Source organism: Triticum dicoccoides, chromosome 4A, assembly GCF_002162155.2.
Source record: "Triticum dicoccoides isolate Atlit2015 ecotype Zavitan chromosome 4A, WEW_v2.0, whole genome shotgun sequence".
Lineage (NCBI taxonomy): Eukaryota > Viridiplantae > Streptophyta > Magnoliopsida > Poales > Poaceae > Triticum > Triticum dicoccoides.
The window spans coordinates 147,222,501-147,294,589 of record NC_041386.1 but is presented as its reverse complement, the minus strand read 5'-3'; the positions used below and the strand labels follow the sequence as shown (position 1 = coordinate 147,294,589).

At 46.8% G+C, this 72,089-nt stretch overlaps 1 protein-coding gene across 1 annotated transcript; it reads left to right on the top strand.

Moving 5' to 3' along the window:
* Positions 1-31,118: 31,118 nt before the first annotated feature.
* Positions 31,119-33,950, top strand: LOC119285475. The gene is made up of 2 exons (XM_037564757.1): positions 31,119-31,438; positions 31,954-33,950. The coding sequence occupies exons 1-2, from the start codon at positions 31,373-31,375 to the stop codon at positions 33,676-33,678; spliced, it is 1,791 nt and encodes a 596-aa protein (XP_037420654.1). The 5' UTR covers positions 31,119-31,372; the 3' UTR covers positions 33,679-33,950.
* The last annotated feature ends 38,139 nt before the right edge of the window (positions 33,951-72,089 follow it).

Sequence of the window (72,089 nt, the reverse complement as noted above, 5' to 3'; positions counted from 1 at the left end):
ATGATGTAACACAACAAACATCAGAACAATGCGGTACACCCAGATACAGGGGTGCCGCACACCCCCTATGTTTCACCGATGAGGTGCTGGACCATGAATTTCCAGAGGGATTCAAACCTGTAAACATAGAGGCATACGACGGAACAACAGACCCTGGGGTCTGGATTGAGGACTACATCCTCCATATCCATATGGCTCGAGGAGATGATCTCCACGCCATCAAGTACTTACCCCTCAAGCTCAAAGGGCCAGCTCGGCACTGGCTTAAAAGCCTACCCGAAAACTCCATTGGAAGCTGGGAAGAGCTCGAAGACGCTTTTCGGGCAAATTTTCAAGGGACTTATGTCCGACCCCCGAATGCGGACAATTTGAGTCATATAACTCAACAGCCCAGAGAGTCAGCCCGAAAGCTTCGGAACAGGTTTCTTACTAAGAAGAACCAAATAGTTGACTGCCCGGACACCGAAGCCTTGGCAGCTTTTAAGCATAGCGTCCGCGACGAATGGCTTGCCAGACACCTCGGCCAAGAAAAGTCGAGAACAATGGCAGCATTAACAAGCCTCATGACCCGCTTTTGCGTGGGTGAGAACAGCTGGCTAGCCAGATGCAGCACCAACGACCCAAGCACATCTGAAGTTAGAGATGAAAACGGGAAATCACGACGCAGCAAAAATAAAAAGCGTCGAAATAAAGAAGACAGCCCGAAGAGCACGGCGGTAAACGCCGGATTCCGAAGCTCTCGGCCAGGTCAACAAAAGCCGCCCTGTAAAGGCGCCAGAGATGAACTGTCCAGCCTGAACAAAATTCTAGACCAAGTATGTCAGATCCATAGCACCCCTGGTAAACCCGCTAATCATACCCACAGAGAATATTGGGTCTTCAAGCAGTCCCGCAAGCTCAACGTCGTACACAAGGGGGAGGATACACCAAGCGAAGATGAGGATGAGCCTCTCAAGCAAGACACTGGGGAACAAAAGAAGTTTCCATCAAAAGTCAAAACAGTCAACGTATTACACGTGATCAAGGGAAGCAAAGCGGCGCTCCCAGATAAATATGCCCAAGGGCCTATCACCGTGAAACCCTGCCACTGGTCGTCTCAACCGGTCACTTTCGACCATCGTGATTACTCAGCAAGTATTCGGTGGGCAGGATGGGCTCCCCTGGTATTAGACCCAATAATTGACGGATACCACTTTGCACGAGTCCTGATGGACGGTGGCAGCAGTTTAAACCTGATATACGAGGACACAATCCGCGAAATGGGGATAGACCCAACGAAAATTTGCCATAGCAACACTACCTTTAAAGGAGTAACGCCAGGCCCAGGGGCTCACTGCGCGGGCTCCCTGCTACTAAAGGTTATATTCGGCTTCCCCGATAACTCCCGTAGTGAACATTTAACCTTCCACATTGCTCCGTTCCAATGCGGTTATCAAGCACTACTTGGACGTGAAGCTTTTGCTCGCTTTAATGCAATACCACATTACGCTTCCCTCGCGCTCAAGATGCCCGGTCCATGTGGCATCATTACAGTGAACGGAAGTATTAAGCGATCTTTGTGCGCCGAAGAGAATGCGACTGCCTTGGCAGCCGCACACTAAAAACGGCCTCACCAACTAAAGCATTTGATAGGTCGTCAAGACCACGGACGCGGTTAGACGAGTCCGGCGCTGCTATATGTAATTTGTACCGGATTGATGGCCACACCCCTATTACAAATACAAGGGGCTCAACGCGCGCAGACAAGTGGCAATTTCTACTCATTTCTAGTTAAACATGGTTTCTTTAAAAAACGAACTTTTTGCACAACAACTTTTTCACATAAGTTCCTCTCTTTTACAGATGACCATCGTGCCACACCCGTCTAGGATACGGCACAACGGAGACACAGGCGCGGACGTGCAGCAGGGACCTGGTCCAAGGATTCTTTTTAGATTAAGACCCTGCGTAAACCTTTTTTACTGTGTCTTGTTGATACACATCCACTGAATTCTCAGCACAATTGGGAAGGATGCTCACGTCTTGGCATGTGGCCACGTCAGAATAATGCACGTACCTGGACACAAGGGGCTTCTTACAAAGGGCACTATTTAGGCCCGGTTTACACCATAAAGACCGAATACCTCGGGGAGTGCTCGGCGTCGCGAGTTTGGCCTTATATGCATCAGCTCTAAATCATTGTCTTTGGTTAAATGTTGGGTTTGCCCGGCTCCTATGTTTTGGTGCCTTACGTTCCGATTTATCGGCTAAGGCAGCACCAGGAGAACTACTGCGATTGTGCCCTGGTTCATCCGGACGAGCACCTCAGTAGAGAAAGCCGAAAACTGACTGTCATGATATAGCGTGAGACTGGTCAACCACTCCATGACCTATCGGAATGTTAGAATTCCTCTGCCTTAACGAAGGGTCATTTTTCGGCCAGGCATGTACGCACCCTGCGATCGGGAGAGTGCGGAGCCACCAGGGGCTATCTAGTAGCCCCACTGTCAAACTCATATGGCTAAGTGAAAGTGTTAAAGCATTATAGTGCAGTTGCCTCGCTCGCTGCACTATGACCTCCTTAATAGGACCAAGACGTTGGGTTAAGTGTGAGCACGCGTTTTTTGCGAGCACCTTTGCATTATATGCGTGGGGGCTGAAGCCGACGACTGCAATCTTTCAGGTTATACACATGTATACATAAATGGCCGCACAGGAGGCATCATATTACTTTCAGGCAAAAGTATAAACACAGCCATATAAAATTTCATAAAAACATTGTGTTTACAATGGGAGTACATATCGCTCAAACATAATATTCTTCGAGCACTGGGCCTCTATCAAACGAGCACCCTCGAGAAACTCCTCGAAATAGTGCTCGGCAGCCACTCGGCCTATGGCCGAACCCTGCACCGCAATAGTGGTAGCGTCCATCTCCGCCAAGTATGCTTTAACACGGGCAAGGGCCATCCGCGAGCCTTCTATGCACGCCGACCTCTTCATCGCATTAATGCGCGGCACCGCACCAAGGAATTGCTGCACTAAGCTGAAATAGTTGTTCGGCTTTGGCTTTTGCGGCCATAGCTGATCCACGACAGACCTCATGGCGAGTCCGCACAACCTATTTAGTTCGGCCCATTCGGCTAGCTGATTAGTCAATGGAAGCGGACGCTCTGGAACGTTGAATTGCGACCAGAACAGCTTGTCCACCTCACGATCTGTTTGACCTTGGGAGTATTTGGCCACATCGGCAGCGCTCGCCGCTAAGTCCATATATGCATCCGCCGAACTCCACAGCCGATCCAGAGGGGCATACCGTGGATCTCCGAACTTCCTCCGTAGCATGAAGGGCTTCCCAGCCGCAATATCCCCGGCTTCTCGTAGCTCCTCCTTCTTCACTCTCATAGAAGAGCGGGTGTCTTTGTCCGCCATCGTGGCCTTCTCAAGGTCCGTTGCCTTCGCTCGGTTTTCTTTTTCAAGGAGTCGGCAACGGTCGGCAGTGTCTTTTAATTCTACGGCCATCTTGGCCATCTTCTCTTTGCTCTCTCAATGTGCGGCCTTCTCGGCTTTCAACTCTTCGGCCGCCTTCAAAGCAGCCGCATTACTAATCCTCGCTTGTTCCTTGGCTCGGGCAAGTTCTGCCCGCAAGGTTTCCATGGTGGCACCTCCATCTGCAGTCACAACATAATTAAACATACTGGCATCATGCTGCTCTTACTACGTGGCATTCACCAGAAAATAACACTTACCCTGTGCCTCGTCAAGCCTCTTGTTAACAAGCTCGATGTCGGCGTCTACCGCATCCAGTTGCCGTTTTAATTCGGCAAACTCACTAGTACGGCTAGCCACCGGAGCTTCCACCGCCTGCACATAAAAGCAGTCTGGTTATCGCCTGGGACTATGATCCTCTATTCGCCGCCGTTCTCGATGACAACTAGAGTCTCAGGGGCTACTATCTACACAGGGCACACCTAACATGTGCGATACTATCACATATTATCTCACGTTCCTCAAAGCCTGTCAGTAGACTCATAAAGGCTTCATGTAATCCGCTTTCGGCGGACGAAATTCTCTCCATCACCATACCCATCAGCGTACGATGTTCTTCTGAGATGGCCGCTTGCCCCACCAGCTCCCTCAAAATGTCCGACTGCATACCAGACGGTGCCAGACTCTTTAGTTTTCTCTCTTTGGGAGCCGGACGCTGGGGACCTCGGGGGTCTATGGGATTATCTTCTGGCCTCACCGGATCCGGAGAGGCCCTCCGTGATGACACTTCGGGTCGCCCGCTTCTTGAGCGGAGGAGTCCGGGGGAGGCGTTTCTCTCTCCATCATCTCCAGAAGAAGATCCCCTGAAGACGAGCTCGGCTGAGAGGGGCTAAGGCCCGAACTGCAAGATATATGCGGCGGTTATTTTCTCAGAAGAAATATGGTATACCTTCACTATTAAAGTATTTTTTGGATCACTTACGACTCGTTGGAGGGCTGATCCCCCCGTGGACTTTGTGTGGTAAGAACACCCCCCGAGGCAGGACCCTCTATTGGAGACTTCTTCTCCCGTTTGGAGGCTTCGGCTTCCGGATCCTCGGAAGTAGTCCTCTTCCTTCCCCGGTTATCCTCCTTCATGGAGGCGCTCATTCCCTTGGTTGGAACTGGCAGCGATGGGGGCCCGCTTCCGCCCATATTATTCCCCCTGTATCTTCCTTCGAGGGCTCCGGGCAAGGTGCGAGCTCGAGCATCTTTTCCAAAACCGGATTTTCCAAACCCTCAGGGAGGGGGCCGGACACCGAATCATCTTCGCCTTTGTTAGCCAGTCCTGGTCAAAGAGCGATCTCTTAGAAATAACTTCATGAATAAAAGTCGGTGTGTTCGGCTAGAGGATTTCTTACTTGTTCGGCGGCGCAGTTACTGCTCAGGCCCCCGTCCTCGGTAGTATCTGGACACTCTATTTGAGGTCTGAAGAATGACTTGTACATCTCCTCGTGCGTCAGGCCGAGGAAACTTTGAATGGCATGCGGCCCTTCTGGGATGAACTCCCATAAGCGAAGGGGCTGGCATTTGCAAGGCTGGACTCGACGAACCAGCATAACTTGCATTACCACAACCTAATTAAAATCTCCCTCGAAGAGATCTTGAATGCGGCTTTGCAGTATGGGAACGTCCTTGGCTGGACCCCAGCTCAGACCTCTGCTAATCCATGACATCAGTTGTGGTGGGGGGCCCGAGCGGAAAGCGGGGGCAGCTGCCCACTTGGAACTTCTAGGAGCCGTGATGTAAAACCACTCCCGTTGCCATAACTTGGACACCTCTGGAAAGGAACCTTTCGGCCACGGAGCTCCTGCCATCTTGCCTATTGACGTGCCTCCACACGCTGCATGGTGCCCCTCGATCATCTTCGGCTTCACTTCAAAGGTCTTGAGCCACAGGCCGAAGTGAGGGGTAATGCGGAGGAAGGCCTCACACACGATAATAAATGTCGAGATGTGGAGAAAGGAGTCCGGAGCTAGATCGTGGAAATCTAGCCCATAATAGAACATCAAACCCCTGATGAAGGGATCCAGAGTGAGGCCTAGGCCTCGGAGGAAGTGGGAGACGAACACGACGTTCTCGTTGGGTTCAAGAGTAGGGATGACCTGCCCTCGAGCAGGCAGCCGATGCGAAACCTCGGCGGTCAGGTATCTGGCCTCCCTCAACTTCTTGATATCCTCTTCCGTGACGGAGGAGGGCATCCACCGGCCTTGAAGGCTGGATCCAGACATGATTGAAGATCCGGAGCACCTGACCTGGGCTTTGGGTGTTAGAACTCGAGGCGGGGAGGGGTTCGATTGACCACGGGAGGGAGAAAGCGAAAACCTTGTCCCTTTATAAAGAGGGTGAATATCAAGCGTCCTCTCCGTAGCCGTTTGGGACTTGCCTATAATTTAGGAAGTCCTAGACACGGTTGGGTTACCCACGACCGTATTAATGAGAATCCCGTAATTGGGGGAACACGATCTCTGCTTTGACAAGACGTGTCAAGAAATCGCCTCAAGTTATGTGTGGAGTTGGTTGAAGAAAAATGGTTCGAATAATCACCGGGCCATGACATAACGTCATGCAGCCAAAACAAGTCAGCAAATTGGATTTGCGAAAATATTATTCTCTCTACGGTGGTGTGTGGAACTTATTTTGCAGGGTCAGACACTATCCTCGTATTCAAATTCTTCTGTGATGTATTCAGAAAGGGAACCCGCCTTGCAATGCGGAAGACAATACTGTGCGCCGGACTCATCGTCATTGAAGCCTGGTTCAGGGGCTACTGAGGGAGTCCTGGATTAGGGGGTCTCCGGACAGCCGGACTATCTCCATTAGCCGGACTGTTAGACTATGAAGATACAAGATTGAAGACTTCGTCTCATGTCCGGATGGGACTCTACTTGGTGTGGAAGGCAAGCTAGGCAATACGGATATGGATATCTCCTCATTTGTAACCGACCTTGTGTAACCCTAACCCTCTTCGGTGTCTATATAAACCGAAGGGTTTTAGTCCGTAGGACAACAACCACAACATACAATCATACCATAGGCTAGCTTCTAGGGTTTAGCCTCTCTGATCTCGTGGTAGATCTACTCTTGTACTAGCCATATCATCAATATTAATCAAGCAGGACGTAGGGTTTTACCTCCATCAAGAGGGCCCGAACCTGGGTAAAACATTGTGTCCCCTGCCTCCTGTTACCATCCGGCCTAGACGCACAGTTCGGGACCCCCTACCCGAGATCCGCCGGTTTTGACACCGACACTAACAAAGATCATAAATTGATATGAAAGCGGATTCATATATTTGAATAGGAGATCATAGTGTTTTAAACATTGCATGCATGAATATAGCGGTGATACATGTGCTGTGCACATGTTATACCATAATGTGGTAATGCATGGCGTTTGCAACTCACAGCTAAATGCCGAACAATCTAAACCATACTATACATCAAACAATCTCACATTTTATTTGTGATAATGTGTGGCGTTTGTAGCTTACAACTAAATATCGAACAATCTAAACAATACTATATATCGAACATTCTCACATTTTATTTGAATTTGTGGTAATGTGTGGTGTTTGCAACTCACATCTAAATACTTGTAGGCGTAGGGGGCGGGGCACCATACATAATGTGATAAACACATTATAAATATGAGACATGGTTTAGATTATGAAGATCTAGCTAGAGCTAGAAATGTAATGTGATTTGAAATCAAAATAAAGTGGATTCAAAAAATCTAGTTCGAGTTCATATAGTACACATAGTTCATATGTAACTCGAGACTAATCATGTGGTGTGCTGTGAAGATAATACACAAACAATGGTTTAACTTGACAATAATGATGATTGTAGATCTTATTAAAACACAGAAACGAATTCAAATGCTTTGACTTCACAGCAATCATTACTGTAGATCTTATTCAAATAGAGAAACGAATTCAAATTTAGTTCATATTGAAGCGGTAGTATATACGTTTGGAATGCACTAAAATGTTCATTTGAGTAGTAGGTTGCATGCATTATACACGTAGTGAAATATTTTAATTGAACATAACATGAATTCAAAGTTTTGAATGACATTTGTAGTGCGCATTGATTTGGTACAGTACACGTTAGGCTTGTCCGGAAATTCCAACCCGCACCTTGTTAGCCTGAAATATTTAAGATATATCTTTGTGTCGTTGTGCTCTGACAACTCCCTCCATCTCAACCCGCGCCTAGCTATTCCGAAATTTCAACGCGTGTGCAAACTCCCACCTCCTGTGAAATCCCGACACGCGAAATGCCCGTGGTACCCCTGAACCGAAAGAACCGCCTCAAATCGGTGGGGGTACTTTCGTAACTTACCCCACATTTTGGACAAGCGCGTCTCTAAGCCATGGTTCCCCACTGCCATCCCATCCGCCCACCCATTCGTACACCGAGGCCGCGAAAACCCGCGACAAAACCCCACACCCTGCTCCGTCCGCCACCCAGCCGGAGCCTCTTCCCCGACGACGTCGTCCACAACAACACCTCGATGTCCCTCATCCACCGTACCGGATGAGGATCCGTCATCCATCTCATTGTCCCACCGGTTCAGCCACCCCGTCCTCCACCTCCAAGGAGTTGCCCCGACGTTCCCCTCGTATTTTGCGCCACCTCCATTCCCACACTGCCGTCTTCACCTGCACCACCGGAAGAGCATCATCATCACCGTTTCCTCGGATAAAGCTGCGGCCTAATCGGCGCCACCAAAGAGGTTGTACACTAATCGCCGCATTTCCTTCTTGATTTGATCTCACGGTGCTGCCAGCGCTTGGTCCCGAGCCGACACAGCGCGGCTCCATCCACGACGGTGTCGTCGGCCACTTCCTCCACGGCGTTGCTCCCTCGGCGGCGACATCCACATCAGTGGGAGTTGTTGCTGCTTTAGCTCTCGCTCGCATTGCTGCTCTGCTCTTGCTCTCGGTCCCCTGCCAGGTATGCTCTTGCTATTGCTCTTGCTCGCGCTACTGCTCTCGCTCTTGCTCTTGCTTGCGATGCTGCCTCCGATTTAGCTACACTTCAGTCGACTGGATCGACTTTTGGGTCAGTCGATTTTCAGGGGGTGGGGGGCTCGCCGGGGTGAAGGAAGAACCAGCCGCAGCGGGGAGGGGGGCTCGCCGGAGAGGTACCCCACTATCTATCTTATGGTTCAGGATGGGGGCGGTGGTCGCCGGCGGTGGCGGGGCGTTGGCGGGGCGGTGGCAGACCGGCAGTGGGGAGTGTTTTCAGGGCGAGCGGGGCAGTGCACCACCGGTCGCGGGCAGCGGGGGGCTGCTGTTTGGCCGGTGGTGGCTGGCGGCTCAGGGGGGTGGAGGTTGAAGATGAACCGCAGGCCCTTGATTTCGTATCCAACGGCTACAAAATTGACTGACCAGAGATGAAAAAGTCAGTCGACCAACGTGTAGCCTCACCTTGCTAGTAGGTTCAGTTTCGACAGCAAAATTTAGTTTCGACAGCAAAATTCAGTTTCGACAGTTAAGTTCAGTTTTGACAGTTAAGTTTAGTTTCGACAGTTAAGTTCAGAGATGAGCGGCTAATGTATTTTACATCTAGCACTTTGTAGTTATGTATTTTACGTCATGTATTGGAGATGCTATTAGAATTCCACTCAGGTTAACGTTGTTCGTTGTCTCTCTTGTCCTGCTTCAGCCTCGGCGTCGTACAACTCACCGGAGCTGCTCCAACGACGAAACCCTCCATCACAGCGGAGCAGTACCTCGGGCTCCATCTCTAGACGCCTAAGATCTTCTTCCCCTCCTCCGACAGCAAAGTCAGCCGGAGCATCCTCACCGGCTGCTACCTCTTGAGCACTACGTTGGATTTCCCCAAAGAGGAAGGGATGATGCAGCAAACTAGCGTAAGTATTTCCCTCAGTTTTTGAGAACCAAGGTATCAATCCAGTAGGAGGCTACACTCGAGTCCCTCGTACCTACACAAAAACAATAGCTCAACGCAACCAATGCGCTCAGGGGTTGTCAATCCCTTCACGGTCACTTACGGAAGTGAGATCTGATAGAGATGATATATAATGTTTTTGGTATTTTTGATATAGAGATGCAAAGTAAAAAGTAAAAGCAAAGCAATAATAAAGTGATGGATATTGATATGATGAGAAAGAGACCCGGGGGCCATAGGTTTCACTAGTGGCTTCTCTCAAGAGCATAAGTATTCTACGGTGGGTGAACAAATTATTGTTGAGCAATTGACAGAATTGAGCATAGTTATGAGAATATCTAGGTATGATCATGTGTATAGGCATCACATCTGAGACAAGTAGACCGAAACGATTCTGCATCTACTACTATTACTCCACTCATCGACTGCTATCCAGCATGCATCTAGAGTATTAAGTTAAAAACAGAGTAACGCCTTAAGCAAGATGACATGATGTAGAGGGATAGTTTCATGCAATATGATAAGAACCCCATCTTGTTATCCTCGATGGCAACAATACAATACGTGCCTTGCTGCCCCTTCTGTCACTGGGAAAGGACACCGCAAGATTGAACCCAAAGCTAAGCACTTCTCCCATGGCAAGAACAACCAATCTAGTAGGCCAAACCAAACTGATAATTCGAAGAGACTTGCAAAGATAACCAATCATACATAAAAGAATTCAGAGAAGATTCAAATATTATTCATAGATTGACTTGATCATAAACCCACAATTCATCGATCTCAACAAACCCACCGCAAAAAGAAGATTACATCGAATAGATCTCCAAAGAGAGGGGGAGAACATTGTATTGAGATCCAAAAGGAGAGAAGAAGCCATCTAGCTACTAGCTATGGACCCGTAGGTCTGAAGTAAACTACTCACACTTCATCGGAGGGGCTTGGATGATGATGTAGAAGCCCTCCGTGATCGATGCCCCCTCTGGTGGAGCTTTGGAACATGCCCCAAGATGGGATCTCATGGATACAGAAAGTTGCGGTGGTGGAATTAGGTTTTTGGCTCCGTCCCCGGTCGTTTGGGTGTACGTGGATATATATAGGAGGAAGAAGTACATCGGTGGAGCTTCGAGGGGCCCATGAGGCAGGGGTGCGCCCTAGGGGGGGCGCCCCCTACCCTCGTGACCACCTCGTGGCTTTCTTGATGGAGGGTCCAAGTCTCCTGGATCTTATCTGATGAGAAAATCACGTTTCCGAAGGTTTCATTCCGTTTGGACTCCGTTTGATTTCATTTTCTTCAAAACCCTAAAAAAGGCAAAAAAAACAGCAATTCTCGGTTGGGCCTCCGGTTAATAGGTTAGTCCCAAAAATAATATAAAAGTGGATAATAAAGCCCAATAATGTATAAAACAGTAGATAATATAGCATGGAGCAATAAAAAATTATAGATACGTTGGAGACGTATCACCGGCCAACCCAATCACGCTGAGATCGACATGGCTTCGCCAAAGAGGTTGTAGACTTGTTGCATCTCTTTTTACTCTACATGTTATATATATTGTCCACTGAGCACACAGATTTGTTCCTTTAGTGTCTCCTTGAAAGAAAAACGTAGGAATTTTAATTTTCACTTGCCCCCCTTTTCAAATTCCTATTCATGAAGCACAAGACTAAGAGATAGTAGCATAATAGCATTATAACCGTACATTTTCTTGTGGTTTGACTTAATCTCACCATGCTTCTTTGCATCATGTGATCTTCCAATTGTTGTGAATCAAACACCCAGATTGGCAGAAATCCTGTGTTTTTAAATTATCTGTTTTGCACGTGCATTCCTATCCTATTCCTGTCTATTTCCTATCCCTGTGTTGTTGGAATCCTCCAATTCAAATGAGCCCTTACAGAATTACTTCTCTTATAGATAGTTGTCAAAGAAAACCTTGCGTGGTTTATCCCGCTCTTGCTGCGCTGTCGTCCACCCCAGCTCAGCTGCTCCAACGACCGAAGGGTCCGGCACAGCAGGGATCCGGCCTCCAGACTGTCTTTCGCTGCCTCAGATCTTCTTCCCCGCCGCTGGCAGCCATGAAAATTGCATTACCATCATCAACCAAGCAGATGACCTCGAGGACTACACGGGTCCGCAAGAGAGGTCGCACTCTTTCGTGTGTGCTTACGTTATGCATCACTTAACATTACATGCTACTTTATCGTCCTGTTCACCAATTAGACTCTGAGTCAGCTCCAAACTAATGGTCAAACTTGAGTTTTTAAATGGTTGTGGGGTACATATAGGGGCCGCTATCAATAGTATCTATCTACTATCTGGTTAATCTCCGGTGTCTACTATGAGTTTCATGTTGGGTGGGAAACAAACAGTAAAGAAGCCATTATCTGTATTTTTAACTGAAGCCATTATCTCCTGCTATTATTGGTTTTGGGTCTATCCACAGGTTTCTACCATCACTCTGGATTTCTGCATGCACTCCTTACATAATCTCACTATGTTTTATTCCTATGCATGACAGTTATTGTAAACAATGGAACTAAACATGTAGAGCAAAAGAGACGAGCCTTGCGTGGCAATAAAATTTAATGCAGACGTCGCTCCATGGTAGGCGCAAAGGCAGCCCCCCCCCTCCACGCATTTTGGATTGTAATCGAGAGGAAGATATCTGTTCTGAGGGGGATTCAGAAGGAGAAGACAACTCCTATTTACCCCCTGAGGTCTTCTCTCTAACTTGGCATGCTGATGTTGGTTATATCATGCATATGGTGTCTTGCATTGCTTACTTTATACATCAAATATGTCTTCTGCTTAGTTTAGACATCCTTTGTGCAAATGCCATCTGTTTAGTTTATTCATCGTTTATGTGAATTATGCAACGCCATCTTGTTTAGCCAGGCATCATATATGTGAGTTTTGCAATGCCATCCTGCTTAGCCAGTCATCTTATATGTAAATTATATCAGGCCATCCTTTTTTTGTTACATATTACATTTGTCAACAATGTTAGTACATTCAACTGCTCTTCGTGTGCATCAGCCATTTGACACGGTGATGGCAAATTCTGGAGTGGAAACAAGGTCTTCAGAGCAGACTATGCTATCTGACGAAGCGCATATCTCGCTGGTTACGGATAGCTCCTCAGAGGAGGATTCAGAGACAGATGACTAGTCCTGTTCCCCACCCCCTGAGGTGTATGCTCTAACTTGGCAGGGTTATGTTGCTCATATCATGCGTATGGTGTCTCGCATTGCTATGTCATTTGATTAGTTTAGACATGCTTTGTGTGAATGCCACTTCTTCAGTGTATAATTACCATATATGTGAATTATGCATTGCCGTCTTGTTGCAAGGCATTATATATGTGAATTATACAATGCTATCTTGTTGCAAAAGCATTATATATGTGAATTATGCAATGCCATGCTGTTTAGCCAATCATCATGTATGTGAATTATATCATGCTTTCATTTTTTTTGTATTACGTGTTCCATTTGTCGACAACGTTTGTATATTCAACTACTCTTCCTGTGCATCATCCATTTGAAGCGGTGATGGAAGTATCTGGAGTGAAAAGAAGGTATTCAGAGCAGACAATGCTACATGCTGAAGCAGACATCTTGCTGGTTACAGAGAGCTCCTCAGAGAAGGATTCAGAGACTGATGACCAGTCATATTTCCCCCCTGAGGTCTATGCTCAAACTTGGTAGGGTTATATTACCCATGTCATGCATGTTGTCTTGCATCGCTTAGTTTTTACATCATATATGGATTGCCATCTGCTTACTTGCTTACTATATAAATCATATATTTGAATTATATCATGCCATCATGTTTACATAGTACATACACATCATCTATCTGAATTATGGCATGACAACCCATTTAATAAAGACATCATATAGTTATATCATCTCATCCTGTTTAGTGTTTACAGTCATCATATTTTGAATTATGGCATTCTATCCGTGAATGTATGTGAATTATGGCATGCCAACCTATTTAATAAACACATTATATAGTTATGTCATGTCATCCTGTTTACATAGTCTCATATTTTGAACTATGTCTTTCCATCTTTTTTAGTTAGCCATCATAATGTGAAATTGTGTCATGCTATCCTGTTTAGTTAGCCATCATATATGTGAAATTGTGTCATGCTATCCTGTTTGGTTAGACAACATAAATATGAATTATTTCATGCCCTCTTTTATTCCCCACTATCCATTGCACCTGTCTATCATACAATGTCTATATTTTCAATTACTTTTCTTGTTTATCAGCCATTTGAATTGGAGAGTTGGCAGTATCTAAGGGAGTAACAACACGGTCTTCAGAAAAGATAGTGCTACCAGTTGATGCAGATAGAACCATGGTTGTATTTGCCCAAGGACCAGATCCACCACACATAACCCAGACTCTCGCAGATTGTACCCCTACCCAGTTGGACAGAGAACCAGCTACACCCCTTCTAACCCCAACCCCGACAGATAGTAACCCAGTTCCAGTTGACACAACACCGTCTCCACCACAGAGCACCCAAACACGAGCGGTTAGTAAGGGAACTGCAGTGCCCAAAGCACGAGGACCGCCACTCCGAATCCCAACTCAACGCTTAAAGGAGAAGAAGATTTGTTCTCAGGTCAGGTTCTGTAGCTATGGTTCATACTCCTTTGCTCTTGCATTACTGTATTTACTCATACCAACTATTTTCAAATTTGAAGGATGGAATTGAAACTCCAATGGCGCAACAGGTATGTTTTAAACCTGTTTCTTTAACTGGTTTGCTGTTGTAACCTGCTCTATGTTGATTTCAGTTTCAATTGAATAAACAGTTATGTTCTCATGTCATGCACATTACAAGTGTTGTTATTGCTCTATAGTTACCCACACTTATATTCTGTCTATTCTGCTTTGTCTTGAACACATATTATTTGAACTGTGTCTCTATCTTGATTTGGCAACAAAAACTAGAATGATATAGACCATAAAGTGGCCATGGTACATAGATATATGTTTGTTTCATGTTGTTGTCCTGTCCACTTTACTACTGAACTCATTTACCAAAATGAGTTTCATATACAACATTGTAAACATGTGATGTGTCTGCTTGTTTCTCTTTTAGAATACGGACAAAATATTGGAGAACAGTACCGCGGTATCCAATGGTAAAGGAAGTAATGCAGATAAGGTTCAAGATAGTGAGACATCCCTGTTGGTCTCCAAGAAAGCTGATAAAAACTATCTTGACGATAGTGAGGGAACCTAAAAGTGTCTTAATGTAGTGTTCGAGTTACTGGCCACTACTGCTGGCACAAGCTCTTCGAACTCGCTGCCTGAATCAGTTCGTCTTCTTGAATCTCAATTTCAAGTTGAAAGACATCGATCAAATGTGCTGCGACAGGACGCTGAAGGACTGAGGAAGTCCCTGCAGAATTCAGATGTATATTTTATGGTGCAACAGCAAACGCTCGAGGATTTAAGCTCCAAACAAGAGAAAGTTAATAAGCTTGCTAAGCATCTTGCCAGCATTATGGGTACCCAGGATATTGTTTGTTGAGATCTTCTGAAGTGGTTTTAGTTCTGGATTTGTTTTGTTGCGGCGTTTATTTGCGCTGGTCGCCAACTTTGACAACCAGTGTATATGATATGTTGCTTTGTTCCCTATATTCGCACTGGTGGTGAACTTTGATGCCCAGTGGATGTAATATGTGTAATAGTCGTGATAGCCTAGCGTTAGTTGCTTGCTTATTTATTTCCTTGTTGTCTTGTTTATTTGTTTGCTTGTAGTCATTGCAGTTCTTTTTCCGCGGTTAGCTAGTGGCTGCAATAACCTATTTCTTAAAACTAGGCCACAATAACCATGGGCTAATATTTACTGTAGTGACACTGGGCCTCTTACTGGTCATAGAAATAGTGGGCCTTCTATGGGCCGTAGAAACAATGGGCCTTCTACGGGCCGTAGGAACAATGGGCCTTCTGCGGGTCGTATCATCAATGGGCCTTATACGGGCCGTATGATCGATTGGCCAAACATGGTCCAAACAAACCGCATTATGGCCGTAAACGGGCTAGAGTTGGAATCGTCCGTTCATGGGCCTACCATAACGGGCCATCGTTAATAGGCCGTATTTGATGACGCTATGAAAACGGCCCAATGTATTAACGGACCACAAACGGGCCGGCTGTAACCATGGGCTGAATTTGGCCCACAAGCAGAAAATGACAGTAACGGGCCATAAGTAAATGAATGCTGGAAATGAGCCCAAGAATAAATGGGTTCTGAGAAGGCCGAAAGATAACATGGGCTGGAAACGTCCCAACGGAATAACGGACCGTTAATGGGTATAAAGTGATACACTGTTCATTACGGGCCAGTTTCACCACGGGCCGTTAATGGGTGTAAAGTGATACACTGTTCATTACGGGCCAGTTTCACCACGGGCCGTTAATAGGCCAAGAGTTACATAGGGCCTCATATGGGCCGAAAGTCATCATGGGCCATACATGGGCCAGAAGTGAAAACACGCTGGAATCATATTGGGTGGCCCAGATGACGCTACAGGTCCGGATAGGGCGTAATGGGCCTTGGGTTAGCGGGCTGTAAACGGGCTATATGCAAACAGGCCGTTAACATGCTTTACATGGGCCGGCCCGCCACCTTTTGACCAAGTCAAACGGGTCGGCCTTTGCACAGGAATGGGCCTCTGTTGGGCCGTGCCACGTGTCGACGTATCATAGGCGCCTTCTGTCCAATGAGTGGATGATATCTATCCCAACGATGAGCCGACACGTGTTTCCTCCAGACAATGATGATTTTACACATGGAAAATCCCCATTGGTCGGGGCTGTTAACGGGTTATCGGATCCAAACCTGGCCCGATAGCTTAACGGTTTTCTGTTACGGTGGATGCCACGTGTCGGTCACCCTTTATGAAAGCACTTCTGTGACGCGGGATTTATTGTCATGGAAGTGGACACTTCCGTGATGATAATTTTGGTAATGTCATGGAACACTTCTACGACAGCACAGGTATGACTATCTTGATTCTATCATAAAATCGTCATGGATGTACATGCATGACAAAAAATGCGACCTACTGTGACAAACACATATCATCACAGAAGTGTATTTTTTTTGTAGTGTGTTGTCATCCGAGATTTATTATTATTGCTCGCTAGTTGATTGTGCCATTGATATGAGTAAACATGAGACCTAAGAGTTATTGTGAATATGGTTAGTTTATAATCTTTGCTGAAAACTTGAATGTTGGCTTTACATATTTACAACAACAAGAGCAAACAGAGTTTGTAAAACTTTTTCTTTATCACTTTCAGTTTGTCAACTGAATTGCTTGAGGACAAGCAAAGGTTTAAGCTTGGGGGAGTTGATACGTCTCCATCGTATCTACTTTTCCAAACACTTTTGCCTTTGTTTTGGACTCTAACTTGCATGATTTGAATGGAACTAACCTGGACTGATTCTATTTTCAGCAGAATTGCCATGGTGTTATTTATGTGCAGAAACAAAAGTTCTTAGAATGGCCTAAAACTCCACGGAGACTATTTTTGGAAATAATAAAAAATACTGGCAAAGAATCAAGGCCAGGGGGCCCACACCCTAGCCATGAGGGTGGGGGTGCCCCCTGCCTCGTGGGCCCCCTGAAGCTCCACCGACCTCAACCTTGACTCCATATATTCGTGTTCGGGGAGAAAAAATAGGGGAGAAGGATTCATCGCGTTTTACGATATGGAGCCGCCACCAAGCCCTTAAATCTCTCGGGAGGGCTAATCTGGAGTCCGTTCGGGGTTCCGGAGAGGGGAATCCGTCGCCATCGTCATCATCAACCTTCCTCCATCACCAATTTCATGATGCTGGATGGTGATGGGTTGGATGAGATTTATCATGTAATCGAGTTAGTTTTGTTAGGGTTTGATCCCTAGTATCCACTATGTTCTGAGATTGATGTTGCTATGACTTTGCTATGCTTAATGCTTGTCACTAGGGCCCGAGTGTCATGATTTTAGATCTGAACCTATTATGTTTTCATGAATATATGTGAGTTCTTGATCCTATCTTGCAAGTCTATAGTCACCTACTATGTGTTATGATCCGGCAACCCCGAAGTGACAATAATCGGGACCACTCCCGGTGATGACCGTAGTTTGAGGAGTTCATGTATTCACTATGTGTTAATGCTTTGGTCTGGTACTCTATTAAAAGGAGTCCTTAATATCCCTTAGTTTCCACTAGGACCCTGCTGCCAAGGGAGGGTAGGACAAAAGATGTCATGCAAGTTCTTTTCCATAAGCATGTATGACTATATTCGGAATACATGCCTACATTACATTGATGAATTGGAGCTAGTTCTGTGTCACCCTATGTTATGACTGTTACATGATGAACCACATCCGCCATAATTCTCCATCACCGATCCAATGCCTACGAGCTTTCCATATATTGTTCTTCGCTTATTTACTTTTCCGTTGCTATTGTTATCATCACTACAAAACACCAAAAAATATTACTTTTGCTATCGTTACCTTTTGCTACCGTCACCACTACTATCATATTACTTTGCTACTAAACACTTTGCTGTAGATACTAAATTTCCAGGTGTGGTTGAATTGACAACTCAGCTGCTAATACTTGAGAATATTCTTTGACTCCCCTTGTGTCGAATCAATAAATTTGGGTTGAATACTCTACCCTCGAAAACTGTTGCGATCCCCTATACTTGTGGGTTATCATTATGTTCTTAATATGAATGTCAATTAGATTAGTAAATGGATTATTAATAATTGGGCAATTAGCCCGCTAATTGGGTTTTCCTATTGCAAATGGTTAATGAGAAAACACCGTGGGCAATGACCTCAGGCAACGCACATGGTTTCTAGGAATAAACCGTGTTGGATCAATGAACAATCACCCACAACATTCTCTACAAAACTGTTTGCGTTACGCCACCTTGTGCAAACGTTTTCCTTGTAGTGACTGTGTGGGATGTATATACGAACGGAAACTATTAGGCCTCCTTTGGTTTGGAGGAATTTCATAGGAATTTTAGAGGATAGGATTCTTATAGGATTTTTTTCCTTTAGAGCCCTTTGGTTCATAGGAATAGATTCTTATTCCTACATAGGATTGGTTCCTATCCTCCACATTTCATAGGAAAATAAAAATGAGCCTAGACTCAATGGAAAAATTCCTTTGGTGTCAACCAAATGACATCTCGTTTCCTATTCCTACTCATAGGATTTGAGATACATGCCATCTCATTTCCTACAAAATTCCTATTCCTATGATAATCCTATCCTATGAACCAAAAGAGGCCTTAGTGGTGACTGACTGTGTTAGATGTACTTACGACCGGAAATGATTTCGCCTATATAATTGTATTTTTTAGCACTATTGTACGTATTTCTATATTTGAGTGCTCGTCGGTCACATACGACCTCATTTTGTCGAGCATGTGTGACGGGAGGGCATATCCCCAACGGTTTCTGGATCGTGTGGGAAGGACCCCCTATCTCCCAAACTCACTTGGCTACGGTTCTGAATGTCGTCGCGAAAAGGGGTTAAAAACCGTTTGTTTAGGACCGACGCATACGAGTGTGTAAAGTATAGAAGAATATTCATACTTCCTTAACTCCAAAAATACTAAAAAATTACCACACTATTTAATATTTATCGTAGCTTACTGTGTAAAAAATTCAAGATTTTATCTCTTTCTGACTTTTCTGAAGAATTCAGACAATGAGAGAAAACTTTCTATTTTTGAACAACAACATATAAAGTTGCAAAATAAGCATGGTAAAGCCTATACTTGACATTTTTATTGAAGTAAAAGATAAAAAATATTGTTCTAAATAATAGAAAACGAATAGCAACAAAATAAAATGATGCTCCAAGCAAAACACATATCATGTGATGAATAAATATATAGCTCCAAGTGAGGTTTCCGGTAATGTTGCAGACGAAATATGGGATGCCTTCCAGGGCATCCCAAGCTTGGGAGCTTGGGTTTTCCTTTAATATTACCTTGGAGTGCCCTGGGAATCCCCAAGATTAGAGTCTTGCCACTCCTTATTCTCCTCATATCGACATCTCTACCAAAACTTGGAAACTTTAATCACACAAAGCTTAACGAAACTTTGTGAGATAGGTTAGTATGATAAAGAGCAAATCATTCACTTTGGTATTGTCAAGATAAGATTCATAATTTTTCTCACACAATTCCTACAGTACCCTATCATTTCTACAATTTATATTGACCAATATAAGCCATACAAACTATAAAACAAGCAAACTATGCATTGAAAAACATAATCTGTCAAAAACAAAACAGTCTGTAATGATCTGAATAACAACCATACTTCTGTTGAAACAATAGCCATAAAACATGATTACTACATTATATTAATCATGTGAACACACAAAAGTAGTAGGTATAAGCATTAGGTTGGCTCCCAACAAACATTTTTTCTTTAATGTCTTTTTAGCGAGGCATCATGATTCCAATGATGCTCAGATGAAAGATGAGAACTGAAACATAACGGGAGCATCATGAAGCATATGACTAGAACCTTTAATCCTAACCCACTTCCTATGCATAGAGATTTTGTGAGCAAACAAATTATGGGAACAAGAATCAACTAGCATAGGAAGGCAAAACAAGCATAACTTCAAAATTTTCAATACATAGATAGGAAAATTGATATTATTGAGATATGTAAAAGCATATGTTCCTCTCTCATAATAATTTTTAGTAGCATTATGAATGAATTAAACAATATAGCTATCACATAAAGCATTCTTTTCATGATACACATGCATAAACATTTTATTACTCTCCACATAAGCAAATTTATTCGCATTAATAATAATGGGAGCATCATACGAAACTCGAATACTATAAATCGTTTCCACATTAAAAGAGTAATGTTCGGTAAAAGGATAGTCAAAATTATGATAATAATTATCACTACTTTTTATAACATAAGTATCATCACAATCATCATCATAAGTAGCAACTTTGTTCTCATCATAATCAATTGAAACCTCTTCCTGAATAGTGGAATCATTACTAAATAAAGTGATGACCTCTCCAAATAATCACCCTCCAAAATAGTGGGATAATTATTATCTAGAGTTGACACTCTTACAGACCACTTTCATAAATATTGTAGTCATCATAAATAGGAGGCATGCAATCATCATAAGAAATTTGATCATTCAAAGTAGGGGGACTAAAAAGATCATCTTCATTAAGCATAGCATCCCCAAGCTTGGGGCAAACATTAATTGCAACAAATAAAGTATCAAACATGTTATTCTCATCAAACAGCATACCCAAGCTTGTGGCTTTGCATACCATAAGCATAATCACTCTCATCACTAATAGTATGAATAGCGCCAATAGTATAACAATTACTATCATCATAATTTTCCAAGTTGGTGCCAAAAATATTTTCAAGATTATAAGAAGTATCATTATTTTCCCAATCATAATCATCACAACGACTAATAGACATAACAAAATCATCCTCAATAGTTCCTTCGGACATTGTGCCATAAGACAAAGAAGCAATATCATCATCAAGTGTATCATCTTCCACAATTATTCTTGATTCATTCTCACAAGGCACAACAATAATAGGAGCAACATCATTGGGGAGGGATACCTTCTTACCTCTAGTTTTTCTTATTTTCTTCTTCTTCACCACATCATGTGTGGGTTTAATCAATTTTTCCGAGCTTCTTATTGATGAGATTGGTTGAATAGGGAGCTCCTCCTTATCACCTATTTCATCATGAGAGATAATAGGAGGGAAAGTAGAAATCTTTACCCTTTAATTAGTATTCCTTTTATATTCTATTGGTTTTCCTATCTTTCTATAGTTGGCAATATAAGCATTTTCATTGCAATTTACCACGCAAAACATATACATGTCTTTCATAGTAGTTTCAACATGGTCTGTGAATATGACTGCTTCAAACCAACTATTTTTATGTGACAATTCTTCACACCCTAAAAATAAACAAAGTTCATTATAAAGTTCAAGTGTGATCAAGTCATTACAATATTTGGACACGATTTGATCATGAAAAAGTTTGCATTGGAAATTAAGATGACCAACCCTATTGCAAAATTCACAAGTAATGGAATGAAGAGAGCATAATTTTGTAGCAAAAGCATCTATCACTTTAAACCACCAATTGGTTTTATCAGGTTTATGCTTCTTACAAAATCTATCATCCCTATAAGGCATGTCTTCACAAACTTTATGCACTCCACAAAAATTGACATGCTTATAAGAAACATTTTTGTCATGACTAGTGCAATCATCATCAGTGTTTTGGATATTCATAGAATCCATACTAACAACATTGCGATCATGCTCATAATTCAAAGATTTTATGTCAAACATTTTATTGAATTGTTCTTCTATCAATTGAGCACAATTTTCCGCTCCATCATTTTCAAGAAAGACATTATAAAGATGAATAATGTGAGGCAACCTCAATTTTTTTGTAGTTTTCTTTTATAAACCAAACAAGTGATAAAACAAAAAACTAAAAGATTCAATTGCAAGATTTAAAGATATACCTTCAAGCACTCACCTCCCCAGCAACGTCGCTAGAAAAGAGCTTGATGTCTACTACACAACTTGTTCTTATAGACTCGTGTTGGGCCTCCAAGCGTAGAGTTTTGTAGGACCGTAGCAATTTTCCCTCAAGTGGATGACCTAAGGTTTATCAATCCGTGGGAGGCGTGGGATGAAGATGGTCTCTCTCAAATAATCTTGCAACCAAATACAAGAAATCTCTTGTGTCCCCAACACACCCAATAAAATGGTAAATTGTATAGGTGCACTAGTTCGGCGAAGAGATGGTGATGCAAGTGTAGTATGGATAGTAGATATAGGTTTTTGTAATCTAAAAATAAAAAAAACAAGGTATCAAGTGATAAAATCGAGCACAAACGGTATTGCAATGCTTAGAAACAACGCTTAGGGTTCATACTTTCACTAGTGCAATCTCTCAACAGTGCTAACATAATTGAATCATATAACAATCCCTCAACGTGCGACAAAGAATCACTCCAAAGTTCTTATCTATGGGAGAATATAAGTTGAAATTGTTGTAGGGTACGGAACCACCTCAAAGTTATCTTTTCCGATCAATCTATTGGGCCATCCCTATAAGTGTCACAAATAGCCCTAGAGTTCGTACTAAAATAACACCGTATGATACACATCAACCAACTCTAATGTCATCTAGATACTCCAATATCACTACAAGTATCGGTGAGTTGATTATTCGATATACATCAAGCAACTTCAGATTCATAATATCCAATCCAACACAAAGAACTACAAAGAGTGCACCAAAGTTTCTACCGGAGAAAGTAGGACGAAAACGTGCATCAACCCCAATGTCACCGTGGGAATCCGCAAGTTGATTGACAAAACATATATCAAGTGAATCAATAGAACACCCCATTGTCACCACTGGTATCCACATGCAAGACATACATCAAGTGTTCTCAAATCCAAAACATGCAATCTGATAAAAGTGAAACCTCAAAGGTATAAACACAATTCATCACAACAAGATAGAGAGGGAGAAACACCATACAAAGCTCGTGGTACTTCAAGATCGTGCCAAATCAAGAACACGAGAGAGAGAGAGAGAGAGATCAAACGCATAGCTACTAGTACATATCCTCAACCCTGAGGGTGAACTAGTCCCTCCTCGTCATGAAGACCGCCGGGATGATGAAGATGGCCTCCGGTGATGATTTCCCCCTCCGGCAGGGTACTGGAACAGGACTCCGAATGGGATCTCCTTGGTATATAGGCTCGCGGCGGCGGAGTTGAAGTTCTAGGATTATTTCTGGGGGTTTCCCTATTTATAAGAATTTTCAAAGTTGGAATCACGCGAAAAGGAGCAAAGATGGGCCCACAAGCCACCAGGCCACGACCACCCCCCTGGGCGCACCTTGGTGGCTTGTGGGGACCTTGTGGGTCTTCTGGTCCTCCCACGAAGCTTAGGGGTCTCTTTTGTTTCAAAAAAATGTTCAAAAAGTTTCACTGCATTTGGACTTCACTGGATATAGATTTTCTGGAAATCCAAAAATGAACAGAAAACAACAACTGACACTGGGCACTAGGCCAATATGTAGTCCATGAAAATCATATAAAAGTGCACCAAAACCATATAAAATTATTGTAAACATGGCTTGAATGCTTCATAAATTATAGATACGTTAGAGACGTATCATGCGCTAGTATGAGCTGCTACATTGCGGCTGGGTTGCGCTAGTACATGTTGCTACATTGCGGCTGGGCAGGACCAGATGAACAGTAATATCGGTTAAGAGATAATATTGTACAGGAAATTATCTTGGCTAAATAAAATACCAGATAAATTCCTAAAAATACTATAAACTTACACTAAAATAATATTACTAATATAGAGTAGAGTACATGAATACTAGTTCCAACCCTAATGCAAAATTTGGAACCTTCTCATGCAATAGGCCACACAACGAGCATTATAATACTCATCTAAAATCATTTGGAGTTTCTAAAATTTCCAAAATAAATAAGGTGAATTGCAATAATATTATGGAGATTATGAACTTTTAAGGGGATAGGTCATGTTATCTCACTTCGGTAATATGCCTTGAGTTGCATAATGACTTGAATATTTAGAAAAAACTAAATAGTGCATAGAAAATACGAGATGCATATGAAATTATGAATAATCTATTGACATCAAACTAGGAATATTGGGATGTTACACCTAATGGGCCTCAAAGGCCCATGCGGTTGTCCCCATTGGCCTCGCCTATGGGTCTGGCCGAGGGCGCCATATAATTCCCACGGGGCTCAAGAAAATTCCTGGATCCTTCCTATATAATTACTATTTCTCCTCCATAATTGTTCAGTCTTCTTGGTTTAATTTGGTTTTCTCGGAAACACTTCCAGTTCTGCCTCGAAACAATTTTCATTGTCTGTGACACTTCTCCGGTGACTTCCTCTCAAGCTCCTAGCAGTCTAGTACTCAATAGATCGATGGCCCTTAATCATGTGACTGATATGTCTCCAACGTATCTATATTTTTTGATTATTTCATGCTATTATATTATCAATCTTGGATGCTTAATTATGTTATTTTATATCATTTTTTGGGACTAACCTATTTACTCAGTGCCCACTGCCGGTTCCTGTTTTTTGCTTCTTTTTTAGCTTTTCAGAAAATTAATACCAAACCAACTCCAAACACGATGAAATTTACGGTGATTTTTTCTGAACCAGAAGGGATCCTGGAAGGTTCGGGAGGAGGCCAGAAGACTTATGGGAGAGCCACGAGCTCAAAAGGGCGTGCCCTGGGTGCAGGGGTGGGGCGGGCCCTAAGCTCGTTACTGCCACACAACTCCGTTAAACCTAATTCCACCTCTATAAATTCCCAAATATTCTCAAACCAACAGGGAGCCACCCGAAACACTTTTTCCGACGCCGCAAGCTTTTGTTCTACCGCGATCCCATCTGGAGGCCTTTTCCGGTACTCTATCGAAGGGGGGATCGATCATGGAGGGCTTCTACATCATCCTTGCTACCTTCTAATGATGCGTGAGTAGTTTACCACAAACCTATAGGTCCATGGGTAGTAGCTAGAAGGCTTCTTCTCTCTCTTTGATCTTCAATACAATGTTCTCTTCGATCTTCTTGGAGTTCTTTCCGATGTAATTGCTACTTGTAAACTACATTGCGGTTTCCCCGAAGAGGAGGAGTGAAGCAGTTCAGTAGAGATAAGTATTTCCGTCTGTGAGAACTAAGGTTATCAAACCAATAGGAGAACCACGCAAATTCCTGTCTTCAGTACCTACACACACAAAAGCAAATACTTGCACCTAACGCTGGCAAGAGGGTTGTCAATCACCTTATACTCATTACTTGCAAGGATTAATCCTGATAGTGATAGATAGATAAAAAGGAAAGTAAAACAAAGGTAAATAAGTTGCAGCAAAGTATTTTTGGTTTTAGCAATATGATAGTAGTAGACCCGGGGGCCATAGTTTTTACTAGAGGCTTCTCTTTTGAACACATAACATACGGTGGGCAAACAAATTATTGTTGGGCAATTGATAGAAAAATGCATAGTTATAATGTATTCATGGCGATGATCATGTATATATTCATCACGATCGTGGCAAGTAGACCGACTCCTGCCTGCATCTACTACTATCACTCCAGCAATCGACCGCTATCCAGCATACATCTATAGTATTAAGTTCATAACAAACAGAGTAACGCCTTAAGCAAGATAACATGATGCAGACAAAATAAACTCAAGCAATATGATTAAACCCTGTTGTTTTACCCTTAATGGCAACAACACTATACATGCCTCGCTACCCCTTCTGTCATGAGGACACTGCAATATTGAACCCATTACAAAGCACCTCTCCCACTGAAGATAAATCAATCCAGTTGACCAAACCAAACAGAAAGATCGGAGAGAAATACAAAGCTATAACAATCATGCATAATAAAGTTCAGAAAGGATTCAATTACTTTCAATGAATAATCTGACCATAAACCCACAATTCATCAGATCCTAACAAACACATTGCAAAAGAAGATTACTGATACTCTCATGGCAAAGACGAGGTAGAGGATGGTCTGGCCCTTGCTTCAAATCGAGCGGGAGCATGAAGTGTAGGCCCTTCAACAGCATCCACAGCAGCGACACCTCCCTTAGAACTGTGGGGGCACACTGTCATCATCCTCCGGTGAAATATCATGAACGCTAAAGCAAGTATCCAACCTGGACAACCATGAACATTGTTTCTCTTCTCTGGTCCAAGTTGCATGCTTCCTGCTTCCAGGTCAAGCCAAAGAAACAACATCCAAATAATTCTAACTTGATACTCCCAACACAAGTGGCAAACCCAGTATTCCATTGTGTTATGTGCTAGCTTTTCAAGAGATTTTGTTGGCACTTGCGTAGAAAGTAGAAACATTACATGTTACTCTAAATGCCTTGTAGCAATATAGCATAATTTCTATTACTACTTACTACTTCATAGTCAGTAAAAGAAACATGATAGGACTTGATGCCTTGAACCCTGGTTTGATTATTTATATACCACCTCATGGGTAAGGATTTGAATGGTATATTGCTTGTTTAGGCTGAATACAACAGAGTAATGCTACAAAATTCATTAGCACGTGTGATGTCAACATATTCAGAGACAACCCTAAATGGCATACTACTATGCAGTTTTATCATTGTTCTACCAGAAGACAACTCATCTACGATTGGCAATTTGACACCAGCCAAACAGGCAAGGATTCTATGCAGAAACCAGTAGTGGCATGGTGAGAGGATGGTTCAGTCAGGTCACCAAAAAATGAACAATGCTCATAAAATGTACCGACAGTTCTAGTCTTCTCTGAAGACTGCTCCATATGACTATTTTTTCTCTACAAATAGACATATTTGAGAGAAATCAGTGTGACTTATCTGAAACAAAACAACATAAGAATAGATACAACAGCCACCTTGCTCGTCATGACCCCCTCCGAAGCAGCCCTTCTATCCTGAAATCCTCAACACAAATGAAAATCACAGACGATGACGAGTTTATCTCGCAAAATATGCACCTAGTCGAACATGATGCACTTGAAAAGATCCAACACACACATGCTGCTTGTCCTCTATTGGCAGTCTCGCATCTGTGCGGCTGGGAACCGGCAGAAAACCTCCGCCCCTAAAACGCCTACGCTTACTCATATCAAGCATACCGTTGGTAGCCTCCATGGTTAGCACGAAAGAATGGGAGGGACCATGGCAGTTGAGAACCGGAGGCACCACAAAAGGGTATCAACCCCAACTCGAACATGCTAGCAAGCACCGTTGTCGTCTCCGCCTCCGATGGCATGCACGTCCAGATCTAAAAAGAGAAATACCTCGAAGCCAAATCTGATTTATTAAGCTATGAAAGGGGAGCAATCGTTGCCGAACTCAGGTATGGCGGTCGCCGGGGAAGAAGGGACGGGCCGCCGGCGAGGAATCTGGGACGTGTTCTCGAACACTCGATGTCTTTCCTGAGAGAAGGAGAAACGAGAACATAGGGGTCGGAGGTCTTCTCCAGAATTTTATCTGATACAAAGGGTGTTTTCGCAAAATTGCAAGTGGCTCCGAGGCGACCCATGTGAGCCTTACGTTCTAGATTGGACGTTACAAATGGCATGAAGGCAGGCGCACCATCATCACCAACTTACTCGTTTATAGGAGTAGAGACATGATTCAACAAAAAAAAGCATGTGTTATTCGTACTCGTTTTGACAGCAAAATAAGTTTTTCTTTACAGAGATCTATAGTGACAAGCTCGAATTTTTGGCATACTTAATCTTGCTTGAAGAAAGACACGTCTTACAAAATGATGGTGGTAGTATAACCCAAAAGATAATGGCAATTGCCTGTGACATGAGATGAAAATAGATTTGATCCAAAATCTGAAAAGAAGCAAACACCCTTTCTGAACAAGTTAGTCCAGGAAAGAATATGTGGACAGATGAATAGAATACCCGAATTAGGGTGAACATGCGCACATGATTAGCGAGAGATGCTGACCCCCTAATTTCTGCTCCAATGATGGGACTGCTTTTGCGACTGCCAGTGCTCATATATTCCCTTCCCTCCACGCAGTAGAGTGGCATGGACGCAAAGCACAAACGTACGTACGTAGACGTACGCAGCAACTCGTATCCGCATACCACGTGGATCCTGACCCACGTATGTACGTACGTACGCAGGACGGATTAGCCTAGCCAGTGGGTTGATCCATCCTCGTTTACGAAAGTACTCCAAGTGAAAAAAAAGGATTAGTGTAGCCGGGGGAGAAGAAGGCGATGACTCGGAACGGAACGGGAAGGCGAACATGAAGATGGGCCGGGCCGGATAAAGTTGGTGCATGCGCTCCCGTGGCTGTAAAGCGGGCAGGCAGGCGACGCTGACATTTCCTCGTCACGTGACTCATTCAATGCCGATTGGGAAAGGCCGGTACAGACAGTAGGGGCTAAAAGAAAAGAAAAGAAAAGCGAGTATTTATTTACGGATTTATGAAAGGCGCGTGCATGCATCGCATACGATCCAACAGCAACGAACAGGGGTGGCGTGTTGCTTCTGCAGCACTCCACACATTTCGACTCATAAATTGGAATGCCGAGTCTGTCTATGGCTACGGCTACGACCACGGCGTGGTGTAGTATGCATGATGGGCAGCAGTAAAAGAAAACCAGTGCAGTGCAGCTCCTGCTGGCGCGGTGACACCAGCACAGTAGCGCATGCATGGATATGGGCCGCCGATGTGAGCAGCCGCAGCAGCGAGCGAAAAGGTGGCGAGACCTTGGCGCCTTGCAAGTAAAAACGATGTCCAATTGAGCGAACAAAGATCCAAGACGGCCAACATTCAGAGCCATGCATTGCGCCGTCTCGATGTGGATAAGATCCAAGGCAGCCAGCCAGCCAGCCAGCGACCAAAGTTGCGGCTCATTTCATTGGCATATCACGGAAAGGAAACTCCTTTTCAGTTTTCACCACATGCGTCAATGGCGGATCCATCTTTCTCTCATGGTCATGGTCTCATGGAGTACCTAGCTACTCATAACAAGGCACAGGACTTGCGTTTAATCGGAAGCGTACTCTGGAGTAGATGGAATTAAGCTGGAGACAGTGGTTCAAATGGTGGTGGTTGTGTCATCGATCGGCTGGATCTGTTGTTGGTACTTCGAGCTTGCTTTACTGCACGTCTTATCGCTTCTTGCAAGCACGTAGTACATGCAGTATTAAGGCCACTAAATACTGCAGTATTGCCAATTCACGGATGAGCAGAGACCCCGTCCGATCTGATCCGTCCAAAGCCATCATCAGGTCAGTCTGGCAATCACGATCAAGATTAAGATCGCAGCCGCATGTTGTGTTGAAAGGGTCGCCAAATCGGGCACGCCACAGCGCAGCAGAGGGAGAGGTAGGTGTGCGCTTGATTGTTGCTTCACGGCGAAAAGAGGAGGCCTCTCGCTGGCCCGGTGGGCCCGACAGCTCAGCGGTGACATGGACCGCTACGCATGACGCGTCGTGAGGGCGTATAAATACGCGCGCCTAGGCCGTATTTAAGTCCACCTTTTCTGCGTGTCCCCGTGTGTAGTCTACACGCTCCTGCCCCGGCCCTGCCCTGCCCGTGAAGGGACCACCGGTTTTACTCCTCCAAAAGCCTAATTTTCTGGGCTCAAATAATAATACTGTGGGCCTGCTTGGATCCAAAGGACTATTTTTAGTCTGACTAAAAATAGTCTTTTTTAGAGGCTAAAGTTCCAAGCACCCCTGACTAAAGAGAGACTAGAACTAGTCTTGAGGCTAAAACTTTTTAGTCACATGAAACCTACTAAAATATGTATTAGCCCTTTCTCTCCTCATTTAATTCATCTCCTTTAGCACATGCGAGTTCTGGATTGGATGGTTTGGAGGATAATAAATGCTCAATAACTTCATTTTAGTCTCTTTAGTATTTGGATCCAAGCATGGGTGAGGCTAGCAAGTTTTAGTCCCACTACTTTTAGTCATGGGACTAAAACGTATCTCTTGTGTACTCGGCCGCGTACTGGGATACGTGGACTGTGCACACTGCACGGCAAAAGTTTCCAGATTCCGTGCATTGGCAGGGAGGAGGACGGGAGTCATAACTCGGATGGGATGTGGTTAGATACGCGTATACAGTGTGGAAGGCGGCAAGTATGCGGTACTGTACATTTATGAGTGCAGTAGGGTATTTGCCACCCTGATGAGTTGGCGTGGTACTGGGTATTTTTGCTCCGTATTTAATTTACCTCCACATATGGGTTTTTTAGGTTCCTTCATATATTTTGAGTCAAAGTTTGGCTATCTATTTAACTAATAAAATATTAAATGTATTTTAGAAAATTGTTATATAATTTGTATTCGAAAGAGGTTCTGAATGATATATTTATACTTTAGCCTACAATAAAACCCGAAAGGAGGAAGAAAAGCAAGGCAGAAAATAATGGTGCACAACATGAACTTTGTTCAATCGAAAGAGTGTGCGGCTTTAAAATCGATAATATAGCTTAAAATGAGCGAGAGAATAAAGGAATCATTCAAAGGAAAAAAGAAAAGAGGAGATAGTAAAGAAAAAATGGTTGGGTACAGAGCAAGGAGAGGAGGAATAGTGGGGCAGCAAATACTATTCTCCCTCCACGCTTTTAAAAGCTCACCACACCACACCACACCCTACGCGAGACCTTTTTTATTTTATTTTATTTACTGGGCCTGAGATTTGAGTGAGGAAGGGGAGATGTGTTGGATAGGGCTAATGCCACACTTACGGGCTAGATGCTCACGGAATCATCTACGGGAGGATGTGGAACCAGCTGATTGGTGCTCGTTTTTTCGCTTTGCGTGAATCGCGGCGCCCACTTGCTCTTTCGTTCCGCCACATCAGTCCGTAGCTAAGCTTTCAGTAAAACTTGCCCGTAAGTGTAGCATTACTGCTTGGATAGGCATCTTGGCCAGCTAGGATGAGGCTCTCTCAAACGGAAAGCAGGAGAGTGCAGTGCAGTCAAAGCTGGCATTTCTTCTCCCTCCCTCCCTCATTTGCTTGCCCATCCCCCATTTTCTCCTTCTTCCCCACCAATTCAAACCGAGATAACATTATAAAATACCGCAACTACTACTCCACACAAGGCGTTAGATTTGGGAGAGGGGTCCGTATATATAGCCTCCTCTCTCCTCTCGCCTCCTCGCCTAGCCATTCCTCTCCATCTCTCTTCCGGTGTCCAGCCTCCCGTGTCATCGCGGATCGATCCGAGCTTCGGTTGGGCGGGTGCGCCGATTGATGCGCGTGAGGCAATGGCGGTCTCCTCGCCTTCTTCCGCTCCGGAGAAGAAGAGGAAGTGGCTCCTCAGCAACAGGAAGGTCCGTACGAGCTCGCTGCTCGCCTTGCCTGCTCACGGCTGCGATCTCAGATATCTCCGCCCCACATTCTTCTCTTTTCTTTCGTTGGGTGTTCTTCATCCGGCCAGTTCTTGCCACGCCAATGGCCAATCTGTACAAGAACTGTTTGCTTTTTTCTCTGTACCGCACAAGTGCCAACAACATTTGGTCCTTCGACTCGACAAGCAGGGTTGTTTGGTCGTGCCGTCCAAAATCCAAATCACAGGACAGCCTCTTCGAGCTGAGCAAGAAGTACTTCCTTCTTTCGAGCATGGCGTGCCTTTTCTTCTTGTTTCTTTTTCTCTCCAAGATCGACATGCTTGATCTGAGCGCACCGTCTGCTATGCTCTGCTCCGCTCTCGGTTTTCTCTGTTGTTTTGTCCCCCAAAAAATTCATTCATTTTCGCTGTCTCGGATTGGTCCATCTTTCTCTGTTTGTGCAAGAATCCGACCTCGTCTGGCAGAAATCTCATGCTTGTTTCGGTATGTATGCGCAGGTGATCGACAGGTACCTTCGGGAGGCGCGGGCGATTCTCGCCGCGGCGCCGGAATCCGGCGGCGGGGACGCCGTGGCGGCGCTCGGCCTCATCGACGCCGCGCTGGACCTGTCGCCGCGGATGGAGGCCGCGCTCGAGCTGCGGGCGCGGGCGCTCCTCGCGCTGCGGCGGTACCGCGAGGTCGCGGAGATGCTCCGTGACTACATTCCCAGCTGCGGCAAATCCTGCTCCGGCGAGGATGCCTCCTCGTCGTCGTCCTTGTCCTCCTCCAGCTCCGGTGACCTTGGCACAATCTCCCGTGCCAAGCTCCTCTCCCCCGAGCGCCACCGCTCCGACGCGGCCGAGACTGACACTGGGACCGCTCGCTCCTTCCGCTGCTTCGATGTGTCCGAGCTCAAGCGCCGCGTCCTGGCCGGCCTCTCTAAGAACCCCAACACGGACACGCAGTGGCGGTACTTGGTCCTGGGGGAAGCTTGCTTTCACCTCGGCCTCATCGAAGATGCCATGGTTCTTCTCCAGACCGGCCGCCGCCTCGCCTCGGCGGCTTTCCGCCGCGAGAGCGTTTGTTGGTCGGAGGACAGCTTCTCATCATCGACTGTCGCCGCAGCTGTTGCCTCAGTGCCATCGGGCAACGCTTCCAAGTCCGGGTCGGCGTTCATCATACCGGCCGTGGAGTCGGAGGCCATGTCCCAGCTCCTGGCTCACGTGAAGCTCCTGCTCCGCCGCCGCACGGCCGCCATGGCGGCCCTCGACGCGGGCCTCCCAGCGGAGGCCGTCCGCCATTTCTCCAAGATACTCGAGGCACGCCGTGGCGTGCTCCCGCACACCTTCGCCGCCGCGTGTCTTGTCGGCCGCGCCGCGTCATTCCAGGCTGGCGGCCGCCCGGCAGACGCCATAGCAGATTGCAACCGTGCGCTGGCTCTCGACCCCGCGTACATCCCGGCGCTCCGCGCCCGTGCCGATCTCCTTCAGTCCGTGGGGGCGCTCTCCGATTCCCTCCGTGACCTTGACCACCTCAAACTTCTGTACGACGCGGCGCTCCGTGACGGCAAGCTGCCGGGGCCCAGGTGGCGACCGCAGGGTGGCGTGCGCTACCGCGAGATCGCGGGCGCCCACCGCAAGCTGATCGCCCGGATTCAGGGGCTACGCAGCCGCGCCGCCGTGGGCGAGGGGTGCAACATCGATTACTACGCTCTGCTGGGCGTGCGGCGCGGGTGCACGCGCTCTGAGCTGGAGCGCGCGCACTTGCTACTCTCGCTCAAGCTCAAGCCGGACCGCGCCGTGGTGTTCGGCGAGCGGCTGGAGCTGGTGGACGAGCACCGCGACCTGGAGGCGGTGCGCGACCAGGCCCGCATGTCCGCTCTGCTCCTGTACAGGATGCTGCAGAAGGGGTACTCGTTCATCATGTCGGCCGTGATCGACGAGGAGGCCGCCGCTAGGCAGAGGGCGAAAGAAGCCGCGGCCGCCGCCGCGGCGTTGCCCAAGCAGCAACAACAAGCGGCGCCGATACCGGAGAATCCTCCCGTCGTAAACAGCGCCACCGCGAGGACAACGGCGAAACCGAAGGTGAAGGCTGCAGCGGCCGTTGCAACGGTGTCGTCCCAGGCGACGGCGTCGGTGTACCAAGGGGTGTTCTGCCGCGACCTGGCGGTGGTGGGCACGCTGCTGTCCCGCAGCGGGTTCGACCGCTCCCTCCCGGTGAAATGCGAGGCGATGAGCTGCTGATGGCGATGGGTTGCAGCCGCGCAGCCAGGTGCGATCTGATGCGGTTGGGACGAGGAACAGACATAGGAAGCTGGCGGGAAAAAGCAGACGCGTTTGAATTTATTGGATAGAACTCGCTATTGTACAGTTTTGTGTTCTTGGAGGAAAAGAAAAAGGGGGCGACGCATCTTGTCTTGTACTAGTATCTCTTGTGTGGAGGTGAATGAAATTTTTTGGTTTCGTCTTGTTGAATGCGAGTTGTTACAGTGCAGTAAAGTTTCTCTTTCTTGTAAGTACTGTAGTAGAGTATGATGCACATTTTGAACTCTACCTTTTGACCTCATGATTCCGGTTTCTACCATTTGCACTCCACCCATATACCTCGTGTATGTATGTATGTATGTATGTATTGGACGAGTGGAGGTATCTTTTTGCGTCGCATGGTGCCAAGGAGAGGAAGGAGGCGTTGAGTGGGGGTGTTTGCTCTTAAAGCTGGCCGTAAATGGCGTGCAGTGAGTGATTGCCTGGACTCTCTCTGCTGCTGGTGTGCCACCAATGGGCGATGCAATCCACTGATCCTCCTGCAGCGTGCAACCTGTGGTGGTGGTGCCCGGTCCAGCTCCTGCCATTGTGTTTGCGCAGGCTCCCGTGCTGGCTGGATGGGATCTAGCGGCTAGATCATCGTCTCGTCTCTTTTGCCCGCTTTTACAAGTAAACTGTACCTCATCGCCCGCCGCAGACACCTATACTCTACTTTGCAGCCGGTACAGAGCGTGAGAGGGGCAGGGCCTTTTCCCCCACCCGTGTAGTCGCTGAAAGTGAAGGATGATGATGCATCGGTACGTGCATCCGCGTCGTCACCACCAAAATATCCGGCCAGCGCTTGCCGCACCAGCCCTCCATTAGGCCAACTCTACACCACGACCTCAAACGGACCTCTGTTTTATTCGGATTTTGTCCGTTTGGGTAAGGAATTAGGGTTGTGTCCGGACGTGTTCTGGGATGCGGTGGCCGTGCGTCCAGCGTGCGGTCGCATTCCTTTTGCCCCATTCTGTCCGCGTTTAAATGCCAAGCCATAGTTCAGGCCAGCGGTCCCGGTTCATCTCGCCGGCAACAGAGCCAGCGGCCTACACGTCCATCGCCGGCATCAGCCAGCGGCCGGCAATACAGCCAGCCTCCAAAATGAATAGTTGTCCTCGCCGGCAACACAGCCGACCTCCAGAATGAATGTTTTTCTCGCCGACACACTGCCAGCGGCCTAGCGGGCGGGCGACACCCATGCCAGCCTCCAAAAAAAGAACAGCCACGGCCATTTGGACGACCTAGTTCAAGCCTTCGGCGTCGAGCATCTCCTTCTGCCTGGCCTCGAACCAGTCCCTCGTCTTCTCGCTCATCTTCGACAAGTCCACGCTCATGATCGCAAGGGCCACCTCCTTCGCTTTGGTGGCGGCATTGGTGGCCTCGATGTCGAGCTGCCTCTGCCTGGCCTTGACGTTGTCAGCCTCGATGTCGAGCTGCCTTTGCCCGGCCGCCTCCTCCATGTCGAGCTATCTTTGCCGGGCCGCTTCCTCCATGTCGATCTTCCTCCTCTTGGTCGCCTCCTCCATCTCAAGCCTCTTTCTTTGAAGGTCTAAGTATTGCTTCATTTGCTCGTCCTTACTTTGCCGCTTCTTCTCGTCCCTCACATCCTTTTGAGACATCATGCCATGCAAAGTGTCATGCAATGCCATGGATGAGGCATCACATATGTCGTCAATCTTGGAGTTGGTCTTGCCCCTCGGCCTCTTCAACGCCTCGCCATCTTCACCTCCGGCGAACTTGGCCGTCTTTAGTCCTCTCTTCCTTTGTAGTTCACGGTATTGGTCCTTGAACTTAGGGCAATTGTTGATGATCGTCCAACAATGCGTAAGAGTGAATGGCTTGTCATCGTGCCGGGCCTTGAATGCCTCCAAAGATTGAAATACCTACACGACATGATCAACAACAAGTGAACAAGCAAACATATACACGGCCGAAGTGTCATGGCCGTAGTAAGGAAAGGGCTAGGAAGAGGAGAGGATACCATGTCCCCAACGCCGAGACCACTCACGGGCCGTGCTTCAACGCTCTCAAATGCGGCGCAATACTCGTTGCACTCTTGTTGGATGAACAACCATCTCTTTTGAATCGAGTCGATGCCACGGTTGCTTGTAATTTGGTAGGGCTCAAATATCTTCCTTTCATGGAATGTTTTGTAGACTCTCATCCAAAAAACAATGCCCTTTTGTTGTGAGCCGGTCCTCGGATCTTGGATAATATCCATCCAAGCTTGGCAAATCAACTTGTCCTCATCTTGTGTATATGAACCCGTGCGAATGCTCTTCCTCTTTTTTTGTGCTTCCGCTCTTTGGGTGAGCTCATCGATGAACAATGGCTCCCCACTAATATCAACGTCATTGCCTTCTTCTTCATCACCATCACCTTTGACATAGATGTCATCGTCTTCATGCCACGAGTCACCATGGTCGTAGTCAGCACGGTCGTCGGCCTCTTCATCGGGTACGTACTGGGCGCGGCCATCCTGACTTTGGGTCTCGACGGGGTCGTAGGCATGGCCATGCCCACCCTCGAAGATCACGTCCTCCATGTACTGGTTGTAGAAGGGGTCGTCCACCGTTGGCGTTGGTGTTGGCATTCCGTCAAACAAGACGCGGGGGCCCGGCATCGTGCCCGTGAACGGTGCCCGTGCTTGCTTTCGTTGCATCTCAACGGACGGGCGGCCGCCGCTGCTGGACCCAGGCGTGACATTGAGGTCGATGACGGCCGCAGGGCGAGGTGTGGACGGCGCGAACAAGCCCACGTCCGGCGACCCCGAGAAACGGGTTTGGCCGTCGGGCCTTGGCGGAGGAAAGCCGGGCGACATGGGCGCGGTCCGCGAGGTCGGCCACTGGCAGTGCGAATGCCGGGCAACCAACGAGCCTGTGCTCGCCGGCCTGACGGCCGCTGCAGGGGAACCGGCCGGATGTCCCATACTAAGCATGAGGAGGGAGTGCGCTTTGTTGACGATGTCCTCCTTCTCGTCGACCGCGGCCTTGCGCCGCGTGGCCTCCATCACATCGCGCTCGGCGACAAACTTGGACATGGCGGCACTGACCTTGACGGCCACTCTCCGGCCCTTCCTCTTCGCTGATTCCGCCTCCAACTGGGCGATCTCCTCCAGCGTGCACTCCGACCGCGGCTTCCTTGGCGCCTTGGCTGCCTTCTTCTTCACCTTTTCGGGTGGGTCGACGGCCAGGCCGCCGGAATCTGGCTGGGCGTCGGCCATGGACGGGGGAGAGAGGGGGCGGCGGGAGGGACGTGGGAGGGTTTGGGGGAAAATGGCGCCAAATGGGCGGGCTGGCTTTTTTGCTTTGTGCCACCGACAGGCGGGCCAGGGGAGGACAAGCGCGCACGTCCCGCCTGTCCGCGCGCTGTCCGTTTCACCCAAAACCGGCGCAAACTTGGGTCGGGGATGGGTCGAAAGCGGACAGAAAACGGACAAAAATCCGTTTGCGCCCGCGCGCTGGGCCACCTCGTTTGTCCCTTTTACCCCAAACAGACGGGGCCAGACAGGATGGGGTTGCAAGGTGGAGTTGGCCCACCACGCGACCCCATCTTGTCCGAGTACGTCCGTTTGAGATAGAACAGGCGAATAGCACGACCCAACGTGCTGCTCCAAACGGACAAATGCTCGGATTTCGTCCGTTTTCAACCCATCCCCGGCCCAAAATTACGCCAGTTTGGGGTGAAACGGACATCGCGCGGACGGGCTCATCGCACGCCCTTGTCCCCCCTGTGGCCCGCCTGCCGGGGACACTAGCAGTCCCTTCGCTTTCAACGCTTCCGCCTCCTCTACCCGCCCCGCCGCCGGCGCCGCCGCTATTCTTCGGCCGCCTCCTCACCACGCAGCCCCCGGCCGTCCTGTTGGGGAACATAGTAATTTCAAAAAAAATTCCTACGCACACACAGGATCATGGTGATGCATAGCAACGAGAGGGTAGAGTGTTGTCCACGTACCCTCGTAGACCGAAAGCGAAAGCATTAGCACAACGCGGTTGATGTAGTCATACATCTTCACGATCCGACCGATCAAGTACCGAACGTACAACACCTCCGAGTTCAGCACACGTTCAGCTCGATGACGTCCCTCGAACTCTGATCCAGCCGAGCATTAAGGGAGAGTTTCGTCAGCATGATGGCGGGGTGACGATGATGATGTTCTACCGACGCAGGGCTTCGCCTAAGCATCGCTATGATATTATCGAGGTGGATTATGATGGAGGGGGGCACCGCACACGGCTGGGAGAGATCAACAGATCAACTTGTGTGTCTAGAGGTGCCCCTGCCCTCGTATATAAAGGAGTGAGGGAGAGGCCGGCCCTAGAGGGGGCGCGCCAAGTGTGGGGAGTCCTACTAGGACTCCCAAGTCCTAGTAGGATTCCCCTTTCCTTTCCAGAGTAGGAGAGAAGGAAAGAGGTGGAGAGGGAAAAGGAAAAGGGGGCTGCACCCCTTGTCCAATTTGGACCAGAGGGGGGGCGCCTCCTTCCTTTTGGCCTCTCCCCTCTATCCCGTATGGCCCAATAAGGCCCAATACTTCTCCCGGTGAATTCCCGTAACTCCCCGGTACTCCGAAAATACCCGAATCACTCGAAACCTTTTCGATGTCCGAATATAGTCGTCCAATATATCGATATTTACGTCTCGACCATTTCAAGACTCCTCGTCATGTCCCCATCTCATCCAGGACTCCGAACTACCTTCAGTACATCAAATCACATAAAACTCATAATATAACCGTCATCAAACTTTAAGCGTGCGGACCCTACGGGTTCGAGAACTATGTAGACTTGACCGAGACACGTCTCCGGTCAATAACCAATAGCGGAACCTGGATGCTCATATTGGCTCCCACATATTCTACGAAGATCTTTATCGGTCAAACCACATAACAACATACGTTGTTCCCTTTGTCATCGGTATGTTACTTGCCCGAGATTCGATCGTCGGTATCTCAATACCTAGATCAATCTCGTTACTGGCAAGTCTCTTTACTCGTTCCGTAATACATCATCTCGTAACTAACTCATTAGTTACAATGCTTGCAAGGCTTATAGTGATGTGCATTACCAAGTGGGCCCAGAGATACCTCTCCGACAATCGGAGTGACAAATCCTGATCTCGATATACGCCAACCCAACAAGTACCTCTGGAGACACCTGTAGAGCACCTTTATAATCACCCAGTTACGTTGTGACGTTTGGTAGCACACAAAGTGTTCCTCCGGTAAACGGGAGTTGCATAATCTCATAGTCATAGGAACATGTATAAGTCATGAAGAAAGCAATAGCAACATACTAAACGATCAAGTGCTAAGCTAACGGAATGGGTCAAGTCAATCACATCATTCTCCTAATGATGTGATCCCGTTAATCAAATGACAACTCATGTCCATGGCTAGGAAACTCAACCATCTTCGATTAACGAGCTAGTCAAGTAGAGGCATACTAGTGACACTCTGTTTGTCTATGTATTCACACATGTATTATGTTTCCGGTTAATACAATTCTAGCATGAATAATAAACATTTATCATGAAATAAGGATATAAATAATAACTTTATTATTGCCTCTAGAGCATATTTCCTTCACGTCCATACTAAACCACGTCTCAACATGGCTGCCACCACGCCCGCGCTTACGCCGTAGTTTTGGCCGTCGATCGGAGGAGGTTTGGCCGTCGCCGTCGCAGCCGGCGGCAGACGGGATACGACCGCCGACGACGTACCACGGCGGCCACAGCAGCTTCCGACAAGTGCTCGAGAGCGGCCAGTAGTCGGCCGCCAACCACCCCTGCTGCATCAAGGTGATCATCGCGGCCTCTTTGCCACCACGACCGCAAGGTGTTCGGCACTTTGCCCACAAAGGTATGGACAATGGAGATGAGTTTTTCTTTCATCACCTCATTTGTTCATCAGACGATTCGTCGTCAGATGATGAAGATCTTGCACTAGTCGTTCACGACCACATTCAACGACAGCTTTCTCGGTACAGGGGGTCACTCCCTGGCCGTGATCCCAACCTGAACCGCAACAGGGAGAGAGGCCACGCCCTGCTCCATGCCGATTACTTTGCGAACACCCCGCTCTTCAAGCCGGATAAATTTTGTCGCCGTTTTCGAATGGCAAGGCATGTGTTCAATCGTATCCGAGAGGGAGTGGTTGCTCACGACCCTGAAGGAAATATGCCCTAGAGGCAATAATGAAATTATTTTTTATTTCCTTATTTCATGATAAATGTTTATTATTCATGCTAGAATTGTATTAACCGAAAACATCGTTGGGGAACGTAGTAATTTCAAAAAAAATCCTACGCACACGCAGGATCATGGTGATGCATAGCAACGAGAGGGGGGAGTGTCATCCACGTACCCTCGTAGACCGTTAAGCGGAAGCATTATGAGAACGTGCTTGATGTAGTCGTACGTCTTCACGATCGACCGATCCTCAGTACCGAACATACGGCACCTCCGCATTCAGCACACGTTCAGCTTGGTGAAGTCTCGCGAACTCACGATCCAATAGAGCTCGGGGAAGAGTTTCGTCAGCACGACGGTGTGGTGACGATGTTGATGAAGCTACCGCAGCAGGGCTTTACCTAAACACCGCTACAGTATGACTGAGGTGGATTATGGTGGAGGGGGGCACCGCACATGGCTGGGACAGATCTTTACGATCAACTTGTGTGTCTAGAGGTGTCCCCCTGCCCCTGTATATAAAGGAGCAAGGGGGGAGAGGCGGCCGGCCAGGAGGAGGCGCGCCAGGGAGGAGTCCTACTCCGGGAGTAGGACTCCCTCCTTTCCTAGTTGGAGTAGGAGAAGGGGGAAGGAGGAGGGAGAGAGGAAGGAAAGGGGGCGCCGCCCCCCTCCTTGTCCAATTCGGACTAGAGGGAGAGGGGGGCGCGGCCTGCCCTGGCCGCCCCTCCTCTTCTCCACTAAGGCCCATCTTGGCCCATTAAACCCCCCCGGGGGGGGGGGGGGGGGTTCCGGTAACCCCCAGTACTCCGGTAAAATCCCGATTTCACCCGGAGCACTTTCGATATCCAAATATAGGCTTCCAATATATCAATCTTTATGTCTCGACCATTTCGATACTCCTTGTCATGTCCGTGATCACATCTGGGACTCCAAACTTCCTTCGGTTCATCAAAACACATAAACTCATAATATAACCGTCATCGAACTTTAAGCGTGCGGACCCTACGGGTTCAAGAACTAGACATGACCGAGACATGTCTCCGGTCAATAACCAATAGCAGAACATGGATGCTCATATTGGTTCCTACATATTCTACGAAGATCTTTATCGGTCAAACCACACAACACTATACGTTGTTCTCTTTGTCATCGGTATGTTACTTGCCCGAGATTCGATCGTCGGTATCCAATACCTAGTTCAATCTCGTTACCGGCAAGTCTCTTTACTCGTTCTGTAATACATCACCCTGTAAATAAATCATTAGTTATCATGCTTGCAAGGCTTATAGTGATGTGTATTACCGAGAGGGCCCAGAGATACCTCTCCGACAATCTGAGTGACAAATCATAATCTTGATCTATGCCAACTCAACAAGTACCATCGGAGACACCTGTAGAGCACCTTTATAAACACCCAGTTATGTTGTGACGTTTGGTAGCACACAAAGTGTTCCTCCGGTATCCGGGAGTTGCATAATCTCATAGTCATAAGAACCTGTATAAGTCATGAAGAAAGCAATAGCAGTAAACAAACGATCAAGTGCTAAGCTAACGAAATGGGTCAAGTCAATCACATCATTCTCCTAATGATGTGATCCCATTGATCAAATAACAACTCATGTCTATGTTTAGGAAACTGAACCATCTTTGATCAATGAGCTAGTCAAGTAGAGGCATACTAGTGACACTATGTTTGTCTATGTATTCACACATGTATTATGTTTTCGGTTAATACAATTCTAGCATGAATAATAAACATTTATCATGAAATAAGGAAATAAATAATAACTTTATTATTGCCTCTAGGGCATATTTCCTTCAAACATAATACATGTGTGAATACATAGACAAACATAGTGTCACTAGTATGCCTCTACTTGACTAGCTCATTGATCAAAGATGGTTAAGTTTCCTAGCCATAGGCATGAGTTGTTATTTGATCAATGGGATCACATCATTAGGAGAATGATGTGATTGACTTGACCCATTCCGTTAGCTTAGCAATTGATCGTTTCAGTTTACTGCTATTGCTTTCTTCATGACTTATACATGTTCCTATGACTATGAGATTATGCAACTCCCGAATACCGGAGGAACACTTTGTGTGCTACTAAACGTCACAACGTAACTGGGTGATTATAAAGGTGCTCTACAGGTGTCTCCGATGGTGTTCGTGGAGTTGGCATAGATCAAGAATAGGATTTGTCACTCCGATTGTTGGAGAGTTATCTCTGGGCCCTCTCGGTAATGCACATCACTATAAGCCTTGCAAGCAATGTGACTAATGAGTTAGTTGCGGGATGATGCATTACGGAACGAGTAAAGAGACTTGTCAGTAACGAGATTGAACTAGGTATTGAGATACCGACGATCAAACCTTGGGCAAGTAACATACCGATGACAAAGGGAACAATGTATGTTGTTATGCGGTTTGACCGATAAAGATTTTCGTAGAATATGTAGGAGCCAATATGAGCATCCAGGTTCCGCTATTGGTTATTGACCGGAGACATGTCTCGGTCATGTCTACATTGTTCTCGAACCCGTAGGGTCCGCACGCTTAACGTTCGGTGACGATTGGTATTATGAGTTTATGTGGTTTGATGTACGGAAGGTTGTTATGAGTCCCGGATGAGATCACATACATGACAAGGAGTCTCGAAATGATCGAGCCGTAAAGATCGATATATTGGAAGGTCATATTCGGACACCGGATGAGTTCTGGGGGTTATCGGATAAATACCGGAGAACCGGGAGGTTACCGGAACCTCCCAGGGGGTTATTAGGCCTTATGGGCCCAAGTGGAGGAAGAGGAGAGGCGGCCAGCTAGGGGCCCGCGGCCCCCCTTGCCCAAACCGAATTGGACTAGGGGTCGCCCCCCTTTCCTTCTTCTTCTCCTCCCCTTCCTTCCCCTCTCCTACTAGGACTAGGAAAGAGGGAGGAATCCTACTTGGAGTAGGATTGTCCCCCTTGGGCGTGCCTCCTCCTCCTTAGCCGCCCCCTCCTCCTGTCCCTCCTTTATATACGAGAAGGGGGGCACCCCTTGGAGACACAATAATTGATCTGTTGATCTCTTAGTCGTGTGCGGTGCCCCCCTCCACCATAATCCACCTCGGTTATATGGTAGCGGTGCTTAGGCAAAGCCCTGTGTTGGTAGCTTAATCAACATCGTCACCACATCGTCGTGCTGAGGAAACTCCGAGCTCTACTAGATCGTGAGTTCGCGGGACGTCAATGAGCTGAACGTGTGCTGAACGCGGAGGTGTCGTACGTTCGGTGCTGAGGATCGGTCGATCGTGAAGACGTACGACTACATCAACCGCGTTGTTGTAACGCTTACGCTTAATGGTCTACGAGGGTACATGGACGACACTCTCCCCTCTCGTTGCTATGCATCACCATGATCTTGCGTGTGCGTAGGAAAATTTTGAAATTGCTACATTTCCCAACAGTGGCATCCGTGCCAGGTTTATGCGTAGATGTTATATGCACGAGTAGAACACATGTGAGCTATGGGCGATACAAGTCATACTGCTTACCAACATGTCATACTTTGGTTCAGCGGTATTGTTGGATGAAGCGGCCTGGACCGACAATACGCATACGCTTACGCGAGACTGGTTCTACCGACGTGCTTTGCACACAAGTGGCTGGTGGGTGTCAGTTTCTCCAACCTTAGTTGAACCGAGTGTGCCTACGCCCGGTCCTTGAGAAGGTTAAAACAACACTAACTTGACAAACTATCGTTGTGGTTTTGATGCGTAGGTAAGAACGGTTCTTGCTCAGCCCGTAGTAGCCACGAAAAACTTGCAACAACAAAGTAGAGGACGTCTAACTTGTTTTTGCTGGGCATGTTGTGATATGATATGGTCAAGACATGATGCTATATTTATTGTATGAGATGATCATGTTTTTTAACGGAGTTATTGGCAACTGACAGGAGCCATATGGTTGCCGCTTTATTGTATGCAATGCAAAAGCCATGTAATTGCTTTACTTTATCACTAAGCGGTAGCGATAGTCGTAGAAGCAATAGTTGGCGAGACGACAACGATGCTATGATGGAGATCAAGGTGTCGCGCTGGTGACGATGGTGATCATGACGGTGCTTTGGAGATGGAGATTAAAGGCACAAGATGATGGTGGCCATATCATATCACTTATATTGATTGCATGTGATGTTTATCCTTTATGCATCTTATTTTGCTTTGTTTGATGGTAGCATTATAAGATGATCTCTCACTAAATTTCAAGGTAAAAGTGTTCTCCCTGAGTATGCACTGATGACCCACAAGTGTAGGGGATCTATCGTAGCTTTTCGATAAGTAAGAGTGTCGAACCCAACGAGGAGCAGAAGGAAATGATAAGCAGTTTTCTGTAAGGTATTCTCTGCAAACACTGAAATTATCGGTAACAGATAGTTTTGTCATAAGGTAATTTGTAACGAGTAGCAAGTAATAAAAGTAAATAAGGTGCAGCAAGATGGCCCAATCCTTTTTGTAGCAAAGGACAAGCCTCGACAAACTCTTATATGAAGGAAAGCGCTCCCAAGGACACATGGGAATTATCGTCAAGCTAGTTTTCATCACGATCATATGATTCGCATTCGGTACTTCGATAATTTGATATGTGGGTGGACCGGTACTTGGGTACTGTCCTTACTTGGGCAAGCATCCCACTTATGATTAACCCCCATTGCAAGCATCCGCAACTACAACAGAAGTATTAAGGTAAACCTAACCATAGCATGAAACATATGGATCCAAATCAGCCCCTTACGAAGCAACGCATAAACTAGGGTTTAAGATTCTGTCACTCTAGCAACCCATCATGTACTTATTACTTCCTAATGCCTCCCTCTAGGCCCAAACAATGGTGAAGTTTCATGTAGTCGACATTCACATGAAACCACTGGAGGGATGACAACATACATCTCATCAAAATATCGAACGAATACCAAATTCACATGACTACTAATAGCAAGACTTCTCCCATGTCCTCAGGAACAAACGTAACTAATCACAAAGCATGTTCATGTTCATAATCATAGGGGTATTAATATGCATAATGGATCTAAACATATGATCTTCCACCAAGTAAACCAACTAGCATCAACTATAAGGAGTAATCAACACTACTAGCAACCCACAGGTACCAATCCGAGGTTTGGATACAAAGATTGGATACAAGAGATGAACTAGGGTTTGAGATGAGATGATGCTGGTGAAGATGTTGATGGAGATTGACCCCCTCCCGATGAGAGGATCGTTGGTGATGACGATGGTGATGATTTCCCCCTCCCGGAGGGAAGTTTCCCCGACAGAACAGCTCTGCCGGAGCCCTAGATTGGTTCCGCCTCATGGCGGCGGAGTTTCTTCCCCAAAGCTTGCTTGTGATTTTTTTTTCTCGACAAAAGACGTCATATAGCAGAAGATGGGCATCGAAGGGCCACCAGGGGGCCCACGAGGCAGGGGGCGCGCCCCCACCCTCGTGGCCAGGGTGTGGCCCCCCTCTGGAACTTTCTCCGCTCAGTATTTTTTATTAATTCCAAAAAGGACTTCCGTGAAGTTTCAGGACTTTTGGAGCTGTGCAGAATAGGTCTCTAATATTTGCTCCTTTTCCAGCCCAGAATCCCAGTTGTCGGCATTCTCCCACTTCATATAAACCTTGTAAAATAAGAGAGAATATGCATAAGTATTGTGACATAATGTGTAATAACAACCCATAGTGAGTGGGAGCTCTGTAGCATTTCTAATATTATATGTGGATGACATATTGCTGATTGGAAATGATATAGAATTTCTAGATAGCATAAAAGGATACTTGAATAAGAGTTTTTCAATGAAAGACCTCGGTGAAGTTGCTTATATATTGGGCATCAAAATCTATAGAGATAGATCAAGACACTTAAGTGGACTTTCACAAAGCACATACCTTGATAAAGTTTTAAAGAAGTTCAAAATGGATCAAGCAAATAAAGGGTTCTTGCCTGTGTTACAAGGTGTGAAGTTGAGTGAGACTCAATGCCCGACCACTGCCGAAGATAGAGAGAAAATGAAAGATGTTCCCTATGCTTCAGCCATAGGCTCTATCATGTATGCACTGTTGTGTACCAGACCTGATGTGTGCCTTGCTATTAGTTTAGCAGGGAGGTACCAAAGTAATCCAGGAGGGGATCACTGGACATCGGTCAAGAACATCCTAAAATACCTGAGAAGGACTAAGGAGATGTTTCTCGTTTATGGAGGTGACAAAGAGCTCTTCATAAATGGTTACGTCGATGCAAGCTTTGACACTGATCTGGATGACTCTAAGTCACAAACCGGATACATGTTTTTATTGAACGGTGGCGCTGTCAGTTGGTGCAGTTCTAAGCAAAGCGTCGTGGCGGGATCTACGTGTGAAGCGGAGTACATAGCTGCTTCGGAAGCAGCAAATGAAGGAGTCTGGATGAAGGAGTTCATATCCGATCTAGGTGTCATACCTAGTGCATCGGGTCCAATGAAAATCTTTTGTGACAATACTGGTGCAATTGCCTTGGCAAAGGAATCGATATTTCACAAAAGAACCAAGCACATCAAGAGATGCTTCAATTCCATCCGCGATCAAGTCAAGGAGGGAGACATAGAGATTTGCAAGATACATACGGATCTGAATATTGCAGACCCGTTGACTAAGCCTCTCTCACGAGCAAAACATGATCAGCACCAAGACTCCATGGGTGTTAGAATCATTACTGTGTAATCTAGATTATTGACTCTAGTGCAAGTGGGAGACTAAAGGAAATATGCCCTAGAGGCAATAATAAAGTTGTTATTTATATTTACTTATGTCATGATAAATGTTTATTATTCATTCTAGAATTGTATTAACTAGAAACTTAGTACATGTGTGAATACATAGACAAACAGAGTGTCACTAGTTTGCCTCTACTTGACTAGCTCGTTGAATCAATGATGGTTATGTTTCCTAAACATAGACATGAGTTGTCATTTGATTAACGGGATCACATCATTAGAGAATGATGTGATTGACTTGACCCACCCGTTAGCTTAGCACAATGATCGTTTAGTTTGTTGCTATTGCTTTCTTCATGACTTATACATGTTCCTATGACTATGAGATTATGCAACTCCCGAGTACCGAAGGAACACTTTGTGTGCTACCAAATGTCACAACGTAACTGGGTGATTATAAAGGTGCTCTACAGGTGTCTTCGATGGTACTTGTTGAGTTGGCATAGATCGGGATTAGGATTTATCACTCCGATTGTCGGAGAGGTATCTCTGGGCCCTCTCGGTAATGCACATCACTATAAGCCTTGCAAGCATTGTGACTAATGAGTTAGTTGTGGGATGATGCATTACGGAACGAGTAAAGAGACTTGTCGGTAATGAGATTGAACTAGGTATGAGGATAACGACAATCGAATCTCGGGCAAGTAACATACCGATGACAAAGGGAACAACGTATGTTGTTATGCGGTTTGACCGATAAAGATCTTCGTAGAATATGTAGGAACCAATATGAGCATCCAGGTTCCGCTATTGGTTTATTGACCGGAGACGAGTCATGTCTACGTAGTTCTCGAACCCGTAGGGTCCGCACGCTTAAAGTTCGGTGACGATCGGTAATATGAGTTTATGTGTTTTGATGTACCGAAGGTAGTTCAGAGTCCCAGATATGATCACGGACATGACGAGGAGTCTCGAAATGGTCGAGACATAAAGATCGATATATTAGAAGCCTATATTTGGACATCGGAATAGTTCCGGATGAAATCGGGATTTTACGGGAGTACCCGGAGGTTATTGGAACCCCCCGGTAAATGTATGGGCCTTATTGGGCCATAGTGGAGAGAGAGAGAGAGAGGAGACCAGGGCAGGCCGCGCGCCCCCTCTCCCTCTGGTCCGAATTGGACTAGGAGGGGGTGGCACCCCCTTTCCTTCCTCCCTCTCTCCCCCTTCCTTCTCTCCTAGTCCAACTAGGAAAGGGGGGAATCCTACTCCCGGTGGGAGTAGGACTCCTCCTGGCGCGCCCTGCTAGGGCCGGCCGGCCTGCCCCCTTGCTCCTTTATATACGGTGGCAGGGGGCACCCCAAGACACACAGGTTGATCAGTTGATCTTTTAGCCATGTGAGGTGCCCCCCTCCATCATAATCCACCTCGGTCATATCATAGCGGTGCTTAGGCGAAGCCCTGCGTCGGTAGCATCATCATCATCACCGTCATCACGTCGTCGTGCTGACAGAACTCTCCCTCGAAGCTCTGATGGATCGGAGTTCGTGGGACGTCACCGAGGTGAAAGTGTGCTGAACTCGGAGGTGCCATACGTTCGGTACTTGGATCGGTCGGATCGTGAAGACGTACGACTACATCAGCCGCGTTCTCATAACGCTTCCGCTTACGGTCTACGAGGGTACGTGGACGACACTCTCCCCTCTCGTTGCTATGCATCACCAAGATCTTGCGTATGCGTATGATTTTTTTTGAAATTACTTCATTCCCCAACAAACGGATGCGGCCATGCGCACCGCATCCCAGGACAGGCCCAGACATGACCCCATTGTCCTACCCAAAGGGATAATATCCGGCCAAACCGGACGTCTGTTTGGGGTCGCGTGGTGGAGTTGGCCTTAGAGCATCTACGACCAGACTTGACAAATCTGGCCCCTTAAATACCCACGGACGCGTCCGGACACGCTCGCGGGTGCATCCGGACGGGCCCTCATATTTTGTTTCGGCATCCACATATCTCAAATCCGGACTCCCAAATTTTGTTTTGATATATCCACGTCGATCATGCAACATAATGTCGCATGTAAATATCTGTCGTTGGTATCAAGCATACATAGCGTTTACATAAAATTTATTTGAAGTGCCAAACTCAGGCATTGCCTACTTGGTTGCCAATGTGGATCCACATGTACTCTACAAAATCATTGAGTAGCTGCGTGTGCATCTGCTGATCTCGAAGATTCGGATGTATCTGCAGAAAGTTCATAAGCTGAGCCGCATCTTGATCTTCCGGGATTTCAACTTGTTCTTTGGGTGTTTCGAAATCATTGGTTTGAGCCTGAAGCACACCAAATGCCCTCTCCACGTCCTTCCTAGTCTCTTCCTGCATTGTTGCAAAGTGGCTCTATTTGTTGCCACACGGCTTGGATATGGTCTTCATAAACGTCGCCCACTGAGATTAGATACCATCGGCAAAATAGTACCCCATGTTGTAGTCCCGGGCGTTGACGGTGTAGTTGCACGGCGGTGATTCCCCATTGCAAATCCTCCTGAACACCGGAGATCGTTGAAGCACTTTGATGTCGTTGTGAGAACCGGACATTCCAAAGAAAAGCATGCCAAATCCATAAGTCATGTGATGCCACCACTTCTAGTATGATGGTGGCCTCTCTGGTGTGACCTTGATACAATCCTCGCAGACCTTTGGGACACTTTTTCCATTGCCAATGCATGCAATCAATTGATCTGAGCATTCCAGGAAACCCCCTTGCCTCTCCAATAGCCAACAATTTCTCCGTGTCCTGCGAATTTGGTTCTATGAGATACTCTTCGGTCGAGACACCTCAACCACGGCGCGGAAAAATTTGACAGTAGTCTTCAGGCACGTGCTCTCCCCCATCCTGACCATCTCACTAACGACGTCTGCAGCAATACCAAGTGCAAGCATCCTTAGAGCAACCGCGCACTTCTGCTTTGCCGAGAAAGAGAGTTGGCCGCAGCAATCCCTTCTCAGCTTGAAGTAGTCGTCGTGTGCCTACACTCCCTCCACAATGCGCAAAAACAGTGGTTTCCGCATTACGGAAACGGCAACGAAACCATGGATCATCTGGGAAAGCATGTGTGGAAGCAAAGTAGTCATTGTGCAGTAGCTTTGCTCCGGACACCCTGTCCCGATTGATCACTCTTCTCCCTTTGATTGAGCCATTGAAGTTGAGAATATGCTCCATTTGCCGTCCATTTCCTCTTACATGCTCATGAGCATGATCATGTCCACTTCTTCATTCGAATCCGACGAATTGAAGAACTCATCTTGAATCATTTGGTCAAGCTCCGTCGGTCCATACTGCTTGCCCGACGAAGCATCGGAATCCATCATTTACCTAACAAAATCACAATAATTTCGATCACTCAATGTGTCGAACACATCAAGCGCAAAGCGGAGCCGGAGAGTTCCCGGACGTATCAGGGTGGCGTCCGGACCGACGACAACGAGAGCGCTCTTCCGGAGGTGGCGACAAAGAGCCTAGGAACGGCCGCGGAGCGGCGAGCCGGACGACGCAGAGGAGGAAGAAGAGATGAGAGAGCAATTGGATCCGGTAGCTCGGCGGGGTGGATTTGATGCAGTTTTGGGTGTGCTCGGGCTGTCGGGTCTGATGTGGCGGGCGTGCCCGGGTGCCCTCATATCCGCCTCATATTTGGGCTGGATATGAGGGGTGTCGGTCAGCCCGGGCGTGTGAGGGCCATTTGAGGGGCTGGAGTCAAAAAATCGTGACCGACAGTGACCGGGCGGTCTGTTCGAACATATGAGACGGGCTTGAGAGGTTTGGTTATAGATGCTGTTAGCTTGCTGTTATGTAGTGGCCTCATCTGTTGGCAACCGACGAGCCCTACTTGACATGCCATTGATCTCTCCATTTCTTCTTTGAGACTATACCTGGTCATATCTTGGGTCGGACCAAAAAAAGCCTGGTGCTGAAAACCCAGGCCCGAGCCCGGTCCGGCCCAACCACCGGGCCTACTAAATCAGGCCCGAGCCCGGCCCGAACCTAGAAAAGCCCGACACGGCCTGCTTGGCCAGGCCTGACCATAGATAAAAACTCATTTTTCACAGGCCCGAGCCCGGCCCGATCTGCCCGTCGGGCTTGATTTTCGGGCTCAGCCCGGCCCGGGATTTTCGGGCCGTCTGGGCCGGGCTGCCCATGGCCAGGTCTATCTGAGACTAATGGCAACCAGGACGAGACGACGGCGGGCTGGGTTAATTTAAGCAGTCGGGCGGCGGGCGTCACCTCTTGTCACCCCATCGGATTCGCTGTCGCAGGAAGCAATGTTTGACAGGTTGATTAATTGAGGTGAGGTGACGCAGGGAGGGAGTGGCGGCACGGGGTTCCTGAACCTGCCATTGTTTACCACCACTGACCATCATCAACTTGGCGCTAAACAAAGAGAACGCCATGGTTCTACCGATGCGACTGACGGTTGTGAACATCCATAACTGTACACGCATCCCATCCCATCCCATCCCACCCCTTTGGGCATTGCATCTGCGTGCATGTGGCCTCCACGTGATCTCATCCACGGGCTCTCCTCGGCAGGAGGAGGAGGTGCCTTCCGGTTTCTGAACGAACGAACGAATGATTAGGAGGTGGCCACGGATTGGTTAATTATTCCCTTCATTCAGTCCTGTAATCCAAACCGCCCTCATCTCATCATCAGGCAAGGCAATGCATGTGCCCGGACAGACGATTGGGCGAACGCACTCTGCCCTGCGGATCCGTGACGTAGGTGTGGCTGTCAGTGCGGTTTTACTCTCGGCACCCTTTTTACTGCTCACGGTCTGTGCCGACCTCGACCTGGTTAAAGAAATCAAGTAGGAGTAGTACTGCCAGTCCTTGCTTGCATGGAGCACGTACTTCTGCGGATGCGCTTAAACTAACGCCCGGGTACGTTGGAGGTGACTGCCGTACGGCTAAGCACAAGTGGTGGTAATACAGATACAGTGGTACTGTACGTAAGAGCTGCCTTGCGTAGACAGCTCGGACGCTGTAAACTAAGCGTGAGAAATCGGCACAAATCTAGCTTTTCGCCACCAGTGGCAGTGCCGATCGGATCAAGTGTTGCATTCCCAACTTGCTCGGCGTTTCAACTTTCAAATGCAGGCACTACTTGGGCATCACCGCATCACTACTTCACTAGGCTGATTGGAACGAGATCACGGGTAGCAGTAGTAGTAGTTGCTTGTGCTGATTTGGAAATTCTCGTCGTGGTTGAGCGTTTCAGACGGTACAGGCAACAGCTAGCAAGTGGCGGTGCGGCTCGTGACAGCACAAGCTGGCCGGTCGTGGACGTGTGAAGCGACGCGCTCGATCTGGCTCTTGTGCACTCGTTGCCTGGCATGACGAGACGGATACGACTACTAGGTCAGATGGGAGTGGACGGCTGGCTGATGATTGCGTCATAATGGTACTGGAGAATATAATAAAGAAGCAGGGGGAAATAGCTGTCGTGCCTGAACGGAAATAATACTTTGACCTGTGGTGTGGAGCGAGAGAAGTACGTAGCGCAGAGAATTCAAACTTGGGTCAAGAGAAATACCAAAAACGCGCTGGGAAATCTTGTTCGGTTCGAAAGTGCCATCGCAGAGGCATATTGTATTGTAACTCCTGCCAGCTGGGAGAACGGGCTGGGCAGCGGCGTGGGCGGCGGAGGTGAAGATCGATCGAGGCCCGTTGCGGCACAGCACCGGCCTCGCCCTCGCCCTCGCCCTAGACAGTGTGACGGGTATCGAACAAAATCCGACGTCTGTACTTTTTTTTCTCTAGGCAAGTTTTCTTTCTGGTCGACAGGAAGGAAGGATGCATGTTCAGATCAGATGCATGCGTGGTGGGCCCGACGGGGACGGTGCGATCCCATTCCCTGCCGTGCACGACACATCGCCACGCTTCGTGTGTCGCGGTTTTGGTATAATGCCTGCCGCTTTGCTCCTCGCACCTCGTCGCGCTCGTCTCATCGGCCGTCTCGGCCATGCAGTCACATTGGTACAACTCCAGCTCCAACTCCAACCAAGATTTAGAGGCACACAGCGTGCATGCCAAAGCCCAAACCCACAGGGAGCTTGCATGCATGCATATGCATCGGTATCGCAAGAGCGCATATGCACGGATATTTTGACGAAAAGCTTCATTTTTCATCTCATGAAAGCTACTACAAAAGCTGCGACTCTTTCTTTTGTTTACGGGTTACCATGCAATGCATGCATGAGGCCGGTAGCGGTTTGGGCCGGCGCGCGCATGTCAACGACACGACATGCACGCTCGCGGGGAAGAGGGTCGGCGCTCGCTGCCTGCTTTGCTTGATCCTTGCGTTCTGCGTGGCTTTCCAAACCGCTCCTTATTCCTACTGTCTTCGAGGCACCTCCGACTCCCAGATGGACATTCCACTCACTCTCCCCGTGAATATGAAATGAAATGGCCGGGCCACCTGGTTCGTGGTTTCCACGAAAAAAGAGAGCTAGCGAAAGAAATATCATGCCGCGAAAGTATGCTTCTAATCTCGAGCTCAAATGCCCCTGCTGTGAACAGTAAAATCGAAAAGAAATAAAAATTCTCTTTTTTTTTCCGTGGCAAACTTTAAGATATGTTTGAGGAGCATGCAAAGTTTCAGCACGAAATCACATTGGAGCAAGTCGTGGCAAGAAAAAACCCTCCAAAATGCGTTTGAAAGTAACATTTTCAGAGCATTGATTTTGTTTTTTACCATGCATTGCACCGACGTGATTTCGTGATGAATTTTTGCATGCTCTCCAAACATTCTCTAAAGTTTACCACAAAAAAATTCAGAGCTTTTTGATATTTTTTCTCTTTTTTTTCAAATTTACTGTTCATCAAGAAGCATTTGAGCTCGAGATTAGGAACTCCACGTCCATCATGGTGGCTCTATTCTAACCGTGGGGTTTCATCAATAGATGGAATGGAGACTTAGGAGGTGTCGGTTAACAGGTACTAGTACCGGGACTACATAGTTAAACTTTGAACCCCAATAGTACCACGGTTAGGAAATTGCACAGACCACCAACTGTTGGTGTAGATTTGCACAGAACAACTACTTCTCGGGTTTGTTGCACAAAACACCATATATTGGCGTAATTCCTTGGTGCTAGGTCTAACTCATCATTTTAATATGTTGATGTGATTTTTGATGGGTGGGTCCCCATTGTAAGTGCATGTGTGGCAAAGAAAACGAGCCACATGAGCTAGTAGGCAAACCGAGAACTTCCGATTGCAGCTTTAATTATTAGCTCTTTCAAATTTTTAACTCAAAATTTACATTTTCAAAAAACAATGCAAATATATACATTAAATCACACATCAATCCAGTACTGAAAAAAATGCATCTCCTTTGGAACAATTATTTGGTAGATATTGGAAGTTTTAGTTGTTTCATTCAAATTTTGGTTTTAAATTCAGCATTTTCGAAATACTGTGAAAAACAAGTAAACTGTAAATGTATCCATTGATCTGGGAAAATCTCAACTCATTTGGACTAGAGGTTTGGTATATATTGACAATTTTAGTTAACTCGTTCCATTTTATGGTTCAAGCTTCAATATAGTTAGAAAAAAAACAATAAAAACAATAAATCATACATTTACTTGACACTAATAAGGGATTTATTTGCTCAATTGGACCAAAGGTTTGGAGGTATTAATAGTTTTGTTTAGCTAACCAGCTGATGTGGCCGGTTTTCTTTATCATTCCTGCACTTACATGTGAGATCCACTCGTCAAAAATCACATTAACATACCAAAATGTTGGATTAAACCTAACTGCAATGGACTACACGAATGTGTGGTGTTCTATGCAACAAATCCGTAGAGTATGTGTTCTGTGTGAGACTACAAATTGGGAGGAGTATTGAGCAGGAATATCAAGAGTGTTAGTTGTAGACAATGGCGGATCTAGTTGGGGTGCTGTGGGTCGTGGCACCTCCTAAAAATGGAAATATTTTTTTATCTAGTGCTAGTTTGTGTAATTTGATGTCTACTATAGGATTTAAAATGCTAAACTGACATTATTTCATGGTTATACATGACATTTTTATTGTTAGTGTAAGGTTGACACCCCATGGGTCAAGGTCTAGGTCTGCCACTGGTTGTAGAGCAAGTCCCATTATGGGCTATTGTAATTCATGCATTTTTACAGCTTTGCACTGGGGAAATTTTCTGGCAGTACATATATTAATTGCGAAGTGGAATTGCTGAAATTGATAAGCAAACGTCATCATAGTCCCCATTTTGTATTTATCTATGATTTTACAGATCGGCAAAAGACCGTCCTTTTGCAACCTTGATGCTTTAGTGTATGCTTATAATCAACGTGTTGACAAGGTAATGAGTTGCTTCTTTAAATACCATGTTTTGATCATACAAATTTGACAAATTTGACAAATGTTGTGAAAAAATCTTATATTTTATTCATCCCAAAAAAGGAATCACATATTTGATTGATTAGCACCAAACAATCATACAACAGAGTAATCATTGTAATGTATTTATAGTTGACTTGCGCATAAGCTACGATAAACATTGCTATGATCTTTGCCTTTGGTGATGGGAGCTTTTTCATGGACTTAGTCCGAGTGATGTTGCTGCAAGTAGCATGCTCCTTGCACAACCTGGGGTATACCACACGAAAGATTTGCAACAGAGAAGTAGTCATGACAAAATTGCAAGTCAAAAGCATTATGATGGACAAAATGGTTTCTTGATAGTGCCTCTGACATATGTATGCCATCGTTGCAATGCACGAGCATTATCTAGTATAAATAAATATAATATAAAATGTATTTCTATGATGGATCTAATGATATTGTTTTGGTATAATGAATGTTACTATATTTTTTCTATAAACTCACTTAAACTTTAGAGACTTTAACTTAAGACAAACCTAATATTAGGAGTGAATAGAAATGGAGAGAGTACTTTACATAGTTGGTTGCTTCCAATATTTCATATTCAAACTGATCCGCCTTTTGCATTTGCATGTGTCGCACCAATCAAAATCTACCATTTTAGTGTCAAACTTCGCTCATGGTTATCAATCCAAATATACCTCAGCTCAACTCTATTTTAGGTAGTGTTTTAGAGCGAATGAAGGCAGTCTCAGTGCACAATATGTAATGCCATTAAGTAGATGTTTAGATATAGTAGTCCTAGTGCACTTTATCTCATCGTTGTATCTAAAATAACCACATCTGATGTGTTTTGTGAGAGAAAAATTATGAGATGTTTGGGATTTGGTGCTAAGATCTACTCCATTTGGATAGGAATATAAGTCCGATATGGGAATTTAGGTAGTCAATTTAACTAGCGAAACATGTATAATATGCCAAAAATATATGTTTGTAACCTTCATTCAACAAGAAATCTAAAAATATATTTTTATGACATATAATAATTTTTTCGTTAAGCATATTGAAGACTTAAAAACTCGTGTCTGACTTAGGCTGGTCACAATGGGAGTATCATAGGTACTCCTAGTAGTATCATGCATGCCTTTGCTGATGTGTCACACAATTTAATGAGAAAAAAGAGTATTGAGTATCATGTTATCATATTAAATTATGTATTAGTATTCGCTCTATTTTTATTTACTCTTCATATTAGCTTTGTCTCACGTCAAACTTTATAAACTTTGATCAAGATAATACAAAAGATTATTAACATCCCCAATACCAAATCAATACCATTAGAATCAACATTGGATATATTTTCACATCATATATAATAAGTACTGGGAGTACCCTATGTGCTAGTATGTTCATGGATTAGGATCCGCCATGCAGATTCACCGGACACATAAATCGTAGGGCCGAGGAGTCGAGTGGGGCTCTTAAATGTTGATAAATATAAGTCAGTTGAAAATTCTCGAATATGCATGAGTGTGCATATCATATATTAAAGAAGAAAGACATAGAAAGCCTCCACCGGTCAATTACAAGTGTGGTGATTTCACACACCCATATGTACAACACCACTCCACCTACTACACATTAGACTACTCCTCCCCACTAATCCACCTCACTAGGCCCGCAAGCACGAATTTGATGTTTCCTTTTGTAAGACAATAAGTTTTGGGGAACCAGCACGACCCTCTAGGGGTGGCTTATCTCATTATATATAATGGTTGTGTTACAATATGTACCATATACGTACATAGGTACAGAAGCTATACATAGTCTAACACCCTCCCTCAATCTTAGCCACTTTCTAAAGAACTGAGAAGGGTAAGATTGCGCCTACAAGCCTCAAACTGTGGCAGCGGTAAAGGCTTAGTGAAGATGTCTGCAAGTTGATCCTTAGATGAGATAAACTTGATCTGGAGTTGCTTCTGTGATACACGTTCCCGTACAAAGTGATAGTCAACTTCAATGTGTTTCATTCGGGCATGAAATACTGGATTTGCAGAAAGGTATGTAGCACCGATGTTATCACACCAAAGAATAGGAGGCTGTGGTTGAGACAAACCCAACTCCTGAAGCAAAGACTGCACCCAAATAATCTCTGCAGTAGCATTAGCCACAGCCTTGTACTCAGCTTCAGTACTGCTACGTGACACAGTAGCCTGTTTCCGAGCACTCCAGGCGATCAAATTAGAGCCAAAGAATACTGCATAACCCCCCGTGGATCGCCTGTCATCTGGGCTACCAGCCCAATCTGCATCAGAGAAGGCCGAAAGGACCCGAGAGGAAGTCGGCCGAATATGCATACCAAATGTCAGGGTGAACTGAAGATAACGAAGAATGCGTTTAACAGCAGCCCAATGAGTATCTCTGGGAGCCTGAAGATACTGACAAACCCTGTTAACAGCATAAGAGATATCTGGTCTCGTGATCGTCAAGTACTGAAGTCCACCAATAATGCTCCTGTACTTTGTGGCATCCGCAGGAGACAAAAGCTCACCATCAACAGCTGTTATCTTGTCGGTAGATGACATGGGTGTGGTGGTCGGTTTGCACTTCAGCATGCCAGCTCTCTGTAACAACTCCAAGGAGTACTTCTTCTGCGTAAGGACAAGACCAGTAGCACGAGAAGTGACCTCAACTCCAAGAAAGTAGTGAAGCTTCCCAAGATCTTTGACCGCAAAATCAGCACCAAGAGAGCAGACAAGAGCATCAGCAGCATACTGAGAAGAGCTGACAAGGATAATATCATCGACATATACCAAAAGATACATGGTGACTTCTGGCTTCTGTAGAAGAAATAACGAAGTGTCAGCAGTAGACGGCACAAACCCATGAGCACGAAGGGCAGAGGCAAGGCGGGCATGCCAGGCACGAGGAGCTTGCTTCAAACCATATAGTGCTTTGGAAAGACGACAGATATAGTCAGGACAATCAGGATCAGAGAAACCAGGCGGCTGTTTCATATAAACCTCTTCCTCCAAAAATCCATGTAGAAAAGCATTCTGCACATCAAGTTGACGAAGTGACCAACCACGAGAAACAACAATGGAGAGAAGAAGCCGAATAGTGGTAGGCTTGACGACAGGACTGAAGGTGTCCTCATAGTCAAGACCATGACGCTGCCGAAAACCGCGAGCAACAAGTCGCTCTTTGTAACGCTCAATAGATCCATCCGAATGCTTCTTCACTTTGAATACCCATTTTGAGTCAATAACATTTACCCGTGGTGGTGGAGGAACGAGAGTCCATGTCTTGTTACGAAGAAGAGCATGAAACTCCTGCTCCATAGCCTCTCGCCAATGTGGAATGCGCAGGGCAGCCTGATATGAGCGAGGCTCGGAAGATGGATCCGCAACAGCAGCAGCCAAACAAGCAGCCAACCAAGCAACCGTACCATCCTTACGTTCCTTGGGTTTGAAAATGCCACTGCGACTGCGTGTATGTGGTCGGGACACAGCAACCACCGAGGTCGACGGAGCAGCCTGCAACGGGCTGGAGGACGGCGACGTTGACGAGTCAGCCGGTGACGAGGAGCCAGTCACGGTAGCCTCGGACTCGGTTGGCGAAGAAGGCCGACCCACCAGCGAAACCGGCAGAGCAGACGAAGCAGCTGGCGACTCCGGCATCACAGACCGGGCCGATGGCGAGCTCGGCATAGTGGGCCGTGGCGCGGCCGGTGTCGCGGGCCGATCCGCTGATGAAGGCGACGTGAGGACCCGAGCCGCGGGCGAAGACGGCGTGACGGGCCGAGCCGCGGGCGACTCGGCGGCCGCTGGCGAAACGGACCGAGCAGTGGAGATGCTCGGCGCGACGGGCTCGTCGGGTGACCATGCATGGGCACGCGAATCGATGCCATGCAACATAGGGCGATCGACGTGCCCACCAGAAGACGACGATGATGATGGTGAATCCTCCAACAGCTCCAAACGAGCTCCACGTCCGGTTCCTGCACCATGGTTAGGTAACAGCAAAGGAGAGTATGCAACATCATCAAATTGGTCAGAAGCAACAGAGGATGAATGCAGGGATGGTGGTTCGACAGTGGACACAGGAAGGTTGGCAAAGGGAAAAACATGCTCATCAAACACGACGTCCCGAGATATATAGACACGATTAGTGGGAACATGAAGACATTTGTAACCTTTATGAAGAGAGCTATAGCCAAGAAAAACACACTTCTTAGAACGAAACTCAAGCTTGCGCTTGTTATATGGACGAAGATGCGGCCAGCAAGCACACCTAAATACCTTGAGAAAGGTATAATCAGGTTGTTCATTAAGGAGAACCTCAATGGGAGTCTTCATGTTTAAAACACGAGTAGGAGTACGGTTGATGAGAAAGCATGCAGTGGTGAAAGCATCACTCCAAAACCGAAACGGAACAGATGCATGGGCCAAAAGAGTAAGACCAGCTTCAACAATATGACGATGCTTACGTTCGACTGAACCATTCTGCTGATGTGTATGTGGACATGCTAAACGATGAGCTATCCCAAGCGACTGAAAGAAAGAGTTGAGGTTGCGATACTCGCCCCCCCAGTCTGACTGGACATGAACAATTTTGTGCTTGAGAAGATGTTCAACATGTTTTTGAAACTGAACAAAAATATCAAACACATCAAATTTGCGTTTAATAAGGTAAAGCCAGGTAAAGCGACTATAAGCATCAACGAAACTGATATAGTAATTATGACCACTGACAGAAGTCTGAGCAGGACCCCATACGTCTGAAAACACAAGTTCTAAAGGATGTTTCACCTCACGACTGGACTCCGAAAAAGGAAGTTGATGACTCTTCCCCTGCTGACAAGCATCACACACTGCTACATCTTTATGACTAGACAAACTAGGAAGCTCATGACGACGCAAAATATGACAGACAATAGGTGTGCCCGGGTGACCAAGACGAGCATGCCACTGTGACGGAGAGACCCGAACTCCACTGAAAACACGAGCGACACCAGGATGCTCTAGACGGTAGAGGCCCTGGCACAACCGCCCACTAAGAAGAATGTCCCTCGTGCCCCGATCCTTAATAAAAAGATCAAAAGGGTGAAATTCACAAAGCACATTATTATCACGTGTGAGTTTAGGAACTGAAAGAAGATTACGGGTCACAGATGGAACTCGAAGAACATTGCGAAGCTGAAGACTCCTATTGGCATGTCTAGTGAGAAGAGATGCTTGACCAATATGAGAGATGTGCATACCTGCTCCATTGGCGGTGTGGATCTTGTCGGAGCCATGATAGGGTTCACGAGTGTGAAGCTTCCCCATCTCGCTGGTTAGATGCTCTGTCGCCCCAGAGTCCATGTACCAGTGTGGATCGATGGGGTAGGACTGAGTGTGTCCCTGTTGCTTCTGCGGCGTGGGACGATCAGCCATGGCGACCTGACGGGCATTGTTGCGTGTATCTTTGCCGTCATTGCCAAGACCAAGGAAGCTTCGCTGGAAGCGCTTATGACACTTGGAGGCCCAGTGCCCATCGCGGCCACAAAGCTGACACACACGTGGACCGCCAGCCCCCGGTAAGGTCGCAGTAGGTGGGGGGGCCGAGGCGGGCGACGGTGGCAGCCCCAAGGGAGACCGGGGTGATGAAGAAGAGCGGCCACCCTTGGTGGCGGCGTTGGCCGAGAGGGAGCCAGTGCCCCTGGTGCGGCGAGTCTCGACCCGTTGCTCAGTGAGAAGGAGCCGAGAGAAAACCTCGTGTGCCAGCATGGGTGTCGAGTTGCCCCGCTCGTTGATGATCTCGACTAAGGCATCATACTCCTCATCAAGACCATTGACAATAAACGAGTTGAACTCGGAGTCGGTGAGGGGCTGTCCAATGGAGGCCAATGTGTCGGCGAGGCCCTTGACCTTGTTGTAGAACTCAGTGGCAGTGGAGTCAAGCTTCTGACACTCTCCAAGCTGACGACGGAGTGCAGAGACACGAGCCTGGGACTGCGCTGCAAAGGTGCGCTCAAGGATGGTCCAGGCCTCATGAGACGTCTTCGCGAAGACAACAAGGCCGGCAACTGCCGGCGAGAGCGACCCCTGGATGGAGGAGAGGTTCGCCTGGTCCTGCCCCGTCCAGACGCGATGGGCCGGATTGTAGACCGGACCGTGCACGCTGTCTACCAGCGCGGGTGGGAGGGAAGCGATCCGTCGACGTAGCCTAGCAGGTAGTGACTCCCCAAGAGCGGGAGAACCTGCGCACGCCAGAAGATGTAGTTGTCGGCGGAGAGCTTGATGGTGATGAGATGACCGAAGTGAAACGGCGGCGGCGAAGACAATCCCATCGAGGAGGCTGCCTGGGGTGCAAACACCATGGAGGCAGCCGGAGGCACCGAAGCCGATGCGGGAGGAGGCGGGACCGCAGCCAGGGCGAGCGCCGCAAAGCTCGCGGCCGGTGCGGACGCCGCAAGGCCCGCGGCCGGGGCGGACGCCGCCAACCCCGCCAGCGGGGCAGTGTGATCCGCTTGCGGCAGGAGCGGCGGGACGACGCCTGCGGAGTCCGCAGCGGACGGCGGCGCCGCGGTGTGGACCACGAGGTCACGCCCAAGCGAGGGCGCCGGCGGCGTGGAGAAGACGGAGCCGATGCCCCTTGTCCCGATCGGAGCCGGAACAGAGACGGCATCGAGCGGGAGGTTGAGCAGAGCCGCAAGAGAGGCCGGGAGGAAGCCCGCAGCAGTGGAACCGGTGGTGGCGGCGCTCGACATGGCGGCGGCGCGATCGGTGGCGCGGCGGCGGCGGTGAAGGCGGCGGCGGCTGCGGCGGCGGTGCGGGTATTAGGGTTTAGAAGCGGAAGCGATCGTAACCTAGCGTGATACCATGTAAGACAATAAGTTTTGGGGAACCAGCACGACCCTCCAGGGGTGGCTTATCTCATTATATATAATGGTTGTGTTACAATATGTACCATATACGTACATAAGTACAGAAGCTATACATAGTCTAACACCTTTCATAAGTCCAGAACGCGCCCAAATCCTTCCTTCCGCCTCTATTCTCTGCATGAGCTGGTCAGTCGATGGCAAGGCACCGTCAAACACCACTGCATTTTTATGCTCCCATAACTCCCACAATGTCAGTAGCAGGAAAGCATGTAGGTCTTTTCTGGCCATGGAAGTTAACCCTTGTTTCGCACACAACCATGGTTGTAATGCATCCTGCGGGGTTGGCGCCCACTCGGGCTTCCCCAATGCCGTACAGACCACCGCCCAGATTGTCCTGGCAAGGACGCATGTTAGTAGCACATGGTCTATTGTTTCCTCCTGTTGGTCACAAAGCGGACACTTGTCTTGATGCGGCAATCCTCTCCTAGCAAGTCGGTCGAACGTCCAACATCTGTTACGTAATGCAAGCCACGTAAAGAACTTGCATTGTAAAAAGACAAAATTAGCATCTGCCAGCTATTGCTTTCTTCAGCCAAACCTATAGCATTTCTTTTATAGATTTTTAATTAAATAAAGTGTATTATACAACCAAGGAAAGCAAAAGAAAAGGAAAATCTAAAAGTAAGTGCCATGGGTACAACAACGTGAACTTCTGTAAAACATTCCTTCGGTCAAATCAACTGATAAGAAATATGTTTAGATTAGTTTTTCCATTTCCATTTTAAAAAACAACAAAAAACCATGTTTAGATTAGTTTTTCCATTTAATTTGCATTCCTGTGATCCCCATTATTACGAGTCCGGTGCATATCGCTGTGATCAGTCGTTGAAGTGTTGCAAGGACGGGACATTTATGCATTGAGTTACAACAGGAATCACTTACCTCACAGTGCACGCATCATCTTCAGAGAATATTTTTCATCACAAAACTACATGCACTGATATATACAGGAGATATCAGCATTTAACAATCGTGCGTTTATAGCATGGACCATACACGGTGTTGGGAATTCTTTGCAATTCTGTAGTAGCAAACTGATGCAACAACTGCAGAATCTTTCGGGCACCGGCAAAATTATTAAATCATTTCAAACCTTAAAAAACCATGGTTTGAGTAGTTCCAATGGCTACCAAGCAAGATTCAACCACCGCCAATTACCACCATCTTACGCAAGCATACGTCGCATGGATGCCTTTGCGTGCATATATACAAACCCGCGGCCTCCAACTTGTGAGACGTAAAATATTGAATGGCCAAACTGCAGGGTGCATGCATGATATGATTGACCGTTTGGGCATCACGAGATCCAGGGCATCAGGAAGATAGTATCTTATCTGAACCACTTCTCTTATCTTACCTGTAAAACCACCACCCCTATACGTGTGACCCATGCTTGTAGTAAAGTAGGGATAGATCGGATCCTGGCTTGTTTCTGTTGGCCACTCACAGGCACAGCCTAGAAGCACTCAACCATTTTTTGCAGCCTCGACGCGGAGCACTAAGCGTATGGTTTGGTACTCCTATCTCACTTATTGAGTAAAGATCTCTTGCTTAATACCAGTGCGGTATGTTTTTTCAAGAATTTAGACCAATGGGAGGAGATCATGCCTAGAGATGGACCATTGTACAGGTAGTCAATTCCTGAAAATTATTAGACTTAATGAACTGTCAGCAACGGCCCTAGGATACCTTATCATCAGTGTGGTGCTCTTCAGAACCGGATACTAACTGCAATAGTATTAAAGCCAGTGGACAGATAGTGGTCACCCCCACATCTAGTGCCATATAACCATAACCAGCCATTAACTTAATAATGGACTTTATTTTGAACTCTCTTGCACTGCATCTGTAAACAAATATAAAAGCGTTTAGTTCACTAATAGATCAGTACTTTAGTGATCTAAACGTTCTTACATTTCTTTATGGAGGGAGTAATTATTTCACATAAACCCGTTAAACCGCACTCTCTAGACCTAAAAATTGTGTGTGTGTTTTTTTCACACGAAAACAAGTTTCCCTGCAAGGTACTGCCTTGTGGTTCCTCTGCAAAAATTACCCTTCATTCCTCGACAACAACAGCAGCACACAATCCTGCAACGGGCCACACCAGTCCCTTTGCAATGGATATGGTAAAAATGGGTAACCTTCCATACATGCATATGAGACCGCGGAAAGAAGAGTGCATCTGATCTGAGGCAGCATCATGTGGAAGGAAAAGGCAGTGCGTAATTGAGTGCAGTCGAAGAAAGAAGAATAATAAACACATGCTTTTAGTAGAACACAGCTTTATATACACACGCCAATACATGATAGTAGCACCAGTTTCTGTGATACCTTGCTATTTGGGGACACAAAGTTGGGCGAGAATCTGTGGCGCAAGCATTGATGGAGATCATGAGCATGAAAGGATTCCATATTTCCTGTTAGAGAGATCACAGATCGATGTAGAGAACATGCATGGATGGTCCTGGGTCCGTGTCGTGTGAAGCTGCGTTGCTTGTGTTAGCCATGATGGAACTCATGTGAATGTCATATATCTTTGGACAATGTATCACACAGAGCATATGACCCCAACAACACTTTCTTTTCACTTTTTTTTGCCAGGATCTTTTTTGGTGTGAACTAAAACCACGTCAGTTATTTTCGAACCGAGGAAGTATATAGTTTTTTCTTTTGAAAATAGGATATGCTGGCCTCTACATCACATGATGCACACAACCTTATTATTAAACATAAATCAATTTCCTTTTCGAAAAAAAACATAAATCAATTTTCAGTCACCGAGTTTCGGATAGTGAAAAAGGAGACGATCACAACTGGCCAAACTCGATATTATATAGCGCATCTACATAATTTACGAGCCACTCATCCACAACCGAAGGGAGTATACACATCAGCACTTACTGAAAGGGGTAAATTCCACACATTTAATTATAGATATGTGGATACGCATTTGTCTCGATGTCACAGAACGAAAACATAAGACTACCAACACGACACGATCCGTGTAATAATTGGCAGGGGATACCCATGCCATCCTTTCCCCTCCTGCAAAGCCACCAGGGCAAAACTTTCTTCCCCTCGATCTCCGCTGGCAAGCCCGTGGACCTCTCTCTGCTGGTCACTCTAACGGTCAATGGTGAGGTGGGGAATGTTGGTGTCTTAGCTCCGACTAGTAGATAGGTTAAGGTTTAATGCTTGCTGGGGAGCGGATCAGACAAATGGTGGCCCTTCCCCTCCAATTCAATCTTTCGGGCTCCGATCCTCAACAAGTTCATCCGTTGGGATGGATTAGACGGAGTTTCGGTTAGATTCCTGCTAGCTCCTTGGAGCGGTGAGGTTAGGGTATTTTGTTATGCGTACGAGATGACAAGATTTGGTGACAGCTTCTTCAAATCAGTTCAAAGGTTCAATTGTGGCGACCGCGGCTCCGGGATGCTGATCCTTATGGACACGTGCACGAAGACTTACCGACTATGTTTGACAAGATCAGACCGGCTCTGATACGAGAGCGGGGACAAAGACCTTGTGCAATCTACTCCGTACAATCGATCACACATGACGATTAGTAAGAGATGATCACACAAGCCAGCTACGTACAAAGTTCACACAACGGCACTTAATTAGTGGGAGATGATGACGCATAAACACGATCTTGGAAAGTATTGTGACAGTTGTCGTACAACGGGGAGAGTGTGGACCATGATCCATGACCACATTCTACCAACCTGATATGAGGCCATAGACAACGTATAACCAATGCTCATAATTAGATCACATACGTACCGTACGTACGCTGGCACAGGGAATTCTGGGCAGAGCCCAATAATGAGTTGCTTAATTGCCCGAGCATCTTCCCTGCTGGCGATTCCAATCGCAGGCCGCTTTTACGCATGCGTGCGTTGGTTTCTTCCGCTCCGGTTTCGGTTTAAATCTGGGCGGTTTTGCGATTAGGCGCAAAGCGTAGCATCACGCCGAGCCTTGGATTCCACGGGAGGGCTGGAGACAGCGGCTGCTTGGAGGAGCTGGACGGCACGTGCGACTGGACTGCGTTGAGCGGCATGCGGGGAGATGGGGGCCTTGACTTCGGCCGTAGCGCCCCTTTTCCCACCTACGAAAGCTAAGGTTGTGTGTACTTGCCAGCATTTCTTAGGGGATGCCCGTGCACCGTGGGGAAATGTAGTATTCGTTTTTCTCCTTTTGAGAAAAGCCTGAAATAATCTTGAACTCGTACTCTTAGTCTGAATCAAACCTTAACCTTAGAATCTTTGGACATGCCAATTTTTCGTAGTCCAATTGCATGTATGAACTCACCTATGCATAGGACCGTTTTTTTTCCTCAAACAAGGCAAAAGACTTGCTATTTCATTGATTAAGAGAGAGCAAGAATTGCCAGGTTAATTTGCGAAAAAACGGGCTAAAACCGATACAACTCGGCCCAGAAAATGGACACCACCGGCCAACCTGGCCACATGCCAACAGATGGCCACACGCGCCAGCGAACGACAACTTCGACTTTGACGACAATCTTTACAAGGGAAATATGCAGGGCTTGCGTCGACCGAGTCCTCCGCGAACGACACCGAGTGCCTGTCATCGTCACCACCTGGACACAATCCACCGCAGTTTCTACTCCACAACAACCAAGCAACCACAGAAGAGCACATCGGACACGCCGGATAGACCAACTACCTGAGCCTGAGTCACGACCCCAACTCATCTTGGCGCCATCATCATTGCCAAACACACATTGACGCCCCTGGCCTCGACAAACCAGCCACCAACAACCATCGGTCTCCTAGTTGCAGTCAGCTTCAAGACGATGCCCCCGAGGAGAAGAAAGGCGCTAGGACGCCTCCATCGCCTGATCCAGATGATCAGAGGTTTTCCTCCGGAGCCAAGGCCACGGGAAGAGGGGTGACCACACCTCCACAACGACGCTCTCAGGAAAGATTGCGACACCCACGGGTGTCGCCGTCGCCGGTTCTGAAGAAAAGGATTTCTCCCGGAGATGCCTCGACCACCTGCACCCGACACGACAGACCACCAACTGCAGCTCACCAACCACTGCAGAACATGTCGAGGCCGTCTTCAATCTAGCCACTGGACCCCTCGATCCGCTGTGCCCAGATGCGCTCCGCCTCCGGGTCGAAGCCGCCACCACCAAACCCGGGGCCGCCTCCCCGGCAACCAGTCCACCGCCGCCGACGACATCACGACCAGAGGAGCTAGACCAAGCCCATCGGCCCGGAGCTCGCAACACCAGATCCAGAGGCAAGGGAGGGCCTGACCAGCGTGCAGAGGGCCTCGCCGTGAAAGGGCCGGCAAGTAGAGAGCCGCCGGGAAGCCGCAGCCTCGCGCATCGCCAAGAACCTCCGCCGCCAGACGAAAGAAGAGGAAGAGGAAGACCCCGCCGCCGCCCGGGCTTAGCCCGGCGGCCTCCTCCGACGACGGGGAGGGGAAAGCGGGGCGAGCGGGGGCGGCCCGGACGAGAGCTCCGCCCGAGTCGCCAAAGAGGCGACAAGGGGGACGAGAGGATGATGCTTGTGGTTCATAGAACATGCCATTTTTTTTTGTAGTCCAATGTCATGTATGAACCATACATTGTATGAGATTGTATGAATTTGAGAATTTACTAGTGAAGGATTACGGCCGTGAAAATTTGAGGGGTGACCGGACGTTTTTCGTGGACGCGTCCACGGACATTTAGGGGCTCATTTTTGCTAGGTTTAGATGCTCTAACAGAGGTATCGATGTAGGCGCTATCATTGCAGGCCTGCCATCCGGTGCAAACAATGCACAAGAAGATCATGACACGTCCTTTTTTTCAAATACGCGAGAAGATCATGACACGTCCTTTTTCGGGGAGCATATGCTCTTGCGATCTTGGCTCGGCAGGCGAGGACGCCCTCATCTTTTGTGCTTCCTTTTTTTGTGGGGGGATCGAAAGGATAAGCGTGATGGAATACGAATGTGATGGAATGCACGTGTATGTGCTATGTAGAAGGAAAAGGATTGGGTCACATGAATCGTAAGGTAGGGGAGTGTGATGGCTGCACTGGCCTTTGTGGACAGCTTCAAGCGGGATCCAAAATGGATGCACGCTTTGAGTGTTGTGGCAGAGGAGGAAGAGGACCAGCCCAATGCTACGACAAAAAGCCTCAGGCCTAAGGGCATCTTCAGCCATTGACCCTCCCAAGACGCATAAAAATCATTTTCTGGGGGCGAGCCGGCGATACAATCGGCATTGGGGGTGGTTTTGCGCCCAGTCGTCGCCCCCAGGCGTCGAAATTGGCCCACTTTGCAGCCCAATTTCGGCGAATAGAAGGCCCATATGGGCGAGAATAGGCTCATATTCGACGTGGTTTCGTCGTGTCTCGGCGTTCAATTATCAACACAATTATTTCTTATCACATATTTCATCACAGAAAAATCAAATACTTCAACAAAATAGTACAACAACAAATAGTTCAATACAAATTATATAGTTCAACAAATAAAAACTCGTATTTCATCACACGGCGTCCCCCTTGAGCCTCCATAGGTGCTCAATCAGATCTTCCCGCAGTTGATGATGCACCTGTGGGTCTCGGATCTCCTGACGCATACTGAGATAGGCAGTCCAAGTTGCCGGTAGATTGTGATCAACTTCGGCTAGAGGCCCCTACCTGTAGTATGGTTCAGTGTCAAACACTGGGTCTTCTTACTCGCTCTCGATGATCATGTTGTGCAAGATGACACAGCAAGTCATAATCTCCCACATTTGATCTTTGGACCAGGTCTGAGCGGGGTACCGAACAACAGCGAATCAAGATTGGAGCACACCAAATGCCCGCTCGACATCCTTCCTGCAAGCCTCCTGAACTTTCGCAAACCAGGCGTTCTTGCCTCGTGCCGCAGGGTTTGAGATCGTCTTCACAAATGTCGACCATCTCGGATAGATGCCATTTGCTAGGTAGTACCCCTTGTTGTATTGGTGTCCATTGATCTTGAAGTTCACCGGAGGAGAATGGCCGTCAACGAGCTTGGCAAAAACAGGAGAGCACTGCAGCACGTTGATGTCATTGTGAGTTCCTGGCATACCAAAGAAGGAGTGCCAAATCCAGAGGTCCTGTGTGGCTACCGCCTCAAGCACCACACTGCAACCGCCTTTGGCGCCTTTGTACATCCCCTGCCAACCAAATGGGCAATTATTCCATTTCCAATGCATGCAGTCGATGCTTCTAAGCATCCCAGGAAATCCTCTTGCTGCATTCTGGGCTAGGATCCGAGCAGTGTCTTCCGCATTGAGTGTTCTCAAGTATTGTGGCCCAAACACTGCCACCACTGCCCGACAGAACTTGTAAAAACACTCTATGCTAGTGGACTCGGCCATGCGCCCATAGTCGTTGAGTGAATCACTGGGAGCTCCATATGCAAGCATCCTCATCGCTGTCGTGCACTTCTGGATGGAGGTGAATCCAAGAGCGTCAGTGCAATCCGTTTTGCACTTGAAGTAGTTGTCGAACTCCCGGATGGAATTCACAATCCTGAGGAAGAGCTTTCGGCTCATCCGATAACGGCGCCGAAATGTTTTCTCGCCATGAAGTGGAGCATCGGCGAAGTAGTCGGAGTAGAGCATGCAGTAGCCTTCGAGACGATGCCGGTTCTTTGCTTTCACCCGCCCCGGCGCCGAGCCACCTCGCCGCGGCTTTTCATTGCTCGCCAGCAGCTGGGCGAGGGCAGCGAGCACCATGAGATGCTCTTCTTCCTGGACGTCGGCCGCGGCTTCCTCCTCCAGCAGCGCGGCGAGCTCTTCCTCGTCATCCGAGTCCATCGCCGAGTCAGGAAAAACGCCGAACACCTTGCGCTCGGTGGGCGTGTACCCGCCGCTAAACCGCGCCTCCGTGGCCGGAAACGGTGGCCGGAAACGCCCAGCTGCTGTGGGAGGGGCTGCCGCGGCGAAGCGCTGCTATTTTCCGGCGGGGAATGGATATCTAGCGGAGTAGGGCGGCGGCCGTCGCCGGGATATAGCTAGTGGTGGCCGAGGGCGCGGGGGGTGCGAGGCGAGTCGGGGGAAGAAAACCTTGGCTTTTCCCCTGTCGGTGTGGGCCAGGCGTGCTTTTCCCTAGCGCCGGAGCCTCCAACTGCTCCCCAGCGCGCCGGATTCGGCCAGTGACCGCCGGGCGAAAAAAAGATCCGAACCGGCGATTTTCGGCGTCCTGGGGGCGCGACTGGGCCGTTTTTTCGACGCCGGCGCCGAAAAAGTGACCTGGAGAAGCCTGTTGGGGGCGCGGCTGGAGATGCCCTAACTGCCCAATCGAGTCATGAGTGAAGCATAATGCGGGAGCTATATCTCACTTATATCAAATGTACGTGGGCACCCTATGTCTCGCTTCACGTGAGGTGTAGGGAACTCTCGCGCGAAGGCAAGCGCAAGATGGGCCAGACCAAGCGCGTGGGAGGCCACTGCCTTTTTTCATGATTTTGCTTTCTTTTTTACCTTTCTTTATACTTTCAATATTCTAAATAAATAACTTAACATAAAACATTTAAAAAATGTTAACCAAGCGCTTGAAAAATGTTGTTTTGGCTATTTTGCAATGATTTTCATATTTTTTTACTTTCGGTTTTCTTTGTTATATTTTCAATCTTACTTCAATTTTTCTTTTTGGTCTTTTCTATCATTTCCCTGATTTCCTTTGTTTCTTTGTGATTTTTCTATGATTTTTTCCTTTTCTGTCTTTCCTTTTTCTTTCTTTTTGGTTTTCTTTGTTTCTTTCTCGGCTTTCTTTCGTTTACTAACACAAGTCCTTATTTTTGAATGCATCTGACACATGTTTATACACATTCAACACTTTTTAAATACATGATTACCATTTTTTTCAAATATATGTTTTGATGTCTATTTTTACTTTTTTATAAACATTATATATTTATGTTATACATTTTTTATATATGTTTAAATTTTTTAAAATACATGATTCTTTTAGTATATATGTTTGGATGTCTCCTTTTTCCGTATAGATTGTGCATATTCATATACAATAGTAATATTCTTCATAATTGTTAAACTTTTTATAATATATGATTAACATTTTTTCATACATATTGTACAACTTTCTTATACATCAGGACATTTTTTATACACGTTCAATATCTTTCAGATACATTATTATTATTTTATAAAAATATATATTTTAATGTCTACTTTTCTGCACACACTATGTACATTTTCGTATAAAATCATAAATATTATTTATACATGGTAAACAGTTATTTATATATTTTGAGATCTACCTTTTTCATACACATATATTTTTCGTATATATCAGAAACACTTTTCAATACACGTTTAATATTTTCTGAATGCATGATTAACATTTATTAAAGAATTATTGAAAGTGTTTTTTTATAATATATATATATCTAGAACGTAAAAAAATTGAAAAATAAAGCAAAAAACAAAAAAATGATTTTTTTTTGAGAAATCTCGCAAGCTTTATTGATTCAGAGTGATATCCATATGTACACGAATTGGGTCATAAGGGAGACCCAGCCAGACATGTCTACCTATACCTAGATTACAAGCAAACTTTGCGACATTGTGAGCCTCGAAATTAAAATTTCTATGCTCAAAAACATAACTGCAAGAAGACAAACTACTTCTACAAGCTAGAATTTCATGGATGATAGCCGCATGTTAATGTCATTAACAACTCCTTGGCAGTCCAAGGCCAAATTCTGAATTGTCAGGTCCTCCGCCAACGCAAGAGCTTCTCTACATGCATATGTCTCAAGGATCGTTGGATCAGAGATGCCCTGGTAGACAACCGCCGAAGCTCCTAAATAAATTCCACTGCTATCACGGCACATGGCTGCCACAGTGCCTCCCCGCCAGTTCTTGGCAACAGCTCCGTCGACATTAATCTTGGAAGCCTCATTAGATGGAGCCAACCATCTCTGGGGCCTAGCTAGCAGTTCCCTTGGTGTCGCTGGTTCCATTGCAGTGACAGGAAGTTGTTCCACCTCTGAAATAAAATTGTTCGCAAAGGCTATGGTTTGGTGTGGGCTTTGAAAAATCCCCTCGTATATTGCTTTACGCCTTG

Coding starts and splice junctions, on each gene's coding strand:
- LOC119285475 (XM_037564757.1), top strand. CDS start 31,373: ATGGCGGTCTCCTCGCCTTCTTCCGCTCCGGAGAAGAAGAGGAAGTGG. Junction 31,439..31,953: donor GGCTCCTCAGCAACAGGAAG/GTCCGTACGAGC, acceptor ATGTATGCGCAG/GTGATCGACAGGTACCTTCG.